Source organism: Molossus molossus, unplaced genomic scaffold (genome assembly GCF_014108415.1).
Source record: "Molossus molossus isolate mMolMol1 unplaced genomic scaffold, mMolMol1.p scaffold_m16_p_2, whole genome shotgun sequence".
In the NCBI taxonomy this organism is placed as follows: Eukaryota; Metazoa; Chordata; class Mammalia; order Chiroptera; family Molossidae; genus Molossus; species Molossus molossus.
In genome coordinates this window covers 119,346,197-119,418,285 of record NW_023425355.1, presented here as the reverse complement: position 1 = coordinate 119,418,285, position 72,089 = coordinate 119,346,197, and the positions used below count along the sequence as shown (strand labels likewise).

Genomic DNA, 72,089 nt, shown 5'->3' with positions numbered 1-72,089 from the left:
TCAGCTTCCCCTACTCTGCTTTTTAAACCTTCCAATGTGTTTTTCATTTCGGATATGTCATTTTTTATCTCTTCTTGTTGGTTTTTAATTTCCATTTGGCTTATTTTCAGTGTCTCTATGTCCTTACTCATGCTGTTCAGCTTCCTCAAGATCATGGCTCTGAATTCTAGCTCTGTTAACATGCCTAATTGCTCCACATTGATCTCATCTTCGGTGGAGGTGTCTTGCTCTTTCATTTGGCTTCTGTTTCTGTGTTTCACCATTTTAGCTATCACTGTGGGCTTTGGAGCCTGTCAAGTTCTCCCTGTGGGTGTTGGTGTTCTGCTGTTTGTGGCTCCCTCTCCTGTGTTTAGATGAGCGAGGGAGGACCCGCGTTGAACACCACTGTCAAGTCTTACTTTCCTGGTTAAAGTTGCCAGCCCAGGAAACGTACTGTTATCCTCTAGCTTTTTGCCTGGAGGCTAGCAGTCTAGGTTAATTGATCAGTTTTGGGTTGTCAGTTGATTGAAAAACTCCCTCTGGTGCTCAGCCAAGGGGCTTTCAGGAGGGTGGGGCAGATGCTGGTCCTTAGTGAGCCTCAATTAGCACTTCAATGGCCCACAGGGTGGGGTTGGATCTCCGAGGGAGGGGCTGCTGCCTCTCCTCAGAGCCCTGGGAAGGAGCAATGTGGAGAGGTCCCGAGTGGCTGCACTCAGCCAAAGCTCTGAGCGCCCTCCAAACCCCGAGTGTCCCGACACAGTTCCAGTCCAGTCCGCCCTCCCTCCGCCGGAGCCCAAGGTGAGTGGCTGTGGCTGTTTCAGCCTCTGTCCCGGCTGCGCTGCGGGGCCGTCTGGGAGTGTAACCTGCGGGCGCCGCTTATAGCTCAGGCCGCTGCCGAGCTGCCGACCGTGCGCTCCCAGCCCCCTCTCGCGCCTTCGCAAGCCTACCGGGATGGAGTCAGTCAGTGTCCCTCGTTGTATGGTCCTCGCAAGCTGCTTTTCTGTTGCTTTTTCCTGTCGATTTGTCTGTGTTATAGTTGTAATTCCAGTTTGGTTCTGGGAGACGGTCTGTGTAGCTCCGTTCACTCCGCCGCCATTTTTCGGTTCAATCAGAATTTTAAAACTTGTGTTGATTGTAATCTCTTATAACTGATGATTGAATTACTTAATTGTATCTGTCAAAAGCAATCACAAGTGAGGCAATAGAGGATGGAATTGTGTTATTTTAATACAAATCATTTGGTTTCTTTATTTCATTGAATTACATGCAGGATAATATTACAGGATGATTAATTAACAAGGACACAAATATAATAGCTCAATTATTCTGAACTCTATGGATTATTTTCTAAAACCAAGAAAGAATAAAAATAATTTTACTTGTTTAAAGGCTCATAAAAGTTATGAGTTCAGTTTAATTTGTTATGTTTTAAGTGGAATATATCTGAAATATGTTTAGTTAATTTTCACCTACACTAGAAACTTGTAAAGTGGAATATCTAAAATAAACTCCTAGTAGCAAAGGCTCTGGGCAAACCCCAAGTGTTATGTAGTCCAAATGAACATACAGAACTGAATGAAGGAAAATCGATTTCCTACCCAAGAGGTATATTTCTTAGAGTAAACAAGTAGGATAGTACAATCTACTACCTACCAAATAAGTCAAAATTCATTTTTGTGCTCCTGATTACAAAGGGAATACTTTCAACCTGACCATAGGAAAGCTGTGGAAAACATTTCATTAATTAGTAGAGGAGTTCATGCCCATAACTATGTTTCTTTGGAGCTGATCAACACAATAAGAAAAAATCCTTTTGTTTACAATAAACAATTTACTTTGAAAAGACTCCATATAAATATAGATGTAATGGCTTTATCCAGTAAATAAGGATAAAGATTGCCACAACATAAAACAAATATATGGCTGTTCTTTTAAAAATGTTTTTAAATGTTTTACAAACTATCTGATTAGAAATTCTAATTACTTATATATGCCAGTATCCCCCAGAAATCCAAGAAATATACCAAGGCTCTCTTTTAACATAAGTGTACTTCAGGGTAAATGTATATTCAATAATTACTAAGGGCATCACCAACTTGTTTGTCACTATGAAAACGAAAGTGTTTTGGAATTTTCATTCTTTACAATTTTACTTATTAAGCATCTCTTACATGTTTGGCACTGTGTTGGTTGCTGAGGATACAGTGGTTGAACAGGTTACCACAGTTACAATTTCACATTTTTTTGTATGATGTATAATTAATACATTGATTGAATGAATTGATGAATGATAAAATAAAATAATGAGACTGAAAGCAACCTGACCCATTATTAGATGGAGTAGAAACATTGTTTCTTAGATTTGAACATTCAGCTCACAAAGAACAATTTTTGTTTTTATGCTTTTGCACAACCCGGGTGAGGTGATTTATTTCTCCTATTCTGATTTTCACATTTCTAGATGCCCTAGAAATTTAGTAATCATCTTACAATACAAAATTTAGAATGGATCAATTATTGATATGTCTTTGAGCAGCAGTGTTTCAAAATATCCAGCTTTTTCTTTCTTAATATTATGGTTATTTTTTTTTTCAAATAGTTGTGATCTCTACATAATTAAGTTCTTTCTTATGGATTAGAACTAGCTGCAGAGGGTAGTAACCATTTTTTAAAAAATATTTTTTCTTTATTGATTTTAAAGAGAGAGGAAGGGAGAGGGAGCGAGAGATAGAAACATCGCTGAGATAGCACATCGACTGATTGCCTCCTGCATGCCCCCCACTGGGGATCGGGCCCACAACCTGGGCGTGTGCCCTGACTGGGAATCAAACTGGCGACCTCTTGGTGCATGGGTCGACACTTAATCACTGAGTCACACCAGCCAAGCGGTAGTAACCATTCTAAGCATAAACCCCTCAGTGAGATAGTTAATTTAAGCAAGAAGACCTCTACAGATATGAGTTTTCACTGCTTTTTCTTGTTTCCTGCAATTTTTTATCATCAGCATAAGGGCTTGTGTCCTGCCAAGTGAGCTATAAGGTAATCACTTTTTAAATTTCTTAATCCAAACAAATTGAGTCCTGTTACCACACACACACACACACACACACACACACACACCCCTCATAATATGCCTTTTATCTATTCATATATTTTGCATGTTCTGAATATTATACATTATTTTTTAGAAAAATCTTATGTTTTTTGCCACATGTGGTATGAACTGACTCAAAGTATTTTTTGAAAACAATTAATAAAATTGCTACTATAATCTAAAACAATAGTTATATCCTGTTCTTTAATAAAGGCAAAGACTATTAACTTTGAATACTTACGAAATAGATAATAGGATTTTTCTTAACATTAAAGATATTAAATTTTCCATCATGGTCTCTCTTTTTCCTTGTGCAAACACAATGATTCAGATTTGATTATACCTTTTGGGGGCATATTAGTGTTCCACACAACAATCATATAACTACCATCAAATTACATCCCACAAAGGAAATTGCTTCATTTTTGTTGTTCTAAAAGCACACATTTTGAAAGCTGATCACATGTTCGTTTTGCTACAAAGATTTTCAAGGTACAGAGATATCTTATTCACTTACAATCTTCTCACATTTCCAAATGGCCATTTTTAATTTACAACTTATGAAATATTTTTAATATAAAAGTCAAGTACTCAGGTAGACAGTGAATCTCTAAAGAAGAAAGAAATCAAATATATTTAAAAAGTTATAAGCCATATGATATATGTATATGTTCTTTATTTTAGGATTTTTAAATGCCTGATTAGGTTGGTCCTCGCCAGTGATCTTTTCATCCCAATTTCATGTATGTATTCACTAATCAATATTTCCAAATTTCTAATATGTATCATTTCCTCTCCTAGGGGTTGAGTCTTGTGCTGTAGGAGCTCATAGTCTTGTCAGTGAGAGAAATAAATATGATAACGGGAGATATTTGCTGTAATTATAAAAGAGTCTTATGGGCACAGAAGACTGGAACAAGGAATTGGTGTAGTAATTTTGTTCTCGGTAAATGAATGAAGAATATTACCAAAATCAGACTTTAATGCCCGGCTTTAAATAATAGATACCTATATATATAGACTGACAGTTTTGGGTCAGTGGTTGGAGGGTTGACCTTCAAACCCAAGGGTCGCGTGTTTGATTCCCATTAAGGGCAGGTACCTTGGTTGTAAGTTCGATCCCCAGCCCCAGTAGGGATCATGCAAGAGGCAACCAATTGATGAATCTCTCTCACATTAATGTTTCTCTCTCTCTCCCTCTCTTTACCTCTTCCTTCCTTCCTTCCAATCTATCGAAGAGATCAATAGAAAAATATCCTTGGGTGAGGATTAATAAATAAATAAATAAAAACATACATAAATAAAGGATAGAACAATTAAAATTTCAAAAAGGAAATAGAGCAACACAGTAAGCCAACTAGATATCTATAGATTGCTCCATTCGACAGCAGAATACATATTCATTTCAACTGCATCTGAAACATTCTATAGAATAGACGAAATACTAGGCAATAAAACAGGTCATAAGAAATATAAAAGAATAGAAATCACTCAAACTATGTTCTTTGACTACAATGGAATACAATTATAAATAAATAACAAAAAATGTATAATATTCACAAATATGTGGAATTTACTACACAATCTTAAATAACTACCAGGTTTATGAAGAAATCATTGTGGTTTTAATTTGCATCTCTCTTATGATTAGTGATGTTGAGCATTTTTCATGTCTATTGGCCATCTGTATGTCCTCTTTCAGGTCCTTTTCCCATTTTTTTAATTTATTTATTTTTATTTTATTAATTTTTGTTACAGATGTTTCTCCGTTTTCCCCCACTGATTCCCTCCTCTCCCTCCCTCCCTGCCCTTTCCCCAGATTGTTGTCCATGTCCACTGTTCATGCATACATGCATATAAGTTCTGTGGTTTATTTCTCCCCCACCATCCCCCTCTTTAGGGGATTGTCAGTCTGTACCCTGCTTCCGCGTCTCTGGGACTACCCCATTCCTCAGACTGTTGTGTTCATTATATTCCACAAATAAGTGAGATCATATGAAACTTATCTTTCTCTGTTTGGCTTGTTTCACTTAGGATGATACTTTCAAGGTCCCTCCATGTAGTCTCAAAGGATAAGAGATCTTTCTTTTTACAGCTGCATAGTACTCCATTGTGTATATGTACCACTGCTTTTTTATCCATTCGTCTACTGATGGACACTTGGGCTGTTTCCAGATCTTAGCGATTGTAAATAGTGCTGCTACAAACATGGGGGTACATATATTCTTTCTGATTGGTGTTTTATGCTTCTTAAGGTATATTCCTAGAAGTGGGATCACTGGGTCAAATGGAAGATCAATTTTTAATTTTTTGAGGTAACACCATATTGTTTTCCATAGTGGCTGCACCAGTCTGCATTCCCACCAGCAGTGCACTAGAGTCCCCTTTTCTCCACACCCTCGCCAACACTTGTTGTTTGATGATTTGTTGATGGCGGCCATTTTGACAGGTGCGAGGTGATACCTCATTGTTGTTTTGATTTCCATCTCTCTGATGATTAGTGATGATGAGCATTTCTTCATATGTCTCTTAGCCATTTGTATGTCCTGTTTGGAGAGATGTCTATTTAGTTCCTCTGCCCATTTTTTAATTGGATTATTTGTCTTCCTTTTGTGGAGTTGTATGAGCACTCTATATGTATTGGAAATTAACCCCTTATCTGATATATCATTGGCAATTATGCTCTCCCATACAGTGGGTAGCCTTTCCGTTTTGATGATTGTATCTTTCACTGTGCAGAAGCTTTTGAGTTTGATGTAGTTCCATGTGTTCATTTTCTCCTTTGTTTCTATTGCCTTAGGTGATGTGTCAGTAAAAATTCTGCTGCATATGATGTCTGAAATTTTGTTGCCTTCACTCTCTTCTAGGATTTTTATGGATTCATGAGTTACATTTAAGTCTTTTGTCCATTTTGAGTTTATTCTGGTGTAGGGTGTAAGTTGATGGTCTAGTTTCATTTTTCTGCAAGTAGCTGTCCAATCTTCCCAGCACCATTTATTAAAGACGTTGCCCTTACTCGACTGTATGCTCTTGCCACCTTTGTCAAATATTAATTGAGCATATTGCCTTGGGTCCATTTCTGGGTTCCCTGTTCTGTTCCACTGGTCTATATACCTGTTCTTGTGCCAATACCAGGCTGCTTTGATTACAGTGGCTTTGTAGTATAACCTGAAATCTGGTATTGTGATCCCTCCAACTTTGTTCTCCCTTTTCAAGATTGCTGTGGCTATTCAAGGCCTTTTTTGGTTCCATATGAACTTCTGAAGTCATTGTTCTAATTCTGTGAAGTATGTTGTTGGTATTTTGATGGGGATTGCGTTGAATCTATATATTGCTTTGGGTAATATGGACATTTTAATGATGTTAATTCCCCCAATCCATGAACAGGATATGTGCTTCCACTTTTTTATATCTTCCTCTATTTTCTTTTTCAATGACCTGTAGTTTTCTGCGAATAGGTCCTTTATTTCTTTGGTTAAGTTTATTCCTAGGTATCTTAATTTTTTTTTGCCGCAATGGTAAATGGGATTGTTTTCTTAGTTTCTCTTTCTGTGAGTTAATCACTGGTGTATAAGAATGCCATCAATTTCTTGACGTTAATTTTGTATCCTGCTCCTTTGCCAAATTCATTTATTAAGTCTAGTAAAGTTTTGATGGAGTCTTTGGGGTTTTCTATGTACAGTATCATGTCATATGCAAATAATGACAATTTCACTTCCTCCTTTCCAATTTGGATCCCTTTTATTTTTCCTTCCTGTCTGATTGCTGTGGCTAAGACTTCCAGTACTATGTTAAATAGGAGTGGTGAAAGTGGGCATCCTTGCCTTGTCCCTGTTCTTAAGGGAAATGCTTTTAGTTTTTGCCCATTGAGTATGATATTGGCTGTAGGTCTTTCACATGTGGCCTTTATTATGTCTAGATATGATCCCTCTATTCCCACACTGCTGAGCGTTTTTATCAGAATTGAATGCTGGATTTTGTCGAAGGCTTTTTCAGCATCTATTGATATTATCATTTGGTTTTTATTCTTCATTTTATTTATGTGGTGTATCACATTTATGGATTTGCGAATATTGTACCAGCCTTGCATCCCTGGGATGAATCCCACTTCGTCATGGTGGATAATTCTTTTGGTGAATTGCTGGATCCGATTTGCTAGTATTTTGTTTAGGATATTGGCATCTATGTTCATCAGGGATATTGGCCTGTAGTTTTCTTTCTTTGTTGTGTCTTTTTCTGGTTTTGGAAGTAGAATTAAGCTGGCTTCATAAAACGAGTTTGGAAGTCTTCCATCTTCTTGAATTTTTTGAAATAGTTTGAGGAGAATGGGTATTAGTTCTTCTTTGAATGTTCGGTAAAACTTCCCCGTGAAGCCATACAGGCCTGGGCTTTTGTTTGCTGGAAGAGTCTTGATTACATCTTCAATTTCTTCTGTTGTTATTGGTCTGTTCAAGTTGTCTATCTCTTCCTGATCCAGTTTTGGGAGACTATGTGTTTCTAGAAATTTGTCCATTTCGCTTAGATTGTCGAATTTGTTGCCATATAATTGTTCATAGTAGTTGTTAATGATCTTTTGTATTTCTGTGGTGTCAGTTGTTATCTCTCCTCTTTCATTTCTGATTTTGTGTATTTGGGTTCTCTCTCTTTGTTTCTTGGTGAGTCTAGCTAAGGGTCCATCAATCTTGTTTATCTTTTCGAAAAACCAGCTCTTTCTTTTATTGATCCTTTGAATTGTTTTTTTGGTCTCTATGTCATTTATTTCTGCTCTGATCCTTACTATTTCCTTCCTTCTACTTGCTCTGGGGTTTTCTTTTTGTTTGTTCTCTAGTTCTTTAAGTTGTGAGGTTAGATAGTCTATTAGAGATTTTTCTTCTTTTTTTGAGGTAGGCCTGTAGTGCTATGAACTTCCCTCTCAGAACTGCTTTTGCTGCATCCAATAGATTTTGTGTTGTTGTGTCTTCATTTTCATTGGTTTCCAGGAAGTTTTTGATTTCTTCCTTGATCTCCTCGGTGACCCATTCATTGTTTAATAAGGTGCTATTTAGCTTCCATGTGCTCAAATGTCTTTGTATGTTCTTCTTGCAATTGATTTCTAGTTTCATGCCATTGTGGTCTGAGAAGATGCTTGATATAATTTCAATCTTCTTGAACTTGTAGAGACTTAGTTTGTGCCCTAACATGTGGTCTATCTTTGAGAATGTTCCATGTGCACTTGAGAAGAATGTGAATTCTGTAGTTTTGGGGTGTAGTTCTCTGTAGATATCTATTAAATCCATTTGCTCTAGTGCTTCATTTAGAGTCTCTGTTTCCTTGCTAATTTTTTGTCTAGAGTATCTATCCAGTGATGTCAGCGGGGTGTTGAAGTCCCCTGCTATGATTGTATTACTATCAATTTCTCCTTTGAAGTCCTCCAGAAGTTTTTAAATATATTTTGGTGCTCCTATATTGGGTGCATACATGTTTATCAAGGTTATATCTTCCTGTTGGATAGATCCTTTCAATATTATGTAGTGGCCTTCTTTGTCTCTAATTATGGCCTTCATTCTGAAATCTATTTTATCAGATATAAGTATTGCTAGCTCAGCTTTTTTTTCTTTTCCGTTTGCTTGAAAGATTTTTTTCCATCCCTTCACTTTCAACCTATGTGAGTCTTTGGTTGTGAGGTGGGTCTCTTGTAATCAACATATACATGAGTCATGCTTTTTTATCCAATCAGCTACTCTGTGTCTTTTTATGGGAGCATTCAGTCCATTTACATTTAAGGTGATTATTGATATGTACTTATTTATTGCCATTTTTGTTTAGTGTGGTTCTATTTTCCTTCGCATTTCTCCTGGTAATTATAGCAGTCCTTTTAACATTTCTTGCAGTGCTGGTTTGGTGCTAATGTATTCCCTTAGCCTTTTTTGGTCTGGGAAGCTCTTTATTTGACCTTCTATTTTGAATGATAGCCTTGCTGGGTAGAGTAGTCTTGGATTCAGATCCTTGTTTTTCATGACCTTGATTACTTCATGCCATTCCCTTCTAGCCTGTAGTGTTTCTTGTGAAAAGTCAGCTGAGAGCTTTATGGGGTTTCCTTTGTAGGTAACCTGTTGCTTATTTCTTGCTGCTTTTCGGATTCTCTCTTTGTCTTTAATATTTGGCAGTTTGATTACTATATATCTTGGTGTGAGCCTGTTTGGGTTCTTCTTACTTGGGGCTCTCTGTGCTTCTTGAACTTGAATGCCTTCTTCCTTCACCAAATTAGGGAAGTTTCTGTCACTATTTCTTTGAATATATTCTCTAACCCTCGCTTATTTTCTTCTTCTTCAGGGACTCCTATGATGCGAATATTATTCCGTTTCCAGTTGTCCCACAGTTCTCTTAAGCTGTCTTCCTGTTTTAAAATCGTTTTTTCCTTTTGGTTTTCTGATTGGTTGATTTCTTCTAGCCTGTCTTCTAATTCACTGATCCGGTCCTCAGCTTCCCCTACTCTGCTTTTTAGTCCTTCCAATGTGTTTTTCATTTCTGATATGTCATTCTTCATTTCTTCCTGTTGGTTTTTAATTTCCAACTGGTTGATTTTCAACATTTCTATGTCTTTACTCATGGTGCCCTTGTCCTTACACATGCTGTTGAGCTTCCGCAACTTCATGGCTCTAAATTCTAGTTCTGTTAACTTGCTTAACTGCACCTCATTTATCCCATCTTCTGTAGAGGTCTCTTGTTCTTTCATTTGGCTTTTGTTTCTGTTTTTCACCATTTTGGCTATCACAGTGGGCTTTGGAGTCTGCCAAATTTTCACAGTGGGTGTTGGTGTTCTGCTGTTTGTGGCTCCCTCTCCTGGGTTTGGTTGCGCCAGGGAGTACCCACTTTAAACACCACCATAAAGTCTTAGCTTTTCTGGTTAGTGTTGCTAGCCCAGGGAATGGTAGTTATCCTCTAGCTTTTTTTTTTGCCTGGAGGCTATTAGTAGAGGTCACCTGCAGACCCTTGGTTTCTGAGTTGCCTGAAAAACTCCCTCAGGTGCTCAGTGTAAGAGGATTTCCTGAGAGTGAGGCAGCTGTTGGTTGTTAATGGGCCTCAATTAGCATTTCAATGGCCACCAGTTGGGGTTGAATCTCTGATGGAGGGGCCGCCGCCTCTCCCCAGGGCCCTGGGAAGGAGTAAAATGACCACAGTTCTGCATGGCTGCACTCAGGGAAAGCTCTTAGCATCCTCCAAATCCCAACTGTCCCCACACAGTTCTAGTCCAGTCTGCCTTCCCTCTGCCGGAGCCCAAGGTGAGTGGCTGCTGCCAATTTAGCCTCTGTCCGGACTCTGCGTCGTGAAGCCACCTGGGACTTTTAACCCGAGGGCGCTGCTTCCAGCTAAGGGCGGCCACGGCTGTGGCACCAGCTGAGGGGGTTGCTCTCAGCAGAAGCTCCAGGACTGAGCCCTGGTAGCGGGACACTGCAGAAGTGGCAGTAGCGTCCAGCACAGTCCCCTGGTCCCTGCGAGTCTGTGCGGCACCAGCCGAGGGCTTAGCACACAGAGTTCGCAGGACTCAGCCTTGGTGGCAGCGTCCCGCCGAGTCCCCTGGTCCCCGTGAGTCTGTGTGGCACCAGCTGAGAGCTTAGCAGGCAACAGAGTTCCCAGGACCCATGCAGGGTCGCAAGGGAGGCGGTAGCAGTAACTTCCCGCCGAGTTCCTTGGTCCCCACCCAGGCCGCTGCGGACTGTGGGCTCCCGGCCCCCTCTCTCGTCCTCGCAAGCCTACCAGGATTGAGTCGGTGTTTCTGGTATGTGTTCCTCCAAGGTGTCTTTCGGTTGCCCCTTCCTGACGATTTACCTTTATTTTCGTTGTAAATCCAGTTTGGTCCTGGGAGATGGTCGGTGTCGCTCCATTCACTTCGCTGCCATTTCTCTTTCTCCCTTTTCCCATTTTTAATTGGATTGTTTCTCTTCCTGGTGTTGAGTTGTATTTCTTTATGTATTTTATAAATTAACTCCTTATCAGATATATCATTGGCAAATATGGCCTCCCATACCGTGGGTTCCCTTTTCATGGGCAGAGGGAGGGGGTGAATAGGGGACATCTGTAATAATGTCAAATCAACAATGAAAAAAGAAGAAATAGAAACATGAATTAGAAAATACTTTGAGGTCAATGAAAATAAAGACAGAACTTACTAAATTTAAAGTATGCCACAAATGCAGTGCTTAGAAATTTATCACTTTAAATTTTAAAAAATCTGTTAAGAAATAGAAAGATCTTGTCTAGCCGGTGTGGCTCAGTGGTTGAGCATTGACCCATGCACCAGGAGGTCACTGGTTAGATTCCTGGTCAGGACACATGCCCAGGTTGTGGGCCTGATCCCCAGTGGGGGGCATGCTGGAGGCAGCCAATCGATGTTCTCTCTCATCGATGTTTCTGTCTCTCTCTCCCTCTCATTTCTTCTCTCTGTAAAATCAATAAAATAAAAAATAAAAATATAGATCTCAAATCAGTAATCTAACTTCCCACCTCTAGAAACTAGAAAAAGAAGACCAACTCAAACCCAAAACTAACAGAAGGAAATAATTAAATATTGGAATGAACATGAATAAAATGGAAGATGGAAAAGCAATAGAAAAAAAAATCAACAAAATCAAAAGTAGGTATTTTGAAAAATGAATCAAGAAATTAACAAACATTTAGCTATACTTACCAAGTTAAAAAAACAAAACAAAGAAGAGCCTGGCTGGTGTGGCTCAGTGGTTGAGCATCAACCCATGCACCAAGAGGTTGACAGTTCAATTCCCGGTCAGGGCACATGCGCAGGTTGTTGGCCTGGTCCCCAGTAAGTGGTATGCAGGAGGCAGCCAATCAGTGTTCTCTCTCATCAATGTTTCTATCTCTCTCTTTTTTTTTTTTTTTTTTTTTTTTAATCATCCTCACTCGAGGACATTTTTCCATTCTTTGTTCAGATAGAGTGGGAGGGAGAGAGAGGAACAGAGAGAGAGAGAAACATCGATGTGAAAGGGACACATCAAGTGGTCACCACCCGCACAACCAACCAGGGCCGGGGACAAACTGCAACCAGGGTACATGCCCTTAGCGGGAACCGAACCCGGGTCTCTCCGGACCGCAGGCCGATGCTCTAACCGCTGAGCCAAACCGGCCAGGGCTCTATCTCTCTCTTCCTCTCCCTTCCTCTTTCTCTAAAATCCTTAAAGAAAAAAAATATTTTAAAAAAGAAGATCCTATTTGCTAAAATATGGAATTAAAGAGAGGGCAATACCATCAACCTTAACTATAAAAAATGATTTGCTATGAACAAGTGTATACCAACTAATTCTATACCCTAACTGAAATAAATAAACTTCTAAAAAGGCTGAAAGTACTGAAACTAACTCAGGAAGAAATAAAAAATAATATGATTAAATCTATAACAGTGCTATTAAATCATAGCAGTGCTATTCACAATAGCTAAAATTTGGAAACAGCCCAAGTGGCCATCAGTAGATGAATAGATAAAAAAGTTGTGCTACATATACACAATGGAATACTATGCAGCTGTAAAAAAGAAGGGTATCTTACCCTTTGAGACAGTATTGAGGGACCTGGAGAGTATTATGCTAAGCAAAATAAGCCAATCAGAGAAAGATAAGTATCACATGATATCACTTATATGTGGAATCTAATGAACAAGGTAAACTGATGAATAAAATAGAAAAACGGAGGCATGGAAATATGGAACAGACTGACCAACCTCAGAGGGAAGCAGGGGCGAAAAGAGATTAACCAAGGAACTTGCATGCATATAGGCATTACCTATGGACACAGACAATAGGGTGGTGAGGCCTGGAATGGGATGGGAACCAGAAGGAGCGGGGCAATGGGGAGGGGTGGGAAAAGGGACATCTATAATACTCTCAACAATAAAGATTTAATTTTTTAAAATCCTCAAAGAAAGAAAGAAAGAAACAACTTGAAATCAAATGCAGCACCAAATAAAAATGATTATACATTATAACCAAATGAGATTTATTCCAGGAGTGCAATTATGTAGTACACTGTATTTATAGTGTAAATGACAAAAACCACATGATCATTGCAATTATGGAAACCAAGAAATCCCATAATTTGCCATTGGCAAGTTGGAGAATCAAGAAACCTGATGGTATAAATCAGAGCCCAAAGCCCTGAGTTATGGAGGCTCACGGTGTAAGTCCCCATATGAATTTGAAAGTCCAAGAACCAGGGATACCGATGTCGAAAGACAAAAGAAGATGGATGTTTCAGCTCAAGCAGAGAGACTGAATTCACCCTTTGTCCACCTTTTTGGTCTATCTAGGCCCTCAATGAATTGAGTGATACCTTCCTGCATTGGTGAGGGTATTTTTCTTTATTCAGTCTACTGATTCAAAAGATAATCTCTTCTGGAGATACCCTCACAGACACACCCAGAAATAATGTTTTATCAACTACCTGGGCATTCCTAGCTCAGTCACATAAAAGCTGACACACAAAATTAATCATCACAGTGTGGGATGTGTATATTGAAAACTGCAGAATATCATTGAAAGAAAAATAATAATAGCTAAATAAATTGAAAGGCATATCATGTTTATGGATTAGAAGATATAATATTGTTAAGATGGCAATATAAGAAAAGTAAAATACCAGTTTCCATGAACACTAACACAAAAATCATTAAAAATATATTACCAGTGAAAACATATGAATGACAATCACATCAAGTGAAGTTCATCACCATTAACAGTTAGGGAAGATAAAAATTAAAACCTTACACACCTATTAAACGGACTAAAATAATAATCATAATCAACTAAACAACTGACAATACCAAGTACTAGTGAGAATGCAAAATGTTACAGGCACTCTGGATAACAGTTTTCCATAAAATTAAATATAAATTTACCAGAAATAGGACCAAAATTGAAGTGAAGCAAGTGAGGTTTTCACCTCAAGAACAAAATTTAAGGTCATGTCAAGAAACTCAGTAAACAAGATCGATGTTATTATAGTGTGATATTTTAAAAATTAAAAAATATAATAATGGATAAGGGAGACTAGTTTTATAACACTATATAAGGTGGATTGGAAATTAATGAGACCAATGAGGAAGCAATTTTGTCAGCTCAGACACGAAGAAAAAGGCATCCAACCTAAAGTGATATAGTAGCGTGATTGGAATCTATTTAAAAAATTAGAGTGGCAAATGGTTTCAACATTGGATATAATTGAAAAAGTATGTAATTTTTTGTGCCCTATTTGCAGATAAATTTATATTTAATGTTATGGAAAACTATTATCCAGAGTGCCTGTACCATTTTGCATTCTCACCTGTATTTGGTATTGTAAGTTGTTTAGTTAATTATGATTATTATTTTTTTTGTTATTATTTCACAGTGAGCAAGTGTATCTAACATTCGTTCTGAGAATCATTTTGATCACAGATGAAATCAGTTGAAAATATTTTCCTAAGCCTTAAAATCATTTTAGAGTCATTAAATATATTTAGATTTTTAAGACAGAATCTGATAACTTGCAATATTTGCAGTTAATTGCAAATTAAAATGGTTTGCTGACAATATTATAATATATTCAAGATGGCCAATTGATAGTCTATGCTATCAAAGTTGAGAATTCCAATTATAATAGGCAATCAGAACTTCACTTTTTGTTAATTTTTACCTAAGTCCATAGAATGCATTCATATATACCCAGTGCCTTTGTAAAGTTCATTTTTATGATAAATACAGGAACCGTCCTGAGCTTCCCCAAAGCTCAGACAGGCAAGTCATGCCAAAAGCATCTTGAGTTGTAAAATGAAGAAAATCAATACTTTAGGTCCTGACCTCCCAAATTCATACCTCTTCCATCTTGTTCAGCACCGGTGTAAAAAGTATTCAGTATGACTTGGGGACATAAACGTCTTATTTCTACACCCATCAGAGTTTAGCAGCTGTGTTGAGTAGACAAGATTAAAATTCATTATGGAAGAATTTGACTTATTCAAACAAAAACACAGCATTTCTCTAGCAGGTGGTGAAGAAAATTAAAATAATTAATACCAGCCAGTTCCTAACCAGCATTTCAAATATAAAATAACAGGGAACATTTATATTTTACCTAAGTGTACTTAAGATATATTGTCCACGTGCATGTGAGAGGGGCTAAAATGTTATTGTCATGTAGCACATGATATTACAAACATAATAAGATAGTTATAGTACAGCAGGGAAATAGACAGTAAGTGGAATTAATGTGTGACCCAGCCCATCTGCTTAGTTAAAGCATTTCGTAAGATAGAACCTTTAAATCTCACTGAAAAAAATTCATGTATGTTAAAAAATAACATGCATTAGGATATCCATTGATAACCAACAGAAATATTTTTCTAACCGATCAATGTCTGGTTATTTCCTTTTGCCTCCAACTTTTTTTGTCTTCACTTAGCAGACACTTTATTTTCTATATTTTAATGAATATGCTAAATGTATAAATTTTGAGCATAAAAGCAGTGTTGCTCTGGCTTAAGCAACAAAAGAAGACATAATAGGATTTTCCATCTTAAATTTTGTTTCACATTTGAGCATAAATTGCTTCCACAAAACCGAGACATGTACTTTTGTTTGATATATTACTTTCTCTGACTTGTCAGCCTAAAGTCAGTAATAAGTTACTTCAGGAAGCTGAGTCATTCAATGTCAATGACACTGTCCACTTCAGGCTCAGTGATGACCAACATCATGGGGAACTTCCAGATCCAGTCATGTACTTTACTACCCGTGTGACTTGGGACACTGAGTAAACTAAGGGTTGTATAAAACAAAAAAAAAAAAAAACAAAAAACTGTCATTTGGAAAACAAAGAAATAGAAGCATAACATGCTAAATCAATAACCAAGGTGAAAACGTATACCTTGAGGTCTGAGGAAAGTCACTGTGGATTTTAATTTTTTAAAAGTGCAGGTGGCTGTCAGAATGGCCGCCATCAACAAATCATCAAACAACAAGTGTTGGCGAGGGTGTGGAGAAAAGGGGACTCTAATACACTGCTGGTGGGAATGCAGACTGGTGCAGCCGCTATGGAAAACAATATGGTGCTACCTCAAAAAATTAAAAATTGAACTTCCATTTGACCCAGTGATCCCACTGCTGGGAATATACCCTAGGAAGCCTGAAACACCAATCAGGAAGAATATATGTACCCCCATGTTCATAGCAGCACTATTTACATTAGCTAAGATCTGGAAACAGCCCAAGTGTCCACCAGTAGACGAATGGATCAAAAAGCTGTGGTACATATACACAATGGAATACTATGCAGCGGTAAGAAAGAAAGATCTCTTATCCTTTGAGACGACATGGAGGGACCTGGAAAGTATTATCCTAAGTGAAAGAAGCCAAGCAGAGAAGGACAAATACCACATGATCTCACTTATATACGGAATATAATGAACATAACAGTCTGAGGAATACAGTAGACCCAGACACATGGAAGTGGGGCACAGACTGACATCCCTCAGAAGAGGGGATGGGGGTTGGGGGGGTGGGAAGAGATAAACCACAGAACTTATATGCATGTATGCATGACCAATGGACATGGACAACTAAGCCGGGGACAGGGTGGAGGGGGGGTGGGGTGGGGGGTGCCAATGGGGTAAAAAGGTAAAATATCTGTAACAAAAAAATAAATAAATAAATAAAAATTTCAAAAAAAAAGTGCAGGTGGCTGTCAATTAGATTTCAGAAATAATTTTATAATACAGTTTATGTTATTATTTCCATTTAAGGTAATCATTTTGCAGAGCATCTTATCTAGTCTTAACTTGTTTACTAAGAATTGGTAGATTGTAGCTAATAGAGCCTGCACATTTAACCAGCAGAGTATTTTATAAAGAATACAAGGGAAGCCCTGGCTGGTTTGGCTCAGTGGTTAGAGCGTCAGCCTGAGGTCCCGACAGACAGACCCGGGTTTGGTTCCTGCTAAGGGAATGTTATGGCTTTTCACTGGAAAGTGGTACTCAATCGTATAAACATATCAGAGTTTGTTTATCCATTCCCCTCCAGTTTTGGACTTATTTTTCTGTTAGTGATTCAGTTTGGAAAGTACTATTGATCATATATGAACAGATATATGTACCTTGGTTGCAGTTTGTCCCCGGCCCTGGTTGGGGTCATGTGGGTGGCAGCCACTTGATGTGTCCCTTTCACGTCGATGTTTCTCTCTCCACCCCTGCTCCCTCTCACTCTGTCTGAACAAAAAAAAAAAAAAAAAAAGGAAAAATGTCCTTGGGTGAGGATAAAAAATAATAAATAAATAAATAAATAAATAAATAAATAAATAAATAAATAAAATAAAAAATGTTAGATTTTATTTCCACTGAAATAAGCTTCTTTATGACCCTTCCTAGTCAATCACCCATTCCATAGGCAACCTCTCCTCTGATTTCTATTACCATAGATTCGTTTTGCTTGTTCTTAACTTTATATCAATGTAATCATACAGTATGCACTCTGCTTTTTTTTTTTTTTTTTTTTTTTTTTGCACAGCATGAAATGTTTGAAACTCATCCATGTTGATCCACATAACAATATGTTGTGGCTTTTCACTGGAAAGTGGTACTCAATCGTATAAACATATCAGAGTTTGTTTATCCATTCCCCTCCAGTTTTGGACTTATTTTTCTGTTAGTGATTCAGTTTGGAAAGTACTATTGATCATATATGAACAGATAAAAAGTTGCAGCATGGGGATGTAGTCAACAATGTTGACATAACAGGGTATGGGGTCAGGTGGGTGTGTGGGGCAGCGAGGGACCTCAATGTAGAGTGCATGGTTTTCTAGCCACTTTGCTATACATCTAAAACTGGAGGGAAATGGTATTGAATGTAAACTGTGGTTGAACAATAAAATTAAAAAATTATCCCCACAGAATATGGAAAAATACACCACATAGCAGACTTTAAATAAGTGTTTGTTGAATTTTTTCTTAAATTTAAAAGCTGTGGATATACGGAGTGGATTCAGAGAATGGAATTATTGTGAGCACTTTATCAAACAGTCTACCACACAGTAGCACAAGTGGTTATCCTGCACTTCCTTGCTCTCTTAGAACCTTTTTCTATTTCATCATTGCTTAACTAAAAAAATATAAATTCATCCAGATTTGAAAGATGAATCCCAGTGCCAAGAAGTCTATTGAAAAAGTCCAGATTCCTTATTGCTCATGGGAAGATACAACATCATTTCACACACACACCCTTTCTTGCCCTCACATTCAGTCACACCAAGTACTTTACCACTTTAGAGATGTGCCCATGCCATCTTTCTAGAATGTTTTTTTCTTAATACTTCTCTGCCTCATTTTCTATTCTTGTGCCTGTTCTCAGTTTCAATGTCCCTTCCTCAGAGGGTAGTCCTTGATTACTTCATCTAACTTACATCTCGTTGTATCTTAAAATAATTGATTTGTAATGTATATTTTAAATGTAATGTGCTCCTCAGTCGAGTATAAGTCTACCCTCTAGGGGATATTTGACAATGTCTTGAGATACTTTTTGGCATCATAACTGGAGGGTGCTCTTATCATCTAGCAGTAGAGGCCAAGGGTATTGCTAAAAATCCTATACCAGACAGATCTCCTGCCCAACAACAAAGAGTTGTCCAGTCCAAAATGTCAACGATACCAACGCTGATAAACTCAGTTTTAGACCAAGCATGACAGTTTAGAATTACATCTTTATTTTAGCATTTGTTTAACATCCATCTTTCCCATTCGACTGGATGCTCCATAAGGATGAGATAATGTCTATTTTGTTTAACATTGAATATCCAGCATCTAACTCAGGGCTTGATAGTAGGCTATCTGCACAATAAACATTTGTTAAATGAAAGAAGGAAGACTGGGCAGGAGGTAAGAAGAAAGGAAAAGAGTCTATAAGGAAAGTATATAGAAATTTTTCAGTGTATAAGATGCTGTCAATGCCCTGCCCATATCCCCAGAACCTGTACCATTTATGTGCATATTGGCCTGTATTTCAAATGTCAGTACCTGAATTACTTTTTGTGAGGGCTTTTTTTTTTTTTTTTTTTTTTATCCTCACCCGAGGACACTTTTTCATTCTTTGTTCAGATAGAGCAGGAGGGAGAGAGAGAGAGAGAGAAACATCGATGCGAAAGGGACACATCGAGTGGCTGCCACCCGCACAACCAACCAGGGCCGGGGACAAACTGCAACCGAGGTACATGCCCTTAGCGGGAACCGAACCCGGGTCTCTCCGGACCACAGGCCGACGCTTTAACCGCTGAGCCAAACCGGCCAGGGCTGTGAGGGCTTTTATCAGGCTATCAGAGATTACTCTGCCCAAAAACATGATAGTCCAGAACGCTGGGGCATTATCTTCCCCTGGCAAGTGTGTTTTCTAAAGTTCTTCAGTGATATTAAACTGATTAATAATGAACACTTTGTTTGCTTTCTTCCCTTCCCTGCTTAAATTCTTCACTTACCTAACTAGAGTTTCCTGAGGATACCTCCTGTGATAGCTGAGTAAAGGCTCCCAAAGACAAGCAGATTCAAATCCTTTGAAGCTGTTAATGTTACCTTATATGTCAAAAAAGACATATAAGATTACATATAAGATTAAGTGAAGGATCTTGAGACAGGAAATCATTCTGTATTATCTGATAGAGCATAAGTCCTTATAAGGGCAGGCAGAGATAAATGTGACACAGAGGAAGGAAATTTGACCAGTGAAACAAGATGCTACCCTGCTGGCTGTGAAGCTGGAGGCAGGCACAGACCAGGAAGGCTGCTCTGGGAGCTGGAAAAGGCAAGGAAATCGATTCTCCTCTAGAACCTCCAGAGGGAGCAGGGCCCTGTTGGGAACTTCTTTTAAGCCCAGTGAAACTGATTTGGACTTCTTATCTCCAGTGCTGTAGAGACAAAATATGTGTTGTTTCTTTATTTTTTTGGTTTTGTTTTCTTTTTTTTAAATCCTCACCTGAGGATATTTTTTCATTGATTTTCAGATAGAGTGGGAGGGAGGGAGGGAGAGAGAGACACATCAATGTGAGAGGGACACATTGATTGGTTGCCTCCTGCATGACCCCAAGCAGGTCCAGGGATCGAACTGCAACTGAGGTATGTGCTCTTGACCATAATCAAACTCAAGACTTTTTGGTCCACAGGCCAATGCTCTAACTGCTGAGCCAAACTGGCCAGGACAATATGTGTTGTTTTAAGCCACCAAATTTGTAGCAAAGCGTTATAGCAGCCATAGGAATCTAATACAGATTTTGATCCCAGGAAGTATATTGCTGCCATAGCAGACATCCAAAAACATGGAAGTGGCTTTGGAATTGGATAATGGCTATAGGCTAGAATAATTTTGAGGAGCATGATAATAAAAAACAAATATCCTAGATTACCTTGAACAGTTAGTAGAACTATGGATGTTTAAAGTGCTGCTGGTAAGAGCTCAAAAGAAGTGAGGAGCACAGCTGAGAAGGCCTATATTGTCTTAGAGAACACCAAATAATAATAATAATAATAATAATAAAAGACTATTGATAGAAATATTAATGTCAGGTGTTGCTGGTGAAGCTTTAGAAGGAAAATATTGGAAACTGGAGGAGAGGGGATTCTTGTTATGTAGTGGCAGAAATCTTAGCTGAATTGTAACAATGAAAATGTAGCTGAGCAGATTCCCAAGGAAAGTATCGAAGGAATAATCTTGTTTTTTCTTGCTATTAATAGCAAAATGTTAGAGGAAAGACATAAATTGAGGGAAGAACTGTTAAGCAAAGCAAAACAAAAAAACCCAGTACATGAAGTTATGAGAAATTATCAGCCTATCCAGATTGCAAAATAAAATGAGAGGATTCACTGTCAGGAAAGTGTCCTGCAGAGAAAAAAAAACAGGAATGTAACTATCTATCCTCGTGCTAGTACCTGTGAAGGATAAAAACATCAGAGTATTCAGAGGGCTCTCTGAAGCGATGTGGGATGTGAATCATGGATAACCCCAGCCATTTCAGCAGAATCAACGAATAAATAGAGATGGGATTTTCCAGGAAGGATCTGGGAACGATGAGCCTCTTGTCTAAGGACATGAACCTCCATGACTTACATGGGAGATGACAAGATTTTGCATATGTTAAATCAACAGAAATAATGCTGTTTTTAACTGAAAAGATAGATGGAGGATGAAATGACAGAAGGTTGAGGAACTTCCAAATGTTGATGAGCAGAAAACAGGCTGATAAACTAGTCAGCTGCAAACCTGTGCTCAATTCAAAATAAAGAAAAGATGATTCTGAGGGCAGAACCTAGAACACATGACTTCACCTGGGTCCACAGGGAAGTGGACCCAGGTGAAGTCATATGATCACAGCAAGGAGCCTCAAGTCACCAAGATTATTACCAGGCCTTGAAGCTATGGAGGTTTGCCTGCTTGGGCATTGAAATTGCTTGGATCAGAGACTCCTTCCTTCCTTCTACATTCTCTCTTATGGAATGGACATATCTGTAACTGTTATCAGCTGTAAATGAAACAAAAACAAAGCAGAAACAAAAAATCAGTGAAGGGGAAAAAGAAGGTGATAGAAAGCAAGAATCAACATCTCTTCGCAATTTGGCTTCACCTAGGACAGCCACGTAAAGACACACTTGGGCTTAAAATGAGCACAAGGTGCACTTCTGTCTCTCAACAATGTCTACCTGTTTCTGACAGATGAATCCACTGAGGCTTTCAAAATGATTAAAAGATATTTTTCAAACTGTATAAAATCAAGACATTCATATACATATAAAGTGAACATGTGTTAGAAGATTCGATTACTCAGTGAGGGAATGGGAAGGTGTTATAATTGGTTCAAAAGAGAAAACAAATTTAGATACAGGAATATTAAGCATATTTAAAAGAATGTATAAATGGAGGCAACATTGGTTTCATTACATCATGGGAGGGGACAATTTAATCTCTACTAGACAAGATATATTGCATGTTTATCAGTAACCTACAACTAACAGAAGGTTGTAAGGACCCTGAAGACCATATAAGTTAGAGTCAGATAAGGTGGAGCTGTGTCCTAAAAATGGGAAAAGGTTTCCACTGAAACACGTTTATTTCTACAGTGTTCAAGTCAAGCAGAAAGAGACAGCTTCCTCAAAATCAGGGGCCAGTCACTAGAGTGACCAGGTGGCTGTTAGGGACATTTCCAGGCTGAGGCCTGATGAGGGCACAATGGTCCCCTTGACAACCCAAAGTCTAGGATGTCACAAAGGGCTCCCTGACAGTGAGGGGCCAGAGCACAGGGATATAACAGGCAGACTGAGCGCCGGTGTCCTCAGAGGCCCAGTCCAGCTAGAGAGTGAAGAAGGGCTGATCAGAACCAACCCAGCCATCATGTCACAAGATCAAAGCTGTGACCGCCCTTCGGAAACTCCAGACGACCTTTTAACAGCCGAGTTACACTCTCCTCTGACGTACGTGGACCGTCTTCTACACAACGATCAACAGAGCCAACAGCCGAGTGCAGGTAGAGACGATGTGGTCCAGGTCATGCTGGACACCCTGACCGACTACATAGTGGAGATGGTGGGCATCGAAGTCAACAACGCCCTTGCGCAGACCCCCCAGCCGGGTGCGGAGGGAGCAGCCAGCAGCGATGGACAGCTGCGCCGCAGCCCCAGGGGGACAGTCTTCACCCTGTTCGAAAAGATGCCTGCATCCAGGAGGGGCTGAAGCCGGTCCCAGAGCCTGCGGAGTCCTCAGAGCAGCCCGAGCGGAGAGCTGAGCAAGCCAGGCGATGTTCTTGAGGGACAATAAAGCACTGAACCCCACTGCTGTCCTGACTGCCCGGCTTCTGTCATTGTGAGTGGAAGTGTCTGTGAGACGTGCAGGAGGAGAGATCTCGTGGAGAGTCGAGGGGGAAGGAGCGGTCCGTGTGGGATGCTAGAAGCCGGGTGTAAGGGATCTGTTTGTAACGGTGCCGGTGCGGGCAGGGGCGCGGGTGGGCGTGGGGGGCGGTGGTTGTGGGGGAGAGAAACCTTCCTCAGGCTGCTGAGCAAGTCAAGGCCTGTGAACAGGGCCTGAAGGTTGACGGGGGTGGGGGGTGGGGTTCCCGGAACGATGGTGGTAACTGGGGTGGGGTTGAAGACCATGACTGAGGTGCCAAGGGCTTTGTTCATGATTGGGACAATCTAAAAGGAGGAGGTGGTGGCAACAGGGGTGGCGGAGAGGGTGGCCTAGCAGTTGGCGTGAATGTAATGGATTTACAGGAGGAGTGAGGAGTGGTGGGGAAACCATAAAGGAACATACATAAAAGGAATTACAGTCGAGTGATTTCATTTATTTGTACCCTGCCTCACTACAAAAAGTACTTGATACAGGGATTATTAGCTAGTGCTGTGATGCTCTCTGTAGAATATATCCTTCCGTCCTCTCTTGTGGACACTGGTAAATGACATAAAACCTACTCTCTGGACTAAGGCAATTCAAGCAATTCTTAATGGTTATTATTTATTAATTTATTTAGTTATAAATGTACTCCATTGTAAACACAATTATAAATCTCATTCGCACACGAAACGTCTAATTTGCCTATGGTTATATATTTAATAGAGCAACAGAGTTTTCATTGCCTGAATCCATGTTTAGAGAGGTTTCAGTGTGCTCTCTGTAAGTTCTGTCCCAAGTGATGAACTCAGAAGTACATAGAATTCTTATAAATACTGTCATGTGCTGTTTTAAGTTAAAAATAGTGGTCGTATCAAGTGTTCTACCGGCTTCTGTCATTTTCTTTCCCCTTGCCTGTGACTGTCTACATTTGACATTTTCTCTTGTTCATCATAGGCTCGAGGACCGCCCTCTGCTGCCTCCCAGCTTGTCACAGAGGGCAGGTCAGAGGCTGCCTAGCCGGCTTCAACAATGGGATCAGGGCACCTGGCTTGGCCTGCCCCAGTCACCACTTTCTGCCCATGGGATCCTGGCCGTTCATCTGTTCCCTCTGAGCAGCATTTCCCTCACGTGTAAAATGGGGATAATAAGACTTCCTCCATGTTCGGGTTTCCCCAAAGATTAAATCAACATGTGTCTGTAACTGCTGTGTAACATAGTGCCTGGCACAGAGCACACCCTTCTAAATAGCTCCATGTCTCCCTCGCTGTAGGCCAGAATTTTAATGACCATAAGACAATTTTATGTTAGGATGGTTTACATCATCTACCATTTCATGGCAGAGGGGCAGTAAACTATCTCAAGCAGTTCCAATGACAAGAAATTCATGTAATATTTGAGATAGTCCAACCCATTTAAAAAATATTTTTATTGATTTTGAGAGAGTGAGGAAGGCAGAGTGAGAGAAAGAAACATTGATCGGCTGTCCCCTGCATGCCTCCCACTGGTTGTCAAGTCTGCAACCCAGGCATGTGCCCTCACCTGGAATCAAACCGGCAACCTTTTAGTGCACAGGACAATGCCCAACCAACTGACCCACACCAGCCAGGGCCCAACCCATTTTTTAAGTACTGTCATTGTAATAATGAACAAAGATCTAATACCTGTGCTTTCTACTTATGGACCCTAAATCTATCCCTGAAGCAACATAGAATTCACAAATGCATTTTGGCCATGTCGTAAGTGTGAAGTGAAGAGAATTCCATGCTTGAAGGAAATCTGCTGGTTGTCTGGACTTGCAGCATTCTGGCTCCTGGAGTGTTTTTTTCTAATTGTGTCTTAACAACTTGTGTAATGTGAGTAGACCCCTGATCAACTTTTAGTGTATTAATAGGGATCCAGTTTCTGAGCCTGGAATTCTTAAGGTATTTTGACCAAGGTCATGACCAATACTCTGAGATCTCACAGTAGTCAACCTATGGAGACTCTGGTGGGAAGTCTCCACTCTGACCTTGCTACATGGAACATGAACATCTTGATGATAATCTTACTTCATATTCTGATTCAGTTAAGCATGGAATGCTATGGGAACAATTAGGAGGGCAGCTAGCCCAGATTTGTTGATAATATGTTTTCTAGAGTCAGCAGACATTAGAACTCATTTCATAAGAGGAAGAGTTGGCCAGGCCAAGTTGGATGATGGGGGCAGGGGACAGAGCATGTCCTAAGGAGAAGGAGCACTGTGCATGATGGCACCTAGGCATGAGAGAACATGAGATGTTTGAGCAACTGCAAAGGATTGTGTGACTTCTTTAAAATTTTTCAATTTTATTTAGGCATAATTTATGTCTAATAAAATGCATCCGCTTGAATTATGCAATTTGATAAGGTTTTTAAAAACATCAAATTTATTATGATATAATCTATGCATAATATAATACACATATTTTATTGTACAGTTCTCTGAGTTTTTTTAATTATGGTATAAAACATAAAATTTACCATCTTAATGATTTTTAAGTGTAGCTTGGTAAAGTTAAATATATTTACATTGTGGTGCACAATCAATTTTGAATAACAGCAAACCACTCGCTCAACAGCCTTCATAGGATTTTAACAAGAAATATAACATAATATTAACCTTTATACTTTTCATAATGCTTGGATGGAAAATATATTGGTAATGAGGACATTGATCAAATGTGACTCATAGATTATAATCATTAAAATGAATTTATTTTTCTCTATCATTATCCTACTACACTCAATGGAAATAGTTCTCTTCCTCATCTATTATGAAACCTGAGCAGGCTTCACAACTTTTTTCCTCATTTATACATAACAGAAAGTCTTGTGGTCACTTTAAGGCCATGGACACAGAATAGTTTAATAAATTGACCGCAGCCAAAAAATTTGTACTTAAGATAAGCAATAATTAAGATGAAATTCCTTTGATTTTCAGTGTGAAAATCTTTCCCACACACTTTTCTAAAAATATATAGCACTGAGGATACATTTGAAAAAATGAGCAATAAGTGAAGGTGCCCGTCACTGGCCTACGGAGATGGTTTTTCACTGAGGGGAAGAGTTTATTCATTTTAATTGCTATATAAAATCTCATAGGATATACATACCACTGTTTAACCATTTTTGAAAAATTAATTACTGTTTTCTTTCAAATATTTTGCCACATCTAACAATGTGACAGCGAACATGTTTATGTATAAGTCTTGTGCCTGTGTGCACAAGTTTCTCCAGACAGTTTATCACAGAGTAAAATTCTGAGTCACAGGGGATGAGGATCTTCAACACTGGAAGATGTGTTGTTACTGTCTCTATAAAAACCTTTAAAGGTTTGCTAATCTGATGTGTATGAAATTGTACTTCATTTTCCTTTTAACTTACATCTCACTGATTATGAAAATACAATACACTGTGTGGTTTAAACAACACAAACTTATTTTTCACAGTTCTGGAAGCTAGAGGTCTGAGATCAGAAGGCCAGCATAGTCAGTTCTCATGAAAGTTTGCAGATTGCTGCCTTCTCAGTGTGTCCTCACATGGGGGAGAGTGAGAGACCAAGCAAGCTCTCTGGTGTATCTCTTAATTAGGGTATTAATCCTGTCATGTGGGCCCTATCCTCAATACCTCATCTAATTCTAATTACCTCCCAAAGGCGCTATCTCCAAAAGCTATCATATTGGGGGTAAGGCTTCAGCATAAGGCAATTTGATAAGTTTTGATCTATGGATACTCCCATTAAACCACTCCCACAATGAATTTACAGAATATTTCCAGTTTCCTAGGGCCTCATGCAGTCCCTCCCTCCACCCTCTGTCCCATGACAACAATGATCTCCTTTCTCCCTATATGGATTAGTTTTCCTTTTCTCTAATTTCATATAAATGAAATCATACAGCATGTACAATTTTGTGTCTGGCTTCTTTCACTCAGCAAAATGATTCTGAAATGTACTCATATTGTGCTTATTAATAATTGATTCCCTTTTATTGCTGAGCAATAATTTATTGTATAGATATCTACAGTTTGTTTATCCATTCACTTGTTGATGGGCATTCAACTTTGTTTACAGTTTGGGGCTATTATGAATAAAACTGGTATGAACATCATGTGCAAGTCTTTTGGGGTCATGTATTTTCAATTCTCTTGGGAAACTATCTAGGAATACAATAACTGGGCAGTGTGATAAGTATCTAACCTTTTTAGAAGCTGATCAAAGTTTTCCAAAGTGGTTTTACATGTTACTTTCCCAACAGCGATATATAAGACTTTTAATGTTTCCATATCCTGTCCAACACATAATACTGTTATTGTTGTTGTTGTTGACTTTTTGTTGTAGTCATCCTGGTGGTCATGTACTGGTATCTCATTGTAGTCTAACTTGCATTTCCTAAAATGCTGGATATCTTTTAAAGATGTTAGATATCTTTTCTTGTGTTTTTTGGCCATTTATGTATCTTCGTTCATGGAGTGTCTGTCCAAATCTTTTGCCCACTTGTCTGATGGAGGTCAGATTAGTGGATAAGAAGAAGGGAGAGAAAGAAGTGACATATGACACCCAAGTTTCTGTACTGTAGTGAATTATTTAACAACCCTATTACCACTAGACTGTAAAATTATTGAGGGTAGGGACTGTCTGCCTTAATGTGAAAGTTAATGTTCTTTCCCCAGCATGTTACATGGAGCCTAGCATACAGAAGGTACTCAGTGAATATTTGTCAAAGGAGGAAAGGAAGGGGGGGAGGGAAATAAGTATGGTAAGGCATTAGCCACATTCAATATGATAAGGGACTAATATAAGAAGAAAATCCAGGAGGAAGTAAATAATAATAACTGATGTGTATTGGGCACTTACTATGGTTAGGCCCTGCTATATACTCTCACCTGCACTGCATCGCTTAATGTGTACAGCAGGCCTCTGAGCCAGATAGTATTCCTATTTTACAGATACAAAAACTGAAAATTAGAGAAGTTAACAAGCCTAAGTAAAGTGACTTTACTAGGTGGTAGATTTAGAATGAGGTTGGTTTGGGCCAAATTGTGAGACAAAAACTGTAGCTCTAAGAGAGAAGTATGGGCTCCAGATGTAGACTTGGGGATCATGGGTAAAAATCACCAAAACATATGAATGGAAATGTTCACTTAAGAAGAGAGATTACAGAATGAAAACAGAGGTCCATGAGGACAGAATCCTCGAAAGGAAATTGAGAAGTACTGATGAAAGATGTACTTATATAAGAGGAAACTGAGAAGAGAGTCATGACTCAAAAACCGAGCGACGCCCTGACCAAGTTGCTCAGTTGGTTGGAGTGCTATCCCATACACCAAAACTTTGTGGGTTTGATTCCTGATCAGGGCACATACCTAGGTTGTGGTTTCAATCCCCAGTCAGGGCATGTATGGGAAGCAACCGATTAATGTTTCTCTCTCACATCAATCTCTCTCTCTCTCTCCCTCTGTCTCTCTTTCTCTCCCTTCCCCTCTTTCAAAAATCAATAGTCCTGCTGGTGTGGCTCAGTGGATTGAGTGTCGTCCCATGGACTGAGAGGTCCTGGTTCGATTCCCAGTCAGGGCACGTGACCGGGTTGCGGGCTCAATCCTCAGTAGGGGGCGTAGAGGAGGCAGCCAATGGATGTTTCTCTCTCACATCAATGTTTCTATCTCTCTCCCTTCCTCTCTCTAAATAATCAAGAAAAAAAAACTAAACTAAAATAAAATCAGTAAAAACATATCCTCAGGTGAGGATTAAAAATAAAAACTGAAGGGCAAGAAGGGTTGAGGAAGGGGAGAGAGTGGCCCACATCTTACAGGCTGTAGAGAAACCTTCAGAGATAAAGACTGAAATGTGTCCTGTGTCTTTCACAGACTTAGCAACTAGAAGGTCACTGGGTCCTTGGCAGAAGCAGATGCCTGAAGCGGTGGAGACAGAGTTAGATTGCAAGGCACCAAAGAGTGAATAGACGATGCAATGATAGTAGGTGAAAATTTTGTTCATAAGGATAAAAAGATAAGGTGGATCCCAGAGATGGGACTGTGGGTTGTCAATGTTGTTGTTCTGAGAAGGAAAATATTTGAGCATGCTTATGAAAGGAAAGATTGTTATGGTGGAGGGGGAGGTTGAAATGAATGGGTTAGGGGGTGAGAATCTTGACAATGAATTTTGTTATCTAGAGTAATGCTGCCCATTGTGGTCAGTAGACCCATGCCAGTCCATCAACTTTGAGTTACTAGTCCAAGACAAGGTAAATATGAAAATAAAAAGTAAACATTCTGAAATTTTTACAGCTAATTAACATATTGATTTGATACCTATTGAGTCTAAGTATTTAAAAACCAGGAGCTTGTATTTTGTATGTCCTGCTTTGGTCATTGTTACTTTTCTAATGATCCACTCTTATGTCTTCCAAAAACATAAAACAAAAATATCGGTCCTCAGTGGATTGGATACTTTTTAAAGCGTCCTCCATCATAGTTTGGGAACTACAATTAAAAAAAAAAAAAAAAAAAAAACAACACAGTGAGAAACTAAGAAGCAAGCATGGTAAAATGGTAACATTTAGGAGACATGGTTGAAAAGTATATGGGAATTACTTGTACTTAAATTTTTTTTATAAATCTGAAAATAAAATACTTTTAAAAATCTTTGACTAATGAATGCAGATAACATATGACAATTCTTCCACTAAATTGAAAGGGAGAGAAGTATGAGTGTAGATTTAGTTATTTGTAACTATAGCACCAGGGTCATAAGACCACCTCTGTCTGGGATTGGAGTGGAGTCTGTGTTCTCTCTGTGGAGTACGAAGTGAGCACTTTTTCTGAAAGAGAGTGTCTTAGTGTTGGACCCCCAGAAGCTGACCCTGAGACAGGGTTTGTGTGCAAGTAGTTTATTTGGAAGTTAATTCAGAGAATAACCATTAGGGTAATTAATGAACTGTATTATGGAACAGGTTTCTGCTAGGAAATGCTAGGGAACAGTGCAGAACACACATCAGAATTATCCCATCTTAGGGCCAAGAGAACTGAAGTATTTATTCTCCAATCCCCTTATATCATTGGGAACTGGAGGATAAATCAGCCGCTCTCAAGGGGCATTAACTTCTCTGGATTTCTAGCCTTCCCCAGGGCAACTGGGAGGAAGACTTTCAGTTAAGAGTTGTAGGTGCCTGAACTCACTGACAATATCTGCTATGATAAAGAAGAAAGTGAGGAAAAAAAATATGATTTGAAGAGAGTGATGGGAAAAATGATACCAATGGGATGGGGCAAAGGAACCAACTAGGGAACAAGCGATTGATTTCCATGGATTGGGTTGCAGTCAAAGTCTCCAACTCCCTCCTCCCTTGATATATGAAAAGAATTCTGAGAAACAGGATGTTCCAGATCACTACCCCAGGTGTCCAGGTTGAATCACCCCGGGAGTGGAGACCCCCCCCCCCTTGTTCTCCTTGAGGTTATACCTACACAAGTAGCCAAATCACATTGTCCTCTCCCTCTAAGGGCTGCCAGCCTCTCACTCATATATCCCCTATATAACCCTGCCTGCAAGAGATACCGGCGCTGACCCCGCCTCAGGAGTCAGCCTGGCAGGTAACTCCCCAATACAGTTCTCTTGCCTGAACTCAGGTGTGTTCCTCCTCTGTCCGACCTTTCAGCCATGACTGCCATTCAGGCTTGACGACTGGGTGAAGGTTGGTGTCCATGAATTTATTATGGTATCAGTCCTCCCATGGCAATAATAGAGGATCACATATAGAAACTGTGAAAGCATTCAGGTATTTGACTTAATTATTTTCCTTAGCAACTGCATAAACCTATGAATAATCTCACTAAGATTTTGAACTACAAAAATATTTGCTTGTATCTTTTCAGATGAAGTACTCTCAATCTGGGTATTTTCCCTATATGTATTTAGCTTTTGATTTTGTGAACTTTAACATAGAAATTTACATGAGCATTATTTCATTGCTTTCAGAATTCCCAGTTTTTAGGTATCAGTAAGTTCCACAAGGTGAAAAGGCCAAATCTCCTTTGACCCGGTACCCCTGTGTCAAACCAGTACATAGTAGTGGGTATTATATGAAAATAGAATGAGCCCTATCCTTAAAAGCTCAGAGACTTGTACGGGGAAAGAAACTTGTTAGGAGATAAGTGAATTGAGTGCTCTGATAGAGGTACAGACTAGATGCTCAATTAATATTTGTTGAATGAGTGAATAAAATGTGATCCAATGTACTGCTCCTCTTGCCATGATAAGGTTTTCTTCTAGGTTGTTGATAAAATGTTGCAAAAGGCATGCTCTTGCATGAAGTTAGCACCTATGGACTTACAATGATTTCAACAAAAGATGGGGATGTTTGCTATCACATACTGAGGTTTTCTTAACTCTTCAATATGCAAACTGGCCAAACAAAAGAAAACATGGTGATCCATAATTTCCAAATTTGTTTTGATGGGCAGGAAGAAAAGACACACAAGAGATTTTCATCACTCTTAACTAATTATTTAGTAAATATTGAGCCACAGAGGTCACATTGCTTCTTCTATGGCTATTAAATTTAATAAAGAAACATCACTTAGATGTCAAGGAATCTAACTAAGTAGCAATGACATGTTCATAATCTGGGAATGATAAATACCTCATGTCACCTTGCTACTTCCCCTAAATAAAAGTCTTTTTTCAAAAAAAGATTTTTTTTGTTGCCCTGGCCAGTGTGGCTCAGTCAGTTGAGCATCGTCCTGTGCAGTAAAAGGTCTCTGGTTCAATTCCCAGGGTCGGGGCACATACCTGGGTTTCAGTTCCATATGGGAGACAACCAATCGATATTTCTCTCTCTTTTTCTCTCTCTCTCTTCCTTCCTCCCTTTCCCTTCCTTTCTCTCTAAAATCAATAAAAATGTATTTAAAAATATTTTATTGATTTTTTGAGAGAGAGAGAGAGAGGAAGGGAAAGAGAGAAGAGAAACATTGATGTGAGAGTGAGACATTCATTGGCTTCCCTCTACATGATCCCTACCAGGGATCAGACCCACAACCCAGGCATATGCCCTCACTGGGAATCAAACTGTCAATCTTTTGGTGTACAGAATGATGCCCCAACCAACTGAACAACATCAGCCAGGGCTATTTTTTATTTTATTTTAGTTTACATTTAGTATTATTTTTTATTAGTTTCAGGTGCACAGCATAGTGGTTAGATAATCATATACTTTATAAAATGGTCTTCCCAATATTTCAAGTACCCACCTGGCATCATATATAGTTTTTATATTATTGACTATATTCTCTATGCTGTTCTTTACATCCCCATGACTATTCAAAACAAAAGTCTTTAGTGTGTAGATTTAACCATTTTACAATTATTTTATTAGCCATACAACAGTTTTTTAAATATTTATTGGCATATAACACTAGAGACAAATATAGAAAAATTCTAGTTCTTGCTCTGTCTCAGAGAGCTCAAAGTATTTTCTTTACCAACACCCTTTCATTAACAAGATTTCTATTTTATTTTTAAAAATTACTCATTCACTGAATTGATGTTACTCAGCACTGATATCCATAAATGTGTGCTACAGACAAACCACATTAGATGAAGAAAGGAAGGACTGTGCATCACCAAGTTCAGAGTCTTGCAGTGGAGGAGATACCTATAAGCAGGTAAGAACAGTGATTTAAGTGCCATCATAGACCAAGAAAAAAAAGAGAAAAATTCTGTCTAGAGGAGTTAGTAGAGCCTTTAAGAGGACATCAACTTTTACTTGGTCTTAGGGGGTAGGGAAAATATTTTGTAGACATCATGAAGAGAGAAGGTGGCTTGAGAGTGGGAAACAAAGGGGAAGTGGAAGGACATCCCAAGAAGGGGGAAGTAGATAGACAATCAGAGATCAAGGCAGGCCATGGAATATTCTGGGAATAGATAAGCAGGGGCAGAGGCATAGGTTTGGGGGGGATTGGAAGAATAGGCTAGAGAGATGGGATGGAGAGAGATGAGGCAAATCCCTATGAGATGGGCCAAGAGCTTTGAATTCTTTTGTAGGGAAGCAGGGAGTAAACAGTAGGGGAATACTGTTGAGACCACCTTTAAGATACCGGATGGACTCTCACCCCAAAATTGTTTAGGATGTGGAGATCAATGAAAACACACACACACCCCTCAAGAGGGTATGAAAAGCCTCACATAATGAGGCTTTCTGGACAGAGCAGGGTTACTTCCAATAGGTCCTCAAATGGCTTGAGAGACCAGGGAGGGAAGACTGGCTTGGGGTTTTATGGTGGTTCGGGGGTGGGTCCATGGAGAAGGTTCCCATGCATGGAAAGGGGCTTGGGTGGTTTGACTCTACCACTAGCACCAAAGGTGGGAACACCCGGGCTTTCTTATAAGCATACCCACTTGTGGGGCAGCAGGAGATGAGGGTGAGGTGAGGCTTAATGTGTCAGCCATCAAACATGAAAAAATGGAGACTTTGTACTAGCATGATCAGATATGTGAAAAACAAAAACAAAATCAAGAGCAGTAAGAAGATAACTTGGAAAATGATGAGATTAGACCAGAAAAACCTGCAGGAGGCTGTGGCCAATACCCAGGCAAAAGGAAATGAGGACCTGAACTATGACAGTGAAATGTGGGTGGTCTGAGGACTGTTTCTGAGGAAGAACTGAAGTTTGGTGCCCAATGAACATGGTAGTAAGTGAGAGAGGCTAGTTGAAGATGACTTTGAGAGCTGGTTGTGTACCCGGACAAACAGTGAAAACTAAGGTGCAATGTATGGGAGGAGAGATAGGTGGCGAGGAGAGACTCTACATTATTTCAGTTTCTTCTGTTCTGAAATGTGATAGCTTTGAGCTGCCTCATGTTTGAGAAATGCACTACAGTAGTTCCCAACTCTGCCATTTTCTACGTCAGCTTAAGTATAGGTGGTCACATGTCATAATGCTAAATATTAAAGCCCCTCTTTGAAGCCCAGTTAAGCATGATTTCCTTTTAATTTTCTAAGGAAATTGTATTTTTTTCCTTATTACAAAAGTAATCAATGTTTCATGTAAACTATTATAAAATATAGGTAAGTAAAAACAGGAAAATAGAAATGCCCCATAGTCCCTCCACATGGAAATAACTAATATCATATTCCTGGATTATCTTCTAGAGAGTGCCATTGAAGCCCAAAGATCAAAAAAGGTGAGAAGAAGCTTCAAAGAGGAAGTAATGATTTATCTGTGCCTGGGAGGATTTTTAGGAAATTTGCTGGCCATAAAATGAGAGAAGTTGGGCTGAAAGTGGAGGTATAAGAGAATAAGGAAGGATACACATTTTAAAGTTGAGATAATATAGTTTATTTTGTTTTATAACCTGATATTTTAACTTAATGTATTATGAACACAATTTTTAAGTGAATTTTTTGCACATAGAAAATATATTGTCTCTTGCCTTTAGTAAAGGCCAAACTGGATATTTTTGAAGCTACTTTCTGAAACAGTCTGCATAAGTCTGTAATCATCACCTCAAAGTATTAGTTTCTGAGTGTTGGGCTTGCTGGCTTCCCTGCTGATTCAGGTTGCAGAGGTTAGCAACTGTGATTGTCTGAATAGTTATTTCCCCCCATTTTGATATATACTTCTATTTTTCAGTTGTTGTAATTAAGGATCTTTTTGGATCAAAAATTAGACTTAACAAAGTTAACTGCAAGTATTTTTTCCAGCTTTACTAAAAAGTAATTGACATACATCACAGTATAACTTTCTGATGTACATACAGTATGATGGTTTGATTTACATATATTGTGAAATTATTAACACAATAACTTCAGCTAACAGTTGCCATGCAAATTTTGTTTTTTAAACAATTTGGATATATTGTGGTAGAGAAGTCAAGTGCCAGACTATGAGTCCCCAGGGATGTGTGCCCTTATAGGTCAAGACAAGGGATTCTGCGATGAAAAATACTTCTGATGAAAATGATGTTGAATTCTCTAGCTCTCTTTATAATGAGATTCTACTGATAGTTAGATGTGATTAATTTCGTATTCAGTGTTCTTGAGGCTTTGTTTGTATTATAGGTGAAGTATACTAGATAGCCTATATTTATGACTGGGATTAGAGCAAGGAAATTCTTCTATGTGACTCTACACACTCCTCTTTCTTTAATTTTTATGTCATAATTGATTTAATGTCTGAAGAAGGAGGTTCTCACACTACAAGTTAAGTTTTCATGAAGTGCTGTTTTCAAATGCAGTGGTGAGTCCTCTTAGTTAAAAGTAGATCTTGAAGTTTTGAAAAATGGCGGCAGAGTGAACGGAAGCTACATAGACCATCTCCCAGAACCAAACTGGAATTACAACTATAACACAGACAAATTGATGGGAAAAAGCAACAGAAAAGCAGCATGGGCCCTGGCCGGTTTGGCTCAGCGGTTAAAGCGTCGCCCTGCAGTCCTGAGAGACCCGGGATCGGTTCCCGCTGGGGCGCATACCTCGGTTGCGGTTTGTCCCTGATTCTGGTCAGTCGTGCGGGTGGCAGCCACTCGATGTGTCCCTTTCACGTCGATGTTTCTCTCTCTCACTCTCTCTCTGTTCCTCTCTCTCCCTCCCACTCTACCTGAACAAAAAATGGAAAAATGTCCTCGGGTGAGGATTTAAAAAAAAAAAAAGAAAGAAAAGAAAAGAAAAGAAAAGCAGCTTGGAGGACCATATAACGAGGGACACTGACTCGATCCCGGTAGGCTTGCGAAGGCGCGAGAAGGGGGCTGGGAGCCCAAGGTCGGCAGCTCAGCAGCGGCCTTAGCTGGGAGCAGCGCCCTCGGGTTACACTCCCAAGCGGCTCCACAGCACAGAGCCGGGACAGAGGCTAAAACAGCCACAGCCACTCACCTTGGGCTCCAGCAGAGGGAGGGCAGACTGGACTGGAACTGTGTCGGGACACCCGGGGTTTGTAGGGCACTCAGAGCGTTTACTGAGTGCCAGCCACACAGGACGGTGGCCACATTGCTCCTTCCCAGTGCTCTGGGGAGAGGCAGCAGCCCCTGGTTCAGAGATCCAACCCCACCCTGAAGTGCTAATTGAGGCTCATTAACAACCAGCATCTGCCCCACCCTCCTGAAAGCCCCTTGTGCTGAGTAACTGAGGGAGTTTTTCAATCAACTGACAACCCAAAACTCATCAAGTAACCTAGACTGCTAGCCTCCAGGCAAAAAGCTAGAGGATAACAGTACCTTTCCTGGGCTGGCAACTTTAACCAGGAAAGTAAGACTTGACAGTGGTGTTTAACGTGGGTCCTCCCTCGCTCATCTAAACATAGGAGAGGGAGCTACAAACAGCAGAACACCAACACCCACAGGGAAAACTTGACAGGCTCCAAAGCCCACAGTGATAGCCAAGATGGTCAAACACAGAAACAGAAGCCAAATGAAAGAGCAAGAGACCTCCACTGAAGATGAGATCAATGTGGAGCAATTAGGCATGTTAACAGAGCTAGAATTCAGAGCCATGATCTTGAGGAAGCTGAACAGAATGAGTAAGGACATAGAGACACTGAAAATAAGCCTACTGGAAATTAAAAACCATCAAGAAGCCCTGGCCAGTTTGGCTCAGCGGTTACAGCATCAGCCTGCGGTCTGGAGAGACCCGGGTTCAGTTCTCGCTAAGGGCACGTACTTCGGTTGCAGTTTGTCCCCGGACCTGGTTGGTCGTGCGGGTGGCAGCCACTCAATGTGTCCCTTCACGTTGATGTTTCTCTCTCTCTCTCCCTTCCTCTCTCTCCCTCCCACTCTATCTGTACAACAAATGGAAATATATCCTCGGGTGAGGATTAAAAAAAAAAAAAAAAAAAACATCAAGAAGAGATCAAAAATGACATATCAGAAATGAAAAACACATGGGAAGGACTAAAAAGCAGAGTAGAGGAAGCTGAGGACTGAATCAGTGAATTAGAAGACAGGGTAGAAAAAATCAACCCATCAGAAAAACAAAAGGAAAAAACTATTAAAAAACAGGAAGACAGCTTAATAGAACTGCGGGACAACTGGAAACGTAATGATATTCGCATCATAGGAGTCCCCGAAGAAGAAGAAAATGAGCAAGGGATAGAGAATATATTCAAAAAAATAGTGACAGAAAACTTCCCTAATTTGGTGAAGGAAGAAGGCATTCAAGTTCAAGAAGCACAGAGAGCCCCAAGTAAGAAGAACCCAAACAGGCCCACACCAAGACACATAGGAATTAAAATGCCACAAATGAAAAACAAAGAGAGAATCCTAAATGCAGCAAGAGATAAGCAACAGGTTACCTACAAAGGGAACCCCATAAGGCTCTCAGCTGACTTCTCCCAAGAAACACTACAGGCCAGAAGAGAATGGCATGAAGTCATCAAAGTCATGAAAAACAAGAATCTGAATCCAAGACTACCTACCCAGCAAGGCTATCAACAAAATAGAAGATCAAATAAAGAGCTTCCCAGACAAAAAAAGGCTAAGGGAATACATTAGCACCAAACCAGCAATGCAAGAAATGTTAAAAGGACTGCTGTAATTAGCAATAGACATGGGAAAAAAAATAGAACCACACTAAACAAAAATGGCAATAAATAAGTACATATCAATAATCACCTTAAACGTAAATGGATTGAATGCTCCCATAAAAAGACACAGAGTAGCTGATTGGATAAGAAAGCATGACTCATCTCTATGTTGTTTACAAGAGACCCCCCTCTCAACAAAAGTCTCACATAGGTTGAAAGTGAAGGATGGAAAAAAATTTTCCAAGCAAATGGAAAGCAAAAAAAAGCTGGGGTAGCAATTCTCATATCTGATCAAATAGATTTCAAAATGAAGACCATAACTACAGACAAAGACGGCCACTATATAATATTGAAAGGATCTATCCAACAGGAAGATATAACCTTGATAAACATATATGCACCCAATATAGGAGCACCAAAATATATTAAAAATCTTCTGGAGGACTTCAAAGGAGAAATCGACAACAATACAATCATAGCAGGGGACTTCAACACCCCGTTGACAGCACTGGATAGAACCTCTAGGCAAAAAATTAGCAAGGAAACAGAGACTCTAAATGAAGCACTAGACCAAATGGATTTAATAGATATCTACAGAGAATTACACCCCAAAACTACAGAATACACATTCTTCTCAAGTGCACATGGGACATTCTCAAAGATTGACCACATGATAGGACACAAACTAAATCTCTACAAGTTCAAGAAGATTGAAATCATATCAAGCATCTTCTCAGATCACAATGGCATGAAACTAGAAATTAATTGCAACAAGAACATGCAAAGACATTTCAACACATGGAGGCTAAATAGCATGTTATTAAACAATAAATGGGTCACCGAGGAGATCAAGGAAGAAATCAAAAACTTCTTGGAAACCAATGAAAATGAACACACAACAACACAAAATCTATGGGATGCAGCAAAAGCAGTTCTGACAGGGAAGTTCATAGCACTACAGGCCTACCTCAAAAAACAAGAAAAATTTCTAATTGACTGTCTAACCTAACAACTTAAACAATTAGAAAGCAAACAAAAAGAAAACCTCAGAGCAAGTAGAAGGAAGGAAATAGTAAGGATCAGAGCAGAAATAAATGACATAGAGACCAAAAAAACAATTCAAAGGATCAATGAAACAAAGAGCAGGTTTTTCGAAAAGATAAACAAGATTGATGGACCCTTAGCTAGACTCACCAAGAAACAAAGAGAGAGAACCCAAATACACAAAATCAGAAATGAAAGAGGAGAAGTAACAACCAACACCACGAAAATACAAAAGATCGTTAACATCTACTATGAACAACTATATGGCAACAAATTCGACAATCTAAGCGAAATGGACAAATTTCTAGAAACACACAGACTCCCAAAACTGGACCCAGAAGAGATAGAAAACTTGAACAGACCAATAACAACTAAGGAAATTGAAGAGGTAATCAAGACTCTCCCAGCAAACAAAAGCCCATGCCCAGATGGCTTCACTGGGGAATTTTATCGAACATTGAAAAAAGAACTAACACCCATTCTCCTCAAACTATTTCAAAAAATTCAAGAAGAAGGAAGACTTCCAAACACGTTCTATGAGGCCAGCATAATTCTAATTCCAAAACCAGAAAAAGACACTACGAAGAAAGAAAACTACAGGCCAATATCCCTGATGAACATAGACGCCAAATCCTGAACAAAATATTAGCAAGTCAGATCCAGAAATACATCAAAAAAATTATTCACCATGACCAAGTGGGATTCATCCCAGGGATGCAAGGCTGGTACAATATTCACAAATCCATAAATGTGATACACCACATAAACAAAATGAAGAATAAAAACCACATGATCATATCAATAGATGCTGAAAAAGCATTCAACAAAATCCAGCATCCATTTCTGATAAAAACGCTCAGCAATGTGGGAATAGAGGGATCATATCTCGACATAATAAAGGCCATATATGAAAGACCTACAGCCAACATCATACTCAATGGACAGAAACTAAAAACATTTCCATTAAGAACAGGAACAAGACAGGGATGTCCACTTTCGCCACTCTTATTTAACATTGTACTGGAAGTCTTAGCATCAGCAATCAGACATGAAGAAAAAATAAAAGGGATCCAAATTGGAAAGGAGGAAGTGAAACTGTCATTATTTGCAGATGACATGACACTATACATAGAAAACCCTAAAGACTCCATCAAAAATCTACTAGACTTAATAAATGAATTTGGCAAAGTAGCAGGATACAAAATTAACGTCAAGAAATCGACGGCATTCTTGTACACCAGTGATGAACTCACAGAAAGAGAAACTGAAAAAACAATCCCATTTACCATCACGCCAAAAAAATTACGATACCTAGGAATAAACTTAACCAAAGAAGTAAAGGACCTATTTGCAGAAAACTACAGGTCATTGAAAAAAGAAATAGAGGAAAATATAAAAAAGTGGAAGCACATACCCTGTTCATGGATTGGAAGAATTAACATCATTAAAATGTCCATACTACCCAAAGCAATCTATAGATTCAATGCAATCCCCATCAAAATACCAACGACATATTTCATAGAACTAGAACAAATACTTCAAAAGTTCATATGGAACCAAAAAAGACCCCGAATAGCCACAGCAATCTTGAAAAAGAAGATCAAATTAGGTGGGATCACAATACCAGATATCAGGTTATACTACAAAGCGACTGTAACCAAAACAGCTTGGTACTGGCACAAGAACAGGCATATAGACCAGTGGAACAGAACTGAAAACCCAGAAATGGACCCAAGGCAATACGCTCAATTAATATTTGACAAAGGTGGCAAGAGCATACAGTGGAGTAAAGACAGCCTGTTTAATAAATGGTGTTGGGAACATTGGACAGCTACATGCAAAAAAATGAAACTAGACCATCAACTTACACCATACACAAAAATAAACTCAAAATGGATAAAAGACTTAAATGTGACCCATGAATCCATAAAAATTCTAGAAGAAAATGTAGGCAACAAAGTTTCGGACATCATACGGAGCAGAATTTTCAATGATACATCACCTAAGGCAACAGAAACAAAGGAAAAAATGAACACATGGGACTACATCAAACTAAAAAGCTTCTGCACAGCAAAAGAAACAATCATCAAAATGCCAAGGCAACCCACTGTATGGGAGAACATCATTGCCAATGATACATCAGATAAGGGGTTAATTTCCAATATATATAGAGTGCTCATACAACTCCACAAAAGGAAGACAAAGCACCCAATTAAAAAATGGGCAGAGGAGCTGAACAGACACCTCTCCAAACAGGACATGCAAATGGCCAAGAGACATATGAAGAAATGCTCAACATCACTAATCATCAGAGAGATGCAAATTAAAACAACACTGAGGTATCACCTCACACCTGTCAGAGTGGCCGCCATCAACAAATCATCAAACAACATGTGTTGGCGAGGGTGTGGAGAAAAGGGGACTCTAATACACTGCTGGTGGGAATGCAGACTGGTGCAGCCACTGTGGAAAACAATATGGTGCTACCTCAAAAAATTAAAAATTGAACTTCCATTTAACCCAGTGATTTCACTTCTAGGAATATACCCTAAGAAGCCTGAAACACCAATCGGGAAGAATATATGTACCCCCATGTTCATAGCAGCACTATTTACAATAGCTAAGATCTGGAAACAGCCCAAGTGTCCATCAGTAGACGAATGGATAAAAAAGCTGTGGTACATATACACAATGGAGTACTATGCAGCAGTAAGAAAGAAAGATCTCTCATCCTTTGAGACGACATGGAGGGACCTGGAAAGTATTATCCTAAGTGAAATAAGCCAAGCAGAAAAAGACAAATACCACATGATCTCACTTATATACGGAATATAATGAACATAACAGTCTGAGGAATACAGTAGACCCAGAAACATGGAAGTAGGGCACAGACTGACATTCCTCAGAAGAGGGGGTGGGGGTGTGGGAAGAGATAAACCACAGAACTTATATGCATGTATGCATGACCAATGGACATGGACAACTAAGCCGGGGATGGGGCGGGGGTGGGGTGGGGAGGGGGTGCCAATGGGGTAAAAAAGGTAAAATATCTGTAACAAAATAAATAAATAAATAAATAAAAATAATTAAAAAAATAAAATAAAATAAAGTAGATCTTCAAGCTCTCTGTTTTGCTTGGCACTGTGAATTGTGAGAATACATTTTTTCTGTAATGCAGTAAAAAAATTGGCCATTTCTTATTGCATAAAGAATTAAACTTCATTTAAGTCTCTTCATCAGTCAGATTCTTCCAGTATGACTCATTTTATCAGAATCATTTTTGGAAACTGTATGATAAAGTGTTTCTCAGTCCACTGAATGATTGGCCACAGAATGATTTAATGCACTAAATCCCCAGCATAGTTTCAATTGCAATAGAAGGAATGCTCTGGATTCCACACAAAGTATTGAAAGCCTGGAGTTCTAGTGGTCCCATAAATAAGTAGTATGCAACTACTGCTACAGCAATGCTACATAATATACTACCAAACCTTAGTCACTTAAAAATCACAACCAGAGTTCCAGTTGAAAGTGAGATATGTTCTGTAGACCAACTCCCCAGAAAATTGATGAAAATTATTTTTTATTTTTTATCCTCACCTGAGGACATTTTTCCATTTTCTGTTCAGATTGAGTGGGAGGGAGAGAGAGAGAGAGAAATATCGACGTCAAAAGTATACATCGAGTGGCTGCCACCCGCACAACCTAACCAAGGCCGGGGACAAACTGCAACTGAGATACGTGCCCTTAGCGGGAACCAAATCCGATCTCTCTGGACCACAGGCTGATGCTCTAACCACTGAGCAACCAGCCAGGGCGGTGAAAATTATTTTTTACACAACCATTTAAAGTCTCTGAAAATGGTCCTAAGGGCATATAGCAAATGAAGAAATATTTATCCAGGAAAACCTAGTAAAACTTGGAAATAGCAGCAAGAGTCTATGGTATTTGAACTGATACTGACTCCATCCTTCTCCTCTCCCAAGTCAATGAAATGGAAAGTTCACAGGGATCCTTCTCCTTCAGCTGCCAGTCTAAGGGTTATCTTTAAGGGGGGGGGGGGCAGGATGTAGGCATTTCTTATCCTGCCACCAGCTACTTGTTCCTAAGGCTAAATTCTGGGCAAGCATGGCTAAGACATGGGGACTTGCTTCTTTATCCCAACTTCCACTCATAGGATGGAGGCTGTACCTTTGGTGTGGCATCAATGAGTATATTTGGAACTGATCATCACCCTTATCTGGATTGTAATCCACATGTGATTCACACTGAGAGAGGCAAGTTGAGAAGACCTGAGGCTAGTCCCCTCTCCATAATTGTTCAGCTACTAAAGCAAGGGATGTCACTAATTTTTTTTACCCACAGCTCTAGAGCCACTGCTCAGAGATTTTTCCTGGAGGAGAAGTAGGCCACAAAACAGAGAACACTGAATCACTTACCAAAAGAACTGACTTTACTTGCAAGGGTGTAGAAAAGTACAAACCAAAAGACACTCTCAAAAGACTGGAAGTTGTGAATGAAGGGCAATTGGAAAAAGATTGGTAGGTTAATTGGGGATATAAATGAAATCTTAGGCTAGTTAGTTTCTGGAGAGAAGCTAAGAAACTCCACCTGGGTGGAGCCCTCCTGGGGATAGAACAAATCTTAAACTTTGACCTAAGCAGCTAACCCTTCAAGAGAGCCTGTGTTTGATTGGATCAGTTCTGTGGAACAGTCTATGCCTCAAGGCAAAGTGAAAACAATAGAGCAATCAGCTAGTAATTAGTGGACTTAACAGTTGGGGGTGGTCAGAGAAAGAGAAAAAGAGAATTCTGTCAAAACCAGTGTCATCCCAAGGTGACTGGGGTCATACTCAAATCTGTACCCCATGAGCAACATCAAAGGCTTCACAAAATGAGGAGAGGATATAGACTTCACTAAAGTAATCCAGCTTGTCACTAAACAATTACACAGAGAAATGATAATAAGCACTTGGTGATGGGACTGATACCCAGAGTTACTACAATATATTATCTAAAATTTCCAGTTTCCAAAAAAAAAAATGAGACATGCAAAGAAACAAGAAGTATGACCCAAACACTAGAACAAAAGCAGGCAACAGAAACTTGTAGTGAGAGCAACTAGATGTGAGATTTAACATAAAAGACTTTAAAGTTACCATTATAAATATGTTCAAAGGACTAAAGGAAACCATGATTAAAGGAGTAAAGGATGATATGAGAACATTGTGGCATCAATTATAGAATACCAATACAAAAATAGAAATTATAAAATGGAACCTAATAGAAATTCTAGAGTTGAAAATTACAATAACCAAAATGAAAAATTCACTAGAGGGCTGGCCAGTAGATTTGAACTGGCGGAAGAAAGAATCAGTGAACTTGATGATAGAACAATTGAGATTTTCTAGCTTGAGGGGCAGAAAGAAAAAGAATGAAGAAAAATTAAAATAAAAGAAAGTGTTTTATGCTGAAAGCAAGTTACCCCACCCAGGCAGTAATTTAAATACACAGCCCCCCACAAAATAAGTACTGATAAAGATTACATGTAATCTTAAAAGACAGTATAAATGCATACTTATTTTTCTCCTTTTAATTGTATAATGTATTCTTGTGCATGTCAGATATAATAATGTAATATATTTTGTAATAACAGCACAAAGGGGATGAGTATTTGGAAGCAAAGCTGTATTGAGTTAAGAAAATTACTCCAGATGGTAAACAGAATCCATTGGAACAAATGAAGAGAACCATAAATGACAAATAAGGAGGTTAATAGAACAAAGTCTATAAATATGCTTGTTTTTCTTTCAGCTTCTTTAAAGCTATAAAGACATACAATTATGCAAAGTAATAGTCATGTTAATGTATTGTTGAGTTTGTAGAATCTATAGATTTAATACATATAACAATAGTATCAAAAAAAGGGAGTGAGTTGACTTTTCAATCTTAGCTAGGCTCAGGTATGTGTATCTAAGGCCTCAGAAAGGACAACTAGGCTGATCTGGCTCAGATTCACATGGTCTCTCATCCTCTGGCTTATGCTTGATGATGTGATAGCAGCAGGTGTTTCAAGTAAGAGTGAAAGAGCACAGTCTCCTGAGGATGAAGCTCATTGCTAACTCACCATCACTTCCCCATTTTATTTTCCCAAGTAAGTGGTAAGACCAGCCAAGATTTTTTTTTTTTAAATACGTTTTTATTGATTTTTTTTTTTTTAAGGGAGAGAGAGATAGAAACATTGATGAAAGAGAAACATCCATCAGCTGCCTCCTGCACGCCCTTTCCTGGAGATCGAGCCCACAACCTGGGCATGTGCCCTGACTGGGAATCAAACTGGGACCTCTCAGTCCATGGGACAACATGGGCTGGGCAAGACTAGCCCAAATTTAAGAGGTGAATATATAAGCACCATGTTTTGATTAGAGGAGCTGCATAGTCATAGTACTGTTGGTGGTAATGCAGACTAGTGCAGCCACTGTGGAAAACAGTGTGGAGGTTTCCCAAAAAATTAAAAATGGAACTGCTTTATGACTAAGGGATCCTAGGAATATATCCAAAGAAACTCAAAACACTAATTTGAAATAATATATGCACCACTATGTTCATTGCAATGTTATTTCCAATAGCCAAGATTTGGAAGCAGCCCAAGTGCCCATCAGTATATGAGTGGTACATTATATAATGGAATACTACTTGGCCATAAAAAAGAAGGGAATCTTATCTTTTGACACAGCATGGATGGACTTGAGAGTATTATGCTAAGTGAAATAAGCCAGTCAAAGAAAGACAAATGCTATATGATTTCACTTATATGTGGGACCTAATGAACAAAATAAACAAACAAAATAGAAATAGACTCACAGGCACAGAGAACAGATGGACAGCTGTCAGAGGGATGGAGAGTTGAGATGCTGGGTGAGAAAGGTGAAAGGATTAAGAAGTACAGATTGGTAGTTGCAGAATAGCCACTGACATGCAGTTTGCAGCATGGGGAATATAGTCAATAATGTTGAGATAACTGGGTGAAGGGTCAGGTGGGTGCTTGGAGCAGTGGGAGGACCACTCTGTAGAGTGCATGGTTTTGTAGCCACTTTGCTGTACAGCTGAAACTGGTGTGGAATGGTACTGAACGTAAACTGTGGTTAAAATAAAAAGTTATAGGGACTGTTAAGATAATTAGTATTTCAGAATATATTCCAAGGTAAATGGTAAGAGTGAGTCAAATCCAGCCCACCACCTGCTTTTGAAAGTAAGGTATATTGGAACACAACTATGCCCATTTGCTTATAAGTAGTTTATACTTGCTTTCATGTTAGCATGGCAGAGTTGATTAGTTGTGACAAAGCACATATGACCCACAAAGTTTAATCTGACTCTTTACAAAAAAAGGTTTGCTGATTCCTGTTCTAGAATGAGTGTCAGACTGATTAATGCTATATGAGTTCTATTCCCAATCAAAATGTCCTCGTTGATTTAAATTGTAATATAGATCTTTGACTTTTATTTATAGTCAATATAAAATGGCCAAAGGCCATGGAAATAATAGCTTTTATTAAAAAAAAACAAAACAAAACAAAAAAACAGAGCCCGGCTGGTGTGGATCAGTGGGTGAGCATTGACCCATGCACCAAGAGGTGGTCGGTTCAGTTCCCAGTCAGGACACATGCCCAGGTTGTGGGCCAGATCCCCAGTGGGGGGCATGCAGGAGGTGACCAATCAAAGCTCTCTCTCATTGATGTTTCTCTCTCTCCCTCTCCCTTCCTCTCTCTCTAAAATCAATAAAGAAAAAAAGAAACAAAATAGAATCTCATGTCTTTGGCCATTATTATGTAGCATAATGTATCTCAAAATATTTAAAATAAAATGTTACCTAGAATTTATCAAATGGATACATTGTTCTGAAGTAATGGTTCATTTTTCTTTACCAAACCATAAAAATATGTAATTCATAGTATTTTCTTTACTCCCTTGCCATCCAGGAAGAGTTAAATTTGATACTCTGCGCTAAGGTTTAGTTATAATTATTTATTTTTTTTTAATTTTGAACTATTGCTTTCATATTTACTGGTATTATTAAGCGTATCTGTTCCAGTAAAGCAGATCAAATAGTTTTGGAATAATAAATGACAGGAGTCAATTAATATATAAATATGTGCATAAAATAGAATTTTAAAAATACATTAGAACATCACAACACAGCATAGAAAATTATGAATCTCATGCATGTGAATTGTCCTAAATTGGTTTCCATAGACTTACCAAAAAATTCCATATATATTTGACTGAGTATAATATGGGCATTAGCTTTGTCCATATTTACAAATACTATCTCCTCACCATTTAGTTGTTGCTGTTATATTTCATATCACTAAATTAACACAGTAAAAACACTGAGTATAAATAAATACTAAAACTTAAACACAGAAAACTATGCAGGTCAAAGAAAAGATAAAATGGGGTAATATGATGTTTATAATTTATGTTCTTCTTGATTTTATTACTGCTCCTTAAATATTATTCTGGTATTACATAATTAGGCATAAATATTCAGAGTATTTAACATCTATTCATGACCACATTAATAGATACTTTATATTGTATTAATAGTCAAACTATAGTCATAATTGGAAAACACAATTAATGATTTTGATTGTTTCAGGGAATAGGAAAGTTCTCAGCCACCAATCCTATCACTTACTTCTCAGGAAAGATAAAATACCATAGCACTAGTGAAAATGAGTTCCTCTCAACTAGAAGGCCAGGAAGGGTCATATATCCCTGGGCCTGGGGGACAAAACTTCCAGAAATATTTCTGTAATTGGAGGAGGGTTCTGGGAGGAAAGCATTTAGACGTAAACAATAATTCTTCACTCAAAGAAAGCCATATGCTTCTATTGATCTTGTCATGAGACCTAGAGTAACAGAGTGACTCAGCAACAGAGGGCAGATTGCCATATCCTGTGGCACTCTGGAGAAAAGGCAAAGGAAAACACACAAGTATCCTCCTTAACAAGCAGTCCCGCATTCATGCTGTCTGTGGTGATTAAATGTTCATGGTAACTGAAATTAGAGTTGTTAATTTGAATGTTTTGGTTTGCTTGTTTAGTTTTTACTTAATTTATAAACTGATTACTTCATTTTTAGAGCTGCATAGAAGCTGTAAGTTAAAGATATGCTTTTTTATATATTTGTTTGAACATATTTAACTATTGGTTAGTAAATATTATGAAAATAATATACACGGAGACACCACACAATGGAGTCAGAGCCACCATCTCAGAGGAGCTGCCCTACACGTTTTACTCCTCAAACGTTTGGAATGTTTCAAGTGGGCAAAATAAGCTTTGGAATGGGAAAAGCAACACTGTAATCCAAACAACTATATGCAAAGCTAACAGGAAAGCAGACATCCTGACTACCAGACTAAAAATTAAAGACATTATTTAGAATCAGCTCCACCGTGTACAACTAAAGAATAACTTTGTTTATTTGCACCTATAGAAATTCCTTCCTTGCCTTATTAACACCAATGGGAATTCCTTCTTTCTGTTCACGTAATTATTTTCCTTCACTTTCTCATAAATAGTCCTTGCCTTAAACTCCTAATCAGAACACTATTTGGGTTTCTGCCTGAATCAGTGCTTCTCAGAATTGCAGTTCTTTTTGATCTCATGTAATCGTTTCTTGCCTCTCACTTTGGCCTTTTATTTTTAGGCTAACAAAATAATTGAAGACCTCAGAGGGATACCAAAATAACTTTTTTCCTTTCCTTAAATTGTCTGAACAATGACCAAGTTCGTGAAGCACAACTTTAAAGAAGTAACAAAGGTGGCCCCTTTGACAGAAGAATAAAAAAAAAAAAATCATCCTGCCAAAGCAAGCTTGAAAATAGAAATCAAAGCAAGACTGAGACATCTTTTCTCACTTATGAGATTGGCAAAAAAAAAAAAAAAAAAAAAAAAAAAGACTATTCACCTTTCTGTAACACAATGAAGCACTGTCCTACATTGCTTGGGTCAAATGGTACAACCTTATAGATGGAAAGCTGGCAACATTTACCAAAACTACCATTTGATCCCGCAATCCTATTTCTAGAACTCTACCCTAGAGATACACCTGCATATGCACAAATTGATACGCTTTTAGCTGGACAAATGATTCTCAAAGGAGTGAGGGGAAGTGGTTTTTCTTCCTCTAGGGGATATTTGGCAAAGAATGGAAACATTTTTGGTTGTCACAGATGGGGAGAGGGTGCCACTGGAATCTAGTGGCTAGAGGCCAGGGATGCTGCTAAACAGTCTACAGTACACAAGACAGGCCCCTAAGAAAAGAATTATTTGCCACAGACATAAATAATGCCAACACTGAGAAGCCCGAATGCAGATGCATTCTTTTATGTAAATGGCAAACTATACTACTTTCTATAGTTCATATCTTCTGTTTTGCTTTGCAGTTCTAGTCAGCATTTATAGTTTAAGTTTGTTTTGCTTTGATTCCTATGTGAAAACAATGAACTTAGATTCAAAATATCTTGTACGTTAAAATATGTTAATAATTACAGCATCACAAGGAGAAAAGAGTCTAAGTGCAAAAACAAAAGCAATTGTAGGTATTTATTTGCTGTCCCTTACTTAGATTTTTATATCCTTGCACTGAAAATGTAACATTCTTTGTTTATTTATTTATACTAAAATTATTTTTTCTTTATTAATTTTTACAGAGAGAGAAAGAGAAATAGAAACATCAGTTGGCCACCTCCTGCATGCCCCACACTGGGGATCTGGCCCACAACCTGGGCATGTGCCCTGACTGGGAATCAAACCGGCAACCTCTTAGTGCATGGGTCAACATTCAAACACTGAGCCACACTGGCTGGGCTGAAAATCTAACACTTTAAAACCAGTAAAACATAATTAGATTTTTATCAGATACACAAACTCTAAAGGGTATTACATTATCATATCATTATTTCTTTCTGTGAATATTCTAAATTTGTTTTTAGAGGGTTCTTTGACACAAACGCTGCCTAAACAATTGCTTGAGGTAGAGAGGTTGTACACCTTCACTGAAAATTGAGCTCTATGACACGCACCTGGTCACTGTACATGGAGCCCAAAATCTTTTCAAATGTTTATTAAAAACAACTAACAGAACATCAGAAGTACAGACTGCCTTATAAAAGCACTGTGTTATGATAACTAACACATAAAATTTACATCTACTTCTCAGAGAACAGGTGTACATTTATCCTTGAAAAAAATTAAGATCCTTTATCTTTCTCCAAAAATGGATTGTACTAAGGCCTATTTTTAGGATTTAACTTTTCCTTTCCCTCTAAATATGTAAAAATATTTTGAAAGTGAAAAAAAAAAAAAAAAAACTCCGCAAAAATGAAATCAAACATTTCCTCATTTTTGTCCTCCCTCTCCCTTCTGGATCTTTCTATTTCCCTTTAGCCTATCATTTTCCTTGTATCTACTAATCTACTTTCAGACATGCAAATACTGTACGTAGTTAATATCTGCATGTATTTCTGTGTAATTATTGACGCCTTTCTGGACATGGCAATGCTAAAATGAAGCTAAGAAATGAGAAGCTAATTTTAGTTTGAGAATCTGTCTCTATGGTTGCAATAATTCTAATTATAAGAATGTCCATTGTAAACAGAGATGTGATTGTCAGCTAGGGGGAAGAGGGTGAGTTAAGTAAGAACTGGTGAGTATATTTTTCATTCTATATATATCCTCTTTGTTTACAACTTAAATAAGTTGAATATAAGCCCCTAAGCGACAGGGACAGATCACTATTGACAAAAATCATGATAAAGCTACATTCTTCATTATGTTTTAAAGCTGATCTGTTAAAGTATTAGTATTTTATTTAAAAAATCACATTCTCAGTTAAGATATATGCCTAATTTGGAAAGAATCTATATGGTCGTTTTACATGGATTGAGCTGGTAAGAGGTAAGTCAATGAGTTATCATCTGCTTATTGAATAAAACCAACCTCTTTATGATAAACATAGCTAACAACGTTAAGTGAATAAATACAGGTTTCTAAAATAAGTATTTAAAAAATTCAAAGTAACAACTCAACAGTCTTAAGTACTACTGTAACAAATTTTTTAATATTGGAGAAAATTTCTGCCCTTTTTTTTTTTAGCACATCTTTAGAAAGACCCTTGACTTCATGAAATTGATATTCAGAATAAATATACATATATATACATATATGTATACATATATATATATATTCTTTTTAATTTTGTTTTATTGATTTTAGAGGGAGAGGGAGAAAGGGATAAAAACATCGATGAGAGAGAACATCGAGTGGCCACCTCCTGCATGCCCCCCACTGGGGGTCGGGCCCACAACCTGGGCATGTGCCCTGACCAAGAATCGAACCGGCAACCTTTAGGTGCATGGATTGATGCTCAACCACTGAGCCACACCAGCCGGGCAGCATAAGTATATATTTAACTTCAGTTGTGTTTAAATGGGTACGTAAATATTTACTAAACTCTGTTGTTGCTGTTTTCTCCTATCTTACAATATATGTATAATAGCACAGGCTTATCTTCTCAAAGTACCCCCCATTGTCAATTTTTGTCAATTGTCTCCCATTCTCTGAAGATTTTTATGAACCACAAAGACCTATAGATTCCAACACAGTTTAACTTTCTAGCTATGGCTTAATTCATGAATACGAAGTAGATAATTTTGTTCCAATAACCAATATCTAAATATACTTTGAAAACATTTTTTATGATTTATATTTATATTTCCATTCCTTTCATTCAGCAAATAGTAATTAAGAGGTTTCATTAAAATGAAAAGTATGAATCGTGTCCTCATGGAGCTTATGATCAAATAAAAGAACTGACGTTAAACTGCCAATGACACAAGTGGTTTTAATGCTATTACTGTGATGGCTGCTACCATGAGTAAATAAAGAAGGTTATAAGTGCAGAGGTTCTGGGACCCCGAGTGCTAAGGATTCCCCAGGAGGAGACCAATACAGAGTTAGCTAGCTGAATATAGAGAGGGAGAAACTGCCTTCTGGGTATCAGAGCAGCATGTGGGAATCAGCGTGGTCTGTTTTTAGGAAGACCTTATGAGGGTGGAGTAGAGAAAGTGGGAAGAACTTGTCAAGAGATGCAGTGAGCAAAGTTGGCAAGACAATGAAGGGTATGGTGAAGATTTGGGACTTCTAAGCGTAGCGGGGGGCCACTAAATGTTTTAAGTATGGAAGTGATATGCATTTAAAATGGTGAATTGAGTAAAGAAGATTCAATGAGAGAAATTAATGAAGTTTTCCCAGTAGTTCAGGTCAGGTAGTTTGTATGCACGAGCGTGTGAGGAAGATATAGACTGAATCAAGAACTGCCCAGGTGCAGGAGCTACATGAGCAGGCATGACTGATATCTAGAACCATGTTTATCACTTCAATATTATTCATACTCTTAAAAGATATACAAAACATTTAATCAAGTAGGTTTCAGAGAATTGCAGAATAATGTGTGTGTGTATGTGTATCTATATATCTATATATATCTCTATCTCTATCTATCTATATTTATATCTATCTCTCTCTATATATAGATATAGATATAGATAGAGATAGAGATAGAGATAGAGATAGAGATATAGAAATAGATGTAGATATATAAAACAAGAATGGTAATAATCATTTGGATGTGACAACAAAATTATCATATTGAACAAAAGGGTAAATGTCCCATCCAGATATTGTCACTGCATAATTACTATATTCAACCTAATGTCTGTATCATAGTGCCAAAAGATCATACAGCAGGCACTCTGTTGGCCAAGGGTGCCTGTTACTTGGGTGAATTTTCTCATAACAGTGATTGCGTTTTAATCAACATGGTAGAACCAGTAATTTAAAACACATAGATTATTTTATTATTAAATGTGATAAAAATTTAAACTATTGAATGACAATAAATTAAATTATAAGATCAAAAAATATTTTAATGTAGAAAAATACATTTTATGGCAAACAATAAAAATATCTCAATAATGGACAAATGAATATCAAAGTATAAAGGAAATAGTTACCCTTATTACTTCCCTAAATTTCTGTAGTTTCCTGTGCTTTAATAATAAGAATATACATGTGTTTAACACAACATAATAAGCATATAAGAAATTAATGGAATCACTGAAGACAAATTTGAAATCAGATATAAATCACAAAGTATTCAAAAAAAATAAAGGATGATGGATAAACTACCAGAAGCTATTTTCTTTGATCATATAATTAAGAAATGCTATCTGCATACTCTTATTATTTTTATAAAATTGCATATATTTTGAAGGGGTATTTCATTTAAAAGTTTTTACTTCACTTTCATAGAGTCATTTAAAAGACTAGACATTTTGATTAACTTAAAATAACTGTATTTTCTTCTGCTATGGCTGCAAGAACAGCTAGCAACATGATGAAATTTAAAAGAGAAAAATGGTCACACATCTGAAGTTCTTCTTATGCATTTTGTTTTTGAATAAAAAAATACCAGAAATTTGCCCTGGCTGGTTTGGCTCAGCAGTTAGAGCATCAGCTTGTGGACCAAAGAATCACGGGTTTGATTCTGGTCAAGGGCATGTACCTCAGTTGCAGTTCCCCACGCCTGGTCAGGGTCATGTGGGAGGCAACCAATTGATGTGTCTCTCTCACATCAATGTTTCTCTCTCTTTCTCTCTCCCTCCCACTATCTGGAGATAAATGAAAAAATATCCTTGGGTGAGGATTAAAAAAAGATACCAGAAATGAAAGATAAAGTGATTTCCTGAAACATATATATTTTATCAAAGCTTTCAGCAATTAGCATTCAATTTCAGATTCTATGAAAGATTTAAGCATCATATTTTGGTATTTTCTTTTCATATAATATTATTTTGTGTGATTCAGAGAAAATTCACTGAAGATGGAAGTTGGGCACTCTTTCAGTATCAGTGTACCTCGCTATCACAGAATACCCAAAGAGAAATTTAAATAATAATAATGGCAATATCTAACATTTATGCAACATTCTCTGAGAACCATGCACTTTCTAAGTATTCCACATGCATTTGCACATTGAATTTTCAAAATTAACCTACGTAACATATGCAAGTATCATTGCCACATTAAGTTGAAGAAACTGAGTTTATAGTGAGATAATTTTCTCAAGGTCCTAGAGACCAAATGAAGGAACTCAAGCCGTCTAATTTCAGACTTCACAACCTAGGATATCAGGCCTGTCACATGGCATAATTGTTGAGAAGGTGCCATCAGGGTCAGAGATCAGGGAAAGAGGAGCCAGCAACAGAGCCAGTGAAATAATAAATTAATAAAGCTAGTCATAAAAGCCAAGAGCAGAAATGACTTCAACTAGTCAAAGGGTAAATGCTGCTGATAGGTTGAGTAAGCTCAGAACACAAATCTGATCATTGGATTGGAGGCATAAAAGACAAAGTTGGCTTTCTTGTTGGAGAAGGACAGAGCCTTAATAAAGCAAATTGATCAGAGAAAACAGTGAGGAAGGCCAGAGCAAAGGGTCAAGGTCTGTAGGCCAATGTGAGGTCATGGGAGAACCAAATGACAGTATTCTCAGGACCTGTTTGTGATTATAGGCCAAACCTGACAAGAGAATATACATACAACATGCAAACAAAACACAGCAAGATGACTAGCCTTGGGTGAATTGAGAACAGCGTGACACATAAATACGTGAATCAGACACACAAAAAAAGGTAAGTTAGTCAAAGAACAATGTTCTCGAGCTATAGACCTCCTGGGAAATAAAGAGAAAAAGCCATGAATCTGATGTGTAATTAAACAGTAAAACCAGCCCTGGCCGGTTTGGCTCAGCGGTTAGAGCATCGGCCTGCGGTCGGAGAGACCGGGGTTCGGTTCCCGCTAAGGGCATGTACCTCGGTTGCAGTTTGTCCCCGGCCCTGGTTGGTCGTGCGGGTGGCAGCCACTCGATGTGTCCCTTTCACATCGATGTTTCTCTCTCTCTCTCTCCCTCCCTCCTGCTCTATCTGAACAAAGAATGAAAAAGTGTCCTCGGGTGAGGATAAAAAAAAAAAAAAAAAAAAAAATAAACAGTAAAACCATTCTAACAGAGAACATTCCACAAAGAAAAGTCACTGAACTACTGCTCAGAGAAGCACAAAGAACACCTGGAACAAGAGTTACTTAGGAAGAAGAAAATACTACCCACAGAGAATGATTTGTAATCTTGTAGAAGTGGCATGTGAAACAAAGTCTAAATGTCTGAGGAGAATAATTTCCTGATAGGCAAATACCAATTAATTTAAGTAGAATGGATACATAAATAAAACATATTGGATAGATGTTCATTGAACCTCTTGACAACAGAGTCTGTGTTTTGTCCATTTTGGCATCTCTGAGACTGAGAATAGTATCTGGCAGCCAGGATGCTCATTTTATTGTTGAATGATAAAGGTAGTAAAATGTTCAATGGAGTGGAGGTGAAGAGAGAACAGAAGGGTCCTGACATTTTCACTTAATGAGGCTAGTTTTATTGGACTAGGGGGAAAAAATGATACAAATAACAGGGAGCAAATGAAAAGCGAGTGGTGGAGATTCTTATCTCCTTCTTACCATGTTTACATAGAAAAGCCTGTTCATTCACAAAAACGGAAAATTATGGGAGAAAAAAAAATTCCAGCTTCTACCTGCCTCCTCCCTCATGATTAGCCATGGGAGGAAAAGCGATATATCTGATCAGTGAATTTGGGTGAAGGAATGAAACATGAGCAGATGAGCAGACCTTTCTCTTTCTTTCCCGATAATTTGAATCCAGGAATAATACATCCATACTACTCTTCTTTCATGTGTAGGTTGTTTTTCCCTGCAGGAAGTCCACCACTGGCCAGTTTGGTGTGACTACACTCAATTTTAGTATAAGATATTAATAAGCCCACTGTGTCCAAAGTTCAAAACCATTTTCCAATTTATCTTTACAAATGATTAGCTGACTTGTAAATTTTCATCTACATTATTTCTACATTTACTTCTCAGTTGGTTTTACACTCAGATGATGTAAGGCACGGTGTGATTAATCAGTGATTAACGATCATTCCTAAAACACCATGAGAGTTCAAATCACAGAATGAAGTGCCTTAATTTTCACCATGAGGGATTTAAGTGATTATAGAAAGGACAAAATGGCATGGACTGCATGCCTCTTTTGAATATTATTTAATGTGCTGAATAAACTGTAATTAAATACACTCCAGGGGAAAAACAGTTGGTTTGCCTTTGCATACACCAAAAAATAAAATTATATTTAGGGTTGTGGCCAGACTGGTCCCTTCATAAAGAAATAAGTGAGAGGAGAAGGGCAAGAAAAAAGATGTACAGAGAGTGCACTTGGAATAAGGTCATTGGAAGGGATCACGTTATTACCAGATGCCTCTAAGAAGATCAGAAGAGAGGTCAGTTGATTTTATCAAATATTCAGGTACCATAAATACAGAAGAAAATATTAAAGTTGAGAAGAGACTGGTCAAATCTACTTCTGTATAGTAAGACACGCTTCAGGAGAACAAAAATGGACATTTACAAGTTAAAGTGTCTTTAGCCAAAGAACAGTGAGCTTGTTGAAAAGCAGAGAAAAAAATAATTTCAAAGAGAATGATGGGTGAAGATAAGCCTGCAATCTTTCCATATAATTATTTAGAACATTATTATTTTTTAAAATTTTTTAATTGATTTTTACAGAGAGAAAGGGAGAGGGAGAGAAAGAGATAGAATCATCGATGAGAGAGAACATCGACTGGCTGCCTCCTGCATGCCCCCCACTGGAGATCGGGCTCACAACCTGGGCATGTGCCCTGACCAGGAATGGAACCAGCAACCTCTTGGTGCATGGGTCGACATTCAACCACTGAGCCACACTGGCCAGGCTAGAACATTATTATTTTCAATTATGAAAAGTAATAAAGCCATAAAATTAGGGCCATATTTTAAAACTATTATTTTCAAAAGCTTTTCCAGACAGATCATTTTCCTAATTTGCCTTTCATATTTCCCAAAAGATGTTGGCAGATTCCTTATAGATCTTGCTCATCTAGGAGAAAGTGGATTTTTATAGGTAGTAACTTTAAATTTTTATTCTTTTCATTTTATTGAGATATAATTGACATATGGCACTGTATAAATTTAAGGTATGCAGCATGACTTGACTTACATATATTGTGAAATGATTACCACAATAAGTTAAATGAACATCCATCACCTCATACAGTTACAAAACAATGATTTATTTTTTCCTTGTGATGAGAAATTTTAGGATCTGCTCTTAGCAACTTTCAAATATTTTAGGTAGTAACTTTTTTTTTTCTTTAGAAAGAGAATTTTATTTGGAATGAAAATATAGAGCCCATCCCAACTACTCCTGAAGGGAGGGAGCAGGGGGCCAGGTAGGAGCGGGGAGGTGGTCCCTCAGAGTATAAGCTTGCCTTGGTACAAAAATCCTCCACAGTAACAATGACTAAAGCCAGGCGGTAGCTCCAGCCTGGGCCCACAGGATAGGCCAGGGTGTGGACTGGCCCCTGAACCTGCCCCAGAGGTCCTCAGCAGGGGGCAAGGGGCAGCCAGCCAGCAGTGTGACCTGACATCAGAGGCTGAGTGAGAAGGGGTAGAGGAGAACGAGGTGAGGGGGGAGTGGCATCTACAGGCCTGTGGTCCTAGGCGTCCCCATTTTCCATGTGGCCCAGCTGCTCCTCCAGGCAGCCAATTCGCTCCCCTTGCTCCTTGACCAACACTCTTAGTGCCCACACCTCTTGCATCACCTCCTCCAGCTTCCCAGCCTCCCCAGCTCCAGCCAGGCTGCTGCCGAGGGCAGCTGTACTGATGGAAGCAGCAGGTGTGGAGGCCCCAGGGTGAGTGAAGCCAGAGGCTGCAGGCCAGTTGTCAGATAACACGTTGCGCTGGCTGACCTTCAGGTCCTTCTGTTTGCTGGGCACATAGGCCTCCCACAGGGAGATGAGGATGGGGTCAGCGTCCTGCCCGCTCACCCACTCCTCTGCCTCCAGGGCCGCCTCAGGCCCTGCTGTGTCGGGGTACAGATGATCCTGGAAGAGGTCCGACTTTCTTGGCATAGTCATGACAATGGGCTCACACTTGCGCTCATGCAGTTTGTAGAACTGGGCGATCTCACACTTGCTGACCTCCAGGCCCCTCTTGGGCATGCTGCCCATGCCCTTCTGGGGCTCTTTGCTAGTGAACGTGTTCAGGAAGTAAATGTAGAGGAGCTCGTGTGTGATTTCAAAGTACTGGATGCTGGAGTCGCCCTTGCCACAGACGTAGACCACACCGGTGTCAGGGTCATAAAAGGGCAGCAGGGCCCCATTGCTTGAATCCAGCTCCTGCAGGGCCATGGGTTCTTTGAGGTTTTCCGGGTCCCAGAGAGCCAGCTGCCGCTCACTCATGCGGCTGATGCCTGTGGTAAACACCTTGCCATCTGCCAGAAAGATGGCCCCCATGGGCCAGGCCCCCTCGTGAGCCTTTTCGCGCTCTGCCACCAAGGTGCCCTGGTGGGGGTCAATGATGCTCACGCTCTTGTCCTTGAGGCCGAGTAGAAGAGGCTGCCGTTGCGGTTCCAACTGACATTGTAGATGAGGTCAGGGTGCAGGCTGTCCAGGTGGTACAGCTCCTCTGCCGTACCCACATCCCAGATGAGCACCACATTGTCACAGCCTGCGCTGAACAGCACATTGTGGGCCGTTGGGTGCCAGGTAACAATGACCACTCGCTTGGTGTGCCCCTCCAACACCACCACTGGCTCCGTCAGCGGGGAGACTATTCGTTCTCTGGGATCTGCCACACCATGACAGTGCAGTCCTCTGAGCCACTGGCAATGACGTCATCAGTGTGGGGAGACCAGTCGATGTCCAGGACAGGTCCCCTGTGTCCACACACCATCAGGTAGGCCTTGTCAATGTGGCCCGTCTTGTTTAGGGGGAGCACCAGGAAGGCACCCCCACCACTGGCCTCCACAATCACCGCCAGAAACTTGGGGTTGACTGTGCCGAAGGTGCTGTCCCAGGTGCCATGGGACACTCGAATGTCCTCATAGCATTGGTCATTCTTGACCGGCTGTCCGAACACATGCCGGAATTTGCTTTGCCGAACCACTTTTCGGAAGGACATGTCGGGGGCGCCGGAGACTTAGGTAGTAACTTTTAATCAATTCCTATTTTCTGATTACAAATTAGTTTACTTCACAACCTGACAAATTTACAAGGCACTAAAATAATGAGAACATATTACAATGGTTCTTTTTTTTTTTTAATCCTCACCCGAGGATATTTTTCTATTTATCTTCAGATAGAGTGGGAGAAAGAGAAACATGGACGTGAGACGGACACATCAACTGTTCGCCTCCTGCATGACCCCAACCAGAACCGCAACCAAAGTACATGCCCCTGACTGGAACTGAACCCGCAAGTCATTGGTCTGCAGGCCAACACTCTAAACCCTGAGCCAAACCGGCCAGGGATACAATGGTTCTTATATACAAGCATTTAATTCTACCTTTCCTTATACACAGACTCATTTTCCTTCATCAGGATAGGTTTCCAACAGAAATCAAGGTTTGAACACTTAATCCCAGGTAAATTTCTACAATGAAACTTAACCAACCATTAAACTTCACATGACTGTAGCAGGATCACACAAAACAATCTTTTTACATCTCAATGAAACTGGATATTCTCAGAGTACTATAAATACAATTTGCTTGCTTATTTAAATATTGCTCCATTTCGATCATAAAATACTTAAGAAATTTATTTAGCCCTGAAAGTTGGCAGTTAAGTGTTACACATTTAACTCTGAGGTTAATCTACTTTAATATCTGCTTCCCGGATTTGCCTATTAATCAGTTTTTGCTATTACTTGAAGAAAGGAAGCTTACAGGGTTTCATTTGTTAATAATTGTATTTCTAAAATTCCTTGAACTATTTTACTAAAGCAAATTTTGGATCCAGGTTGTAATACTATTTCCAAGATAAGTGGTATTGGTTTCCATCTGTCCAATTTTAATTTGAAGAAACAATTCCATAAGTTAAAGAGTAATTGAGAAAGTTGGCAATAGAATATTCTACCTTTTCTATGTAGATATATTCCAATTTTATTTATAAATTTAAGCTCTATGTGATTAATGTGGCAATTATTTGCAATTATAAAATTAAAAGTTGTTCAAACAGATTAAATGAATTAGCAACTATTAAAAATAACATAATTAAAATGTAAGTGTAAGACCCAATGATAATGTCTCCTTTCAAAAAATTTCTTTTAAAAAAGTTTTTATTTATTTATTTATTTTTAGAGAGAGAAATAGAAACATCGATGTGAGAGAGAAATGTCGATTGGCTGCCTCCTGCACTTCTCAATGGGGATCGAGCCCGAAACCAGGCCATGTACCCTGACCAGGAATTGAATTGGGACCTCTCAGCCCATGGGACGACACTCAATCCACTGAGCCACACTGGCCGAGCCTTTCACAAAATTTCTATTACTACTATCTAGCTGATACATAAAATCAAAGTAAGTTACGTGAGATAGCAAACTTTTTTTGGACATAATGGAATATAATCGGTGTATATAAAAGCAAATATTCATTTCATAATTTTTTTCTGCACTTTGAAGAAAAAGAAAGTACTTTTATCTCATCCGATAAAAATGGGAAAATTATTCTGACAATGTTATTTATTTATTTATTTATTAAAGAAATATTTAACATTTCCTGAACTCTACCATGTGCATTATCAAGACTATTTTTTTTACAAGAAACAGCACCTACTGAAAGTCCTTGTCCTAAAATGTCTGTCACCAGGAAATTTGAATTAGTAACCCTATTCCTAGTCCAGTACAATGGAGCTTAGAGAAGATTTCTAGTCTCAGTAGGGGATTTGACCTGTTGAACAGAACATGTTGTGCTCTATCCTAAAGAGTAGAGAAATCTAAAGAGTCTGGAGAGAGATGGGAGCAGGGTGTGAGGGCAAGTGCTTTGTGTCACCAGGCACAGAGAAATACTTCATGTATAATATAATAGGTTCTCAATTAGTACTTTTAGATACATGGATAAATTTTGTAAATCCATATAAATAAAGTATGGCAGAGACCGCTGTCTCCCCAATATTTATTTCCTTCTTTCTTTTTTAAATAGTTGAAGATCCCCAATTGTATCTAGTCCTGTCAAGAGACATTTTCCAGTCTCAATTGCAGCTACACGTGTCCCTATGACTGAGTTGTAACCAAATCAGGATACAATGGAAATGATGTGTGTATCTTCAGGTCATGTCTTTAAAGGGAATCAGTTTGCTTTTCTATGTAGATGCGACTGTACAATTGACCATGTAGATGAGGACAGTGTGGTGGGGCAGGGGGTAGGGGGTGGTGCAGCAATAGGAAAAGAATCTGGGTCCCTGGACAATCTCAAGGGGCATAGGCACTATATTCCCTAGACCACATACAAGTCCAAGTAACACGTGAAAGAGAAATAAGCCCATTTTGTTTGTCACGGTTATTCGGTCACTATTAAAACAGCTAAAGTGCATTCTTAACTAACATGTACAATGACTCTAGCTGGTTTTCTGTTTAAAAAAGTTTTCAGCCCTGCATGTACGGAAGCATGGAAAACCACATGCCTAGTTGGTTATGGTGTAACCATATCTGAGAGGGATTGAATTGGGATGGGGGGCACTAATTTATATTAGTTTAGGAATTCCTTGAATTGTTAAAAAGAACAAGTTTTAGTTGAGTAATAAAAACAACCTTTACTATAAACTATTAGAATCACTTTACCCTTTCTCTCATAACTCCTTCAGTTATATCTCATTTATATTTTTATCATTAAAATAATTAGATCAGAACAGAGTCAATAAAATTGTAATCAAAGTAAAACAAAACATACATGGATGAAGCAAACTAGGGGAGGTATTTTTGTTTTGCAAGGAAATGCATGTTCAATTTGGTGGTAAACTTGCTTATAAATAATATATAAACAAAGATTTTTTCCCCCTTTTGAATTTAATGAAATTCTGCTATAAGAATTTCACTTTCAATGTGGATTAGGCTCTTTTCCATTTAGTTCATTTGGAAGTCAACTGAAAAAGTTTGCATCATTGGGATTTGATTTTGCCAGATCATCTAATTAATTTTGAGAAGTCTTAAGACTAAATGTCAGAGGAATCATGGAGGTCCAAGTCACTATCTAAAATTTAAATCAAGATGGTTTTGTTAATTTGTACTTATTTGTGGTTTCAGTCCTCATTCAATTCACTTTAAGAGAAGTTTGGCAAAAAACTTGAATCCTGAAGCTGAACTTTAAAACAGATCTTCCTTCAATTATTATTAGCATGTATTTGTAGCTAAAAAACAAATACTGCTTGCTGAGCACTATGTAGATTTCAGAAAATGCATCACTTTAGATAAGAGGGGGAGGGGAGAGAGATTGTCTTGCCATTAGGTTAGCACTTTAACTTTTATTTACCTTTTTACTGGTATTATATAAAACATTATGGTATTAAATTTGACTTCCTAGCATGCATCACATACATTTAAAGATAACGACTTCCATGAATATAAATCAATTTACTACTACCAGGGTCACAACATTTTATTACTAAAATGCTTACCTTATTAGGTAAGATAAAATGCCCCAGATCAATATCTTGATATATATTCAAAAGGACAAAATTTATAAGAACAATCCATGGCTTTTTCAAATTGTGTTTTCCTTTGCTGGTGGCATATTATTAATTTCAAGTGAAAAGTTGAATATTTGGCCCTGGCCAGTTTGGCTCAGCGGTTAGAGCGTCGGCCTGCGGTCCGGAGAGACCCGGGTTCGGTTCCCGCTAAGGGTACGTACTTCGGTTGCAGTTTGTCCCCGGCCCTGGTTGGTCGTGGGGGTGGCAGCCACTCGATGTGTCCCTTCACGTCGATGTTTCTCTCTCTCTCTCCTTCCTCTCTCTCCCTCCCACTCTATCTGTACAAAAAATGGAAAAATATCCTCGGGTGAGGATAAAAAAAAAAAAAAAGTTGAATATTTGGAAAATTATATAAATATTTTACATTATTTAGAATCAAAATTAGATGCCAAATGTATAAATAAAAAACTGTAATTTACATGTAATGTATGCCTTATACTTGATTAGAAAAATTGTTTGGCATTACATCTAATTTATGTCAAATTTTCTATTCCTTTAAAAAAAATTTTTTTTCTTCATTGATTTTAGAGAAAGAGGAAGGGAGAGGGAGAGAGAGATAGAAACATCAATGAGAGAGAACATCAATTGGCTGCCTCCTGCATGCCTCCCACTGGGGATCAGGCCCACAACCTGGGCATGTGCCTTGACTGGGAATCAAACCGGTGACCTCTTGATGCATGGGTCGACGCTCAACCACTGAGCCCCACCAGCCGGGCAATTTTTCTATTTCTTTAAATAGGAGTTTTATCCAAGCTTGTGTTTCTAAAATTAAGGTTGCAAAACATGATTCAATCATATTCCTTAAAATCAAAAGGATGTCATAAAGAGAAAGAAAGAAGTTAAAGTAGACTAGAAGTGGAAATTGCAGTTCTTAGAAATTGTCCTCATTTCACTGTTGACAGGATCACAATCTACGTCTTATAAATCTATTAATAATCGTAATTACTGTTATTTGGGGTATGTGACAACGAAGTAAAGACAATAAATGTAAGAACTAAGCATTCATTGAATACTTCTCAAATGATGTATAAGAGAAGTAAATTGAAAATCAGTACTCTGCAACTCAAGCAAACTGTGTATTTATTATTTAAAAATATATTGACTATTGTGGTTCTTTTACCCCCGACAGCTTTATTGCAATTATCTGAATTCCTTTTTAAAACACTGTACAATCAGTCAGTTCTGAGGTAAGACTGTTCAAAAGTAGTTCACCAGTCAGTGTGACTTCTACATTATTCTCTACCTGATTCCTAGAGAGAACTATTTCCTGTTACTTTGACTCTTAGTTTGTATAATCATACTTGCAACATCAGAACATTAACTATGTCATGAAATATAAAACTTCCCTGCTATGCCTTATCTTGTCATTCCCTCTGGTATTTATACATAAATAAACAACTAATATAAACTATGTTAAATATTAAAAAAATTATATTTATATAAATATATAAATGTGTGTGACACACACACACACACACACACACACACACACAAATTCTGCCCCCAGAAAGAGAATGACCAGTAACTGATGAAGAATATACAAGATGACACAAATGAATACTAAGTAATATAAAAATATATATTACTACAAAAATGTATCTGAAAGATATGGACTAATATTAAAGAAGACTAGATTAGTACATAGGAAATATACTTCAAGAATATAATTCTATGATGAATACAACTGGTTGCTGTGGACATATGAATTTGCTCATTGTGAAAATAACAATCTCTAATTTTATAATAATTTTGCCAAAATTAATGTGACATTATAATAAATGTGCTTTACCATATATGCTTAAAATTTTTTATTCAAGTAATTCTTTACTCAAAATACTTATTTCAATGCACCTTATTAATGTATATTTAAACTAACTTAGTAAAGTATTTTAAAATTTTTAATTGCTTGACTTCCGGTCAGGATGGCAGCATAGGTAAATGCGGTATTGCCTTCTCCTACAACCACATCAAAATTACAACTAAACTACAACACAACCATCATTCAGAATCACCTGAAACGAGTTTAATGGAAGTCCTACAACTACGAAATTAAAGAAGCCACATGGAGACTGGTGGAAGGGGCAGAGGTGTGGACAGGCTGGTCCCAAACCCACATGTGGTAGATAAAAATCAGGAGGGATACCTTGGCTGGGAAGGTCCTCCCTGAGGAGTGAGGGGTCCCCATCCCACACCAGGCACACAGCTCCGGGTTCCAGGGCCAGGAAGAGAAGTCCCCATAACTTCTGGAAGGAAAAACCAGTGGGAACTGAGGCAGAGTGAGGCTGTGGCTGCAGGATTCCCAGCAGCCTCTCTTAAAGGGCCCACGCACAGACTCACTTGGACTTGCTCCCTCTAAACTAGAAGGGGAGGCAACTTGACGGGCGCCAGAGACATACAGGGAAGAACTGAGCTGTTTGGCCTCGGGACGAGGGCAGGGGAGGCAGCTTTCTCCTGGAAAAATGTGCTGTCAGAGGCCTTTGTTCCTTTGGTGAGCCCTTCCCTGTGGTGTCAGACAGCCACCATATCTGGGACTCCAGCAACCTGGCTCACACTGTTTGCCCCACCCTGGTGATTCCCTGAGGCCCTGCCCCACCCAACTGTCAGAACCACCAAAGCTGTTTCCAAAGGCTTTACCATAGGATTGGTCTGTCTTAGGTCCTGCTTCATAGATTCCTAAACTCTCTCAAACAACCAGCATCTGGTCTCAGGGAACCCCATACCTCTTTTTAAGTGGCTCCAGGCCTGGCACTAGAAGCAACCAGCCTCGATTCACAACTTGACTTTTCCTGGGCACCTCCAAGACTAGCTCAAGAAGGAGTCATCTGCAGATCACTTTGTAGCTTATCCCGGTGGCCCCGGATAGAACACAGGTAGTGGCTGACCTTGCCCCAGAGCCAGCACACCCAGTGGACAGCTTCAGACCACATTGAAACATCACCACGCAACCACCCCCACAAGTGACATACTCAATGAGCGGGCTCAGTGAGTACCAGAGTTTGGATGAAGTAAGTCTTGCTCTCTGTGGTGAACCACTACACAGCTGATCCTCCAAGTTAGTCAGAGGCCAATGGTCAGTGGACACAGCCTGAGTAAATCCCTTCCATTTATGTGCCAACAGCAATCAAGGCTCAATTACAACAGAAGGGTGTTCAGTTCACACTAGGGGTGCACTCAAGGGCCCAGCTGGGGTGATCAGGGAGGCTGTGCCTCTGGGTCCTACAGGACACCTACAATAATAGGCCACCCTACAAAGCCTAGGAGGCATAGCAACTCTGCCTAATACATAGAAACAATCATAAGAAAGCAGCCAAAATGAGGAGACAAAGAGACATGTCCCAAATGAAAGAACAAAACAAAACTCCAGGGAAAGAATTAAACAAAATGGAGATAAGCAATCAATCAGATGCAGAGTTCAAAACACTGGTTATAAGGGTGCTCAGGGAACTTGGTGAGACCTTCAAGGAACTTAAGGAGACCTCCAAGGAACTTAATAAGAACATCAACAACATCAAAAAGGACCAGTCATAAATGAAGGATGCACTAACTGAAATAAATAATAATTTACATAGATTCGATAGTAGAGTAGGTAAAGCCAAGAAGCAAACCGTTGATTTGGAATAAAGGAAGCAAAAAACACTCAATCTGAACAGCAAAAAGAAAAAAAAAAAAAAAAAGAATCCAAAAAAAAATGAGGATAGTGTAAGGAACCTCTGGGACAACTCCAAGGATGTCAACATTGGCATCATAGGGGTGCCAGAACGAGAAGAGATAGAACAAGAAATTGAAAACCTATTTGAAATAGTAATGACAGAAAATTTCCCTAACTTGGTGAAGGAAACAGACATACAAGTCCAGGAAGCACAGAGAGTCCCAAACAAGATGAACCCAAAGAGGTCTACACCAAGACACATCATCATTAAAATGCCAAAGGTTAAAGACAAAGAGAGAATCTTAAAAGCAGCAAGAGAAAAGCAGTTCATTTCCTACAAAGGAGCTCCCATAAGACTGTCAGTTGATTTCTCAAAATAAACTTTGCAAGCCAGAAAGGAGTGGCAAGAGATATTCAAGGTGATGAAAAGCAATGACCTACAACCAAGATTACTCTATCCTGCAAAGCTATCATTTAGAATCGATGGACATATCAAGAGTTTCCCAGACAAGAAAAAGCTAAAGGAGTTCTTCACCACCAAACCAGTATTATATGAAATATTGAAGAGTCTTCTTGAAGGAGAAGAAGACAAAACTATGAACAATAAAATGGCAATTAATATATGTCTATCAACAATTGAATCTACAAACAAAATGAGCAAGCAGAACAGAAACAGACTCATAGATACAGAGAACTTTTTGTTGCTTGCTAGAAAGGTGGGGGTAGGGAGGATGGGTGAAAAAGATGAAGGAATTAAGAAGTACACATTGGGAACCGAAAAATGGCAGCGGAGTGAACGGAGCTACACAGACCGTCTCCCAGAACCAAACTGAAATTACAACTATAACACAGACAAATCGACGGGAAAAACCAACAGAAGAGCAGCTTGCGAGGACCATACAACGAGGGACACTGACCCCATCCCGGTAGGCTTGCGAAGGCGCGAGACGGGGGCTGGGAGCCGAAGGTCCGCAGCTCGGCAGCGGCCTCAGCTGGGAGCAGCGCCCTCGGGTTACACTCCCAGGCAGCTCCACAGCGCAGAGCTGGGACAGAGGCTGAAACAGCCACAGCCACACACCTTGGGCTCCTGCGGAGGGAGGGCAGACCGGACTGGAACTGTATCGGGACACTCGGGGTATGGAGGGCGCTCAGAGCTTTGGCTGAGTGCAGCCACGCAGGACGGTGGCCACATCGCTCCTTCCCAGGGCTCTGAAGACAGGCAGCAGCCCCTCCCTCGGAGATCCAACCCCACCCTGTGGGCCACTGAAGTGCTAATTGAGGCTCACTAACAACCAGCATCTGCCCCACCCTCGTGAAAGCCCCTTGGCTGAACACCAGAGGGAGTTTTTCAATCAACTGACAACCCAAAACTCATCAAGTAACCTAGACTGCTAGCCTCCAGGCAAAAAGCTAGAGGATAACAGTACCTTTCCTGGTCTGGCAACTTTAACCAGGAAAGTAAGACTTGACAGTGGTGTTCAACGTGGGTCCTCCCTCGCTCATCTAACACAGGAGAGGGAGCGTGATAGCCAAAATGGTGAAACACAGAAACAGAAGCCAAATGAAAGAGCAAGACACCTCCACCGAAGATGAGATCAATGTGGAGCAATTAGGCATGTTAACAGAGCTAGAATTCAGAGCCATGATCTTGAGGAAGCTGAACAGCATGAGTAAGGACATAGAGACACTGAAAATAAGCCAATTGGAAATTAAAAACCAACAAGAAGAGATAAAAAATGACATATCAGAAATGAAAAACATATTGGAAGGTTTAAAAAGCACAGTAGAGGAAGCTGAGGACCGGATCAGTGAATTAGAAGACAGGGTAGAAAAAATCAACAAATCAGAAAAACAAAAGGAAAAAACTATTAAAAAACAGGAAGACAGCTTAAGAGAACTATGGGACAACTGGAAACGTAATAATATTCGCATCATAGGAGTCCCCGAAGAAGAAGAAAATGAGCAAGGGATAGAGAATATATTCAAAAAAATAGTGAGAGAAAACTTCCCTAATTTGGTGAAGGAAGAAGGCATTCAAGTTCAAGAAGCACAGAGAGTCCCAAGTAAGAAGAACCCAAACAGGCCACACCAAGACACATAGTAATTAAAATGCCACAAATTAAAGACAAAGAGAGAATCCTAAAAGCAGCAAGAGATAAGCAACAGGTTACCTACCAAGGGAACCCCATAAGGCTCTCAGCTGACTTCTCACAAGAAACACTACAGGCCAGAAGAGAATGGCATGAAGTAATCAAAGTCATGAAAAACAAGAATCTGAATCCAAGACTACTCTACCCAGCAAGGCTATCATTCAAAATAGAAGATCAAATAAAGAGCTTCCCAGACAAAAAAAGGCTAAGGGAATACATTAGCACCAAACCAGCACTGCAAGAAATGTTAAAAGGACTGCTGTAATTAGCAGTAGAAATGAGAAGAAAAATAGAACCACACTAAACAAAAATGGCAATAAATAAGTACATATCAATAATCACCTTAAACGTAAATGGATTGAATGCTCCCATAAAAAGACACAGAGTAGCTGATTGGATAAGAAAGCATGACTCATCTATATGTTGTTTACAAGAGACCCACCTCTCAACAAAAGACTCACATAGGTTGAAAGTGAAGGATGGAAAAAAAATTTCCAAGCAAATGGAAAGCAAAAAAAAGCTGGGGTAGCAATTCTCATATCTGATAAAACAGATTTCAAAATGAAGACCATAACTAGAGACAAAGAAGGCCACTATGTAATATTGAAAGGATCTATCCAACAGGAAGATATAACCTTGATAAAAATATATGCACCCAATATAGGAGCACCAAAATATATTAAAAATCTTCTGCAGGACTTCCAAGGAGAAATCGACAACAATACAATCATACCAGGGGACTTCAACACCCCATTGACAGCACTGGATAGATCCTCTAGGCAAAAAATTAGCAAGGAAACAGAGACTCTAAATGAAGCACTAGACCAAATGGATTTAATAGATATCTATAGAGAATTACACCCCATGGCTACAGAATACACATTCTTCTCAAGTGCACATGGGACATTCTCAAAGATAGACCACATGATAGGACACAAACTAAATCTCTACAAGTTCAAGAAGATTGAAATCATATCAAGCATCTTCTCAGATCACAATGGCATGAAACTAGAAATCAATTGCAACAAGAACATGCAAAGACATTTCAACACATGGAGACTAAATAGCATGTTATTAAACAATGAATGGGTCACCGAGGAGATCAAGGAAGAAATTAAAAACTTCCTGGAAACCAATGAAAATGAACACACAACAGCACAAAATCTATGGGATGCAGTGAAAGCAGTTCTGAGAGGGAAGTTCATAGCACTACAGGCCTACCTCAAAAAACAAGAAAAATTTCTAATTGACTGTCCAACGTCACAACTTAAAGCATTAGAAAGCAAACAAAAAGAAAACCCCAGAGCAAGTAGAAGGAGGGAAATAGTAAAGATCAGAGCAGAAATAAATGACATAGAGACCAAAAAAAACAATTCAAAGGATCAATGAAACAAAGAGCTGGTTTTTCGAAAAGATAAAGATTGATGGACCCTTAGCTAGACTCACCAAGAAACAAAGAGAGAGAACCCAAATACACAAAATCAGAAATGAAAGAGGAGAAGTAACAACCAACACCCCGGAACTACAAAAGATCGTTAATAACTACTACGAACAACTATATGGCAACAAATTCGACAATCTAAGCAAAATGGACAAATTTCTAGAAACACACAGTCTCCCAAAACTATTCCTGGGAGAGATACAAAACTTGAACAGACCAATAACAACTAAGGAAATTGAAGAGGTAATCGAGACTCTCCCAGCAAACAAAAGCCCAGGCCCAGATGGCTTCACGGGGGAGTTTTACCGAACATTCAAAAAAGAACTAACACCCATTCTCCTCAAACTATTTCAAAAAATTCAAGAAGAAGGAAGACTTCCAAACACGTTCTATGAGGCCAGCATAATTCTAATTCCAAAACCAGAAAAAGACACTACGAAGAAAGAAAACTACAGGCCAATATCCCTGATGAACATAGACGCCAAAATCCTGAACAAAATATTAGCAAATCGGATCCAGAAATACATCAAAAAAATTATTCACCGTGACCAAGTGGGATTCATTCCAGGGAGGCAAGGCTGGTACAACGTTCGCAAATCAATAAACGTGATACACCACATAAACAAAATGAAGAATGAAAACCACATGATCATATCAATAGATGCTGAAAAAGCATTCAACAAAATCCAGCATCCATTTCTGATAAAAACGCTCAGCAATGTGGGAATAGAGGGATCATATCTCGACATAATAAAGGCCATATATGAAAGACCTACAGCCAACATCACACTCAATGGACAGAAACTAAAAACATTTCCATTAAGAACAGGAACAAGACAGGGATGTCCACTTTCGCCACTCTTATTTAACATTGTACTGGAAGTCTTAGCCACAGCAATCAGACATGAAGAAAAAATAAAAGGGATCCAAATTGGAAAGGAGGAAGTGAAACTGTCATTATTTGCAGATGACATGATATTGTACATAGAAAACCCTAAAGACTCCATCAAAAATCTATTAGACTTAATAAATGAATTTGGCAAAGTAGCAGGATACAAAATTAACGTCAAGAAATCCACGGCATTGTTGTACATCAATGATGAACTCATAGAAAGAGAAACTGAAAAAACAATCCCATTTACCATCACGCCAAAAAAATTAAGATACCTAGGAATAAACTTAACCAAAGAAGTAAAGGACCTATTTGCAGAAAACTACAGGTCATTGAAAAAAGAAATAGAGGAAGATATAAAAAAGTGGAAGCACATACCCTGTTCATGGATTGGAAAATTAACATCATTAAAATGTCCATACTACCCAAAGCAATCTATAGATTCAATGCAATCCCCATCAAAATACCAACGACATATTTCATAGAACTAGAACAAATACTTCAAAAGTTCATATGGAACCAAAAAAGACCCCGAATAGCCACAGCAATCTTGAAAAAGAAGAACAAAGTAGGTGGGATCACAATACCAGATATCAGGTTATACTACAAAGTGACTGTAACCAAAACAGCCTGGTACTGGCACAAGAACAGGCATATAGACCATTGGAAAGAACTGAAAACCCAGAAATGGACCCAAGGCAATACGCTCAATTAATATTTGACAAAGGTGGCAAGAGCATACAGTGGAGTAAAGACAGCCTCTTTAATAAATGGTGTTGGGGAAATTGGACAGCTACATGTAAAAAAATGAAACTGGACCATCAACTTACACCATACACAAAAGTAAACTCGAAATGGATAAAAGACTTAAATGTGACCCGTGAATCCATAAAAATTCTAGAAGAAAATGTAGGCAACAAAATTTCAGACATCATCTGGAGCAGAATTTTCACTGATACATCACCTAAGGCAACAGAAATAATGGAGAAAATGAACACATGGGACTACATCAAACTAAAAAGCTTCTGCACAGCAAAAGGAACAATCATCAAAATGGAAAGGCAACCCACTGTATGGGAGAACATCATTGCCAATGATGTATCAGATAAGGGGTTAATTTCCAATATATATAGAGTGCTCATACAACTCCACAAAAGGAATACAAAGAACCCAATTAAAAAATGGGCAGAGGAGCTGAATAGACACCTCTCCAAACAGGACATACAAATGGCCAAGAGACATATGAAGAAATGCTCCACATCACTAATCATCAGAGAGATGCAAATTAAAACAACAATGAGGTATCACCTCACACCTGTCAGAATGGCCGCCATCAACAAATCATCAAACAACAAGTGTTGGCGAGGCTGTGGAGAAAAGGGGACTCTAATACACTGCTGGTGGGAATGCAGACTGGTGCAGCCGCTATGGAAAACAATATGGTGTTACCTCAAAAAATTAAAAATTGAACTTTCATTTGACCCAGTGATCCCACTGCTGGGAATATACCTTAAGAAGCCTGAAACACCAATCAGGAAGAATATATGTACCCCCATGTTCATAGCAGCACTATTTACAATAGCTAAGATCTGGAAACAGCCCAAGTGTCCACCAGTAGTCGAATGGATCAAAAAGCTGTGGTACATATACACAATGGAGTACTATGCAGCGGTAAGA

General features: G+C 38.8%; 2 protein-coding genes across 2 annotated transcripts; one reads left to right on the top strand and one right to left on the bottom strand.

Annotated features, from left to right (window-relative positions):
- The first annotated feature begins 22,455 nt into the window (after window positions 1-22,455).
- LOC118635483 (huntingtin-interacting protein M-like) lies at window positions 22,456-22,794 on the top strand. The gene has a single exon (XM_036270147.1). The coding sequence runs from the start codon at window positions 22,456-22,458 to the stop codon at window positions 22,792-22,794; it is 339 nt and encodes a 112-aa protein (XP_036126040.1).
- Window positions 22,795-57,252: 34,458 nt separating this feature from the next.
- LOC118636341 (coronin-1B-like) lies at window positions 57,253-58,721 on the bottom strand. Its single transcript, XM_036271437.1, is given in 3 exon segments — window positions 57,253-58,136; window positions 58,139-58,372; window positions 58,375-58,721. Coding segments are annotated over 3 exon segments (1,461 nt in total). The 5' UTR covers window positions 58,718-58,721.
- Window positions 58,722-72,089: the final 13,368 nt, after the last annotated feature.

Excerpts from the sequence above, each read along its gene's own strand:
- LOC118635483 (XM_036270147.1), top strand. The coding sequence starts at position 22,456 with ATGTCACAAGATCAAAGCTGTGACCGCCCTTCGGAAACTCCAGACGAC.